The following is a 72,089-nucleotide window of genomic DNA, read 5'->3' as shown; positions in this document are numbered from 1 at the left end:
GCTTATTGTAGTTTTATTGGTATTTCTAAAAAAATCAGGAGCATAAATATCCAACGATAAAAATTGCTATATTTTCATAGTACTGATCTAAATATTTTATATCTGATATCTTACTGAATCCTCATTGTAACTCTATGAAGCAGGTATTATTGTTAGTCCCATTTTGCTGATGAAGAAAACTATTTTACGAAGAGGTCATGTTATTTTTCAAGGTCCTAGTAAGTGGCAGAGATGGCATTTGAACCCAGGCAGTGTGGCTGTGAAGCAGGGTCTTTAGCCTCTATGCTAGGCTGCCTTGCACACAAAGGAATAATATACCAACTTGGTGCTTCATTTTTCAACTTTTACAATGGTAGAAAGTCTATGTAGCAACATAAAAAATATAAATTAAATATAAATTTCATGACCTTGTTATTTAAACTATATAAAATATATAACAGTGTAGATAAAGACTGAGAGGTAATAGGAAGAACTGACTTAGGTCAAGGACCCCAAGTGGTCAAAAGAAAAAAAAATTACAAAACCGAAATATGACAGGAAAGGCCCTTGGTAGAATCTAAGTATTACTAAGAACTGCTCCTGACTAAATTCCATTTTCCAAATTCAGCTTTGTCCCTAGATTATGACATTCTGGAAACTTCTGGAAAGGTTCTTAGGGAAGTCTTTTACTGAAGCATGTTATCCAACTCTCTTTGACTGCTTGAATCACAGACTCATTTACCCTCGTATGGCTGATACTCAACATCTATTTCCTTCTACATAGTCCTCCCTGTAACACAAACAGCAATAATGAAAATAGTTCTGGTAGTGTGCTATTGGGATTGTGTTGATCATTTTCTCTTATTAGAAATGTTTTTCTGTTGTAAACATAAATAAGGTAAAATTGGACATGAGCCTGCAAATTAAAAAAAAAAGATGCTCCCATAATGATGAATGAGGTGACATTTGAAAGAACATGTAGTATTGGGAAAAAAAGGAAATGATGAATTCCAGACAGAGTCAGTGATCAATTTACATCAATCCATTCATCTATTCAGCAAATATTTATTGAGCACCCACCATGTGCCAGGCATTGTGCATGTGCTGGATATTCAGAGGTGACCACAATGGATAAGATCCTGACAGTCTCAGAATTTACTGTATAATCGGTGGACTTTAAGCAGGTAAATATAAATATGTAATTACTAACTGTGAAGTGATATGAAGGAAAAAGCAGAGTGTCAAGACTAAGAATAATCTGGGGACCTGCTTTAGACTGAGCACTCAAAACTGGTCTTCTTGATGAAGTGAGGCTTAAGATAAGACTGAAAGATGAAAGGAGATTGGCCATACCATAAGTCACTGTAAGCACTCTTCAGGGGAGGGAACAATAGGATGCGTAAGGACTCTGAGGTGGTAAAGAAAAGGTCAAAAAGGCTGAAGTGTAGTGAATGAAGAGGGGAATGAGGTAGGCAAGGGGTGAGATACAGGTCATGTGAGAGTAGAGGATTTAATTATAAGTGTACAAGAAACTATTGAATATCATTCTGGATGTTTAGAGAATAAACGTGAGGGTTACAAGAATGAAAATAAAAAGGCTATTGCAGATGTCCAAGTAAGACTTGGTTGACCCTTGACTAGAGTGTTGGCAATGAAGATGAAGAAGAGAGGAAGAATTGAAGAAATATTGTGTTGAGAGAATTCTCAGAATTTAGATGAGGGGTTGCACTTGGGAGGAAAATGAAAGTAACAAAAGCATGTATTAGGCAGGGTAGGAGCTGCTGTAACAAGCATCCCTTTCCAAATCTCAATGACTTAACCCACTATTTTCTTGCTCATGTCACAGTCCAATATGGGTCTACAGGAGAGTGAGGGAGATCTGCTCCACAACTTGTGGCGCCTCCATTTTCAACAGGTGGCCTCTAAAGAGTATAAAGAGAAAGCATAGAGGATCATAAAGGACATTTTAGGAGCCAGGCCAGATGTGGAGTTCATTACTTTCACCTACAATCCCACTGGCCAGAGCTCAATGACATAACTATGTTACTTTAGGGGGTGCTGGGAAATGTAATCTGGCTGTATGTTCAGGTAAAAAAAAAGTGAAATAGGTTTGTGAACACACAGCATTATCTATGCTCCAAATGACTGGCTGGTTTTGGCTTGAATAACTGGCTGGATGGTGTCAGCTCTATCTACATACTCAGCTGGGGAAGACTAGAGGAGGAATACGTTTGTGGGAAGAGATTGCTATGGTCTAAACACTTGTATTCCACCCAAATTCATATGTTGAAATCTTAACCCTGTTGGCCATTTGTATGTCTTCTTTTGAGAAATGTCTATTCTTATCCTTTGCCCACTTTTAAACGAAATTATTTATTTTTTGTTCTTTTACTGTTGAATTATTAGAATTCCTTGTATATTCTGGCTATTAGTCTCCTGTAGGATGAATAGTTTGCAAGTAGTCAAATATTTACTCCCGTTCAACAGGTGGTCTCTTCACTCTTGATTAGTTCTTTTGCATTGCAGAAGCATTTTAGTTTAATTAAGTCCCATTTGTCTATTTTTGTTTCTGTTGCCTGTGCTTTTGAGGTCTTTGTTATAAATTCTTTGCCTACATCAAAGTCCAGGAGAGTTTTCCCTATGTTTTCTTCAAGTATTTTTAGAGTTTCAGGTCTTATGTTTAAGTTTTTAATCCATCTTGAGTTGATTTTTTATGTATAGTGAGATATAGGGGCATAGGGGTTCCATGTCATTCTTTTGCATGTGGCTAATCCAACTTTCCCAGCACCATTTATTGAAGAGGGCATCCTTTTCCCCATGTAAGTTTTTGTCAGTTTTGTCAAAGATCAGTTGGCTGTAAGTATATGGCTTTATTTCTGAGTTCTCCCTTCTGTTAAATTGGTCTATGTATTGATTTTTATACCAATACCATGCTGTTATGGTTACGATAGCCTTGTGATATCTGCTGGTACCTTGATCTTAGATTTCCCAGCCTCCAAAACCATAAGAAATACATTTCTGTTGTCTATAAGCTACTCAGTCTATGGTATTTTGTTATGGAGGCCCAAATGGACTAAGACAAAGATCAAGCAATCGGTTTTAGACTTGCTAAGCTTGAGTTGCATAGTAGCCATTCAGGTAGAGATGTCAGGTAGGCAGTTTGATACTCATGTACTGAATTCAGTTTTTGGTTAGATACATAAGCCACTAGGAAATATGTAGGTAATTTGATCAAGGTCATGCACATTGACTGTGTATTTGCTTAGCTATTAATTATTTACTGAGCACTTATTGTGTTCCAGGCATTGTGCTAGGCACAGGGTAAATAGGGTTATACACAATAGTTAATACGTTTAGAGCTTTGATTCTACTGGAGACAGACAAACAATAAAGCAAGACAAATAAGTAAAATACATAGTATGTTGAATGTTGATAAAATCTAGAGAAAAATAGAGAAGGGGACTAAGGAGTGAAGTGGATTGGCTATTGCAATTTTAAACAGGGTGGTCAGGGAAGACTTCACTAGGAAGGTGACTTCTGACCAAAGACCTAAAAGGAGATGAAGATCAAGACATGTGGTTAACCAGAGAGTGGAGATTTAGGCCAGAAAATACTAAATGTAAATGCCCCAAGGCTGGATGTGACTGGCTTTGGCTGGACTGGACTAGGAGAGGAGGGGTGAGAATGAAGTGGCTGAGGTCATAGAGGTAGTGGGTAGGGGTTGAGCCAGACTGTGTAGGTCTTATAAACCCTTATAGGACTTTATCTTTTACTTTGGCCATGCAATTTATGTTTATTTAAAGTTTTCTTCTAAAAGTTGAATAATCACTCACTTTTTGAATTTTCCTTTAGTCCTCTGTCCTGCTTTAGAATACAATATAAAACAGGGTAGAATCACCTCATTTTATAGTAACACACTGGTTAGAGTACTGTTTCTGTGAGGCTAGGCACTGTATTCACAGATACATTAAACAAGAGAAACTAAATATGTATTTTTTCAATGGCTTATTATTTAGTAGTCATTAGGCCAGGCACTGCAGATACAAAGATAAAAGAGATATGATTCCACTTACAGAACTTCCTGAAACAGATCATTTTTAATATATCATGTTAAGTACAGATAGATACATGCAGAGGGTGTTGCAGAAAGCTGTTTAGCAAATGGAATATGTGCCAGGAGAGGTCAATGCTTGAGGCAAGACTTAACAAGTGAGTAGGCTTCATACAAGCAAAGATGGTGGAAGTACAAGTGAGTGAAACAGAAGTAAGTGTTCAGAAAGACAGTTTGGGCAGAGTAGACAGTGTCAAATCAATGAATATCATATTTAATGGAAGGTAAGAGAATTAAGGTCAGAGAATATTTTGGAAAAAAGTTTGCATGACAAAATCCTTATTCCACACATTTCTATTAAAAATAATTATGAGAACTTCCAATCTAAAAAAAAAAGCACATACGCTCCAAGAACTCAAAAAAATTATCTAGACTCTCACTTTACAGATGAGGGAACTGAGAAGAGAAGAGGCTAAATGACTTGTTTAACACCAAACAGCAAATAAGTGGCTGCTGTAGGACTCAAAGCCGTGGGTAATGGTTAAGCTGATGCTGTCCCAAGTGCTTCCTCAAAAATAAACAAACTTTTTGTTCTGGTTTCTTTATCACTTGGAATATGCATCTTTTTGAGCCCAAGTGTACTTCCAAGTATTTTTGGAGACTTCAGGATGGTTCCTAAACTCTCTGTGAATTTGTTTTCAAACACCTGTTAGAATTGGTCTTACTCATTGGTTTCTGCTTGGAGGATTGCTCTCAGCCCAGTACAACTGTTCTTCTACTGAGACTTTCTCCAAAAAATATAGAATTTGTTGGTTCTACTTAGTTTTCAGTTTTGCTCTGTTAATTTTTCTCCTTCAGTCTTGGAGAACACAGAGAACTCATGAGGCTAATTTAGGGCAGATATGCTAAAAGTCAAAAGTAATGTTTTCTCTTTGCAGAAAACACCCCAGGGGGCAGAGAATGCAGGAAATTGTGTGTCACTGTGATGAAAAGCAAATGAAAGGCTTTACAGCAGAAATGTTGGTCTCTGATCATCTAACACGTCCATCACAACTTGCAGATGTGTTGTGTAGACACCAGCCAACTGAGCATCCAAAAACAGATTCTTCTCATTCTCTTGTTCACCACGTCCTTCACTGGAACTCTCAGAGATCAGTAGGAAGCAGTAGATGTTGTGAGAAAAATGTGAGAGCATGTGTAACTTTAACGATAATTAGATTAGAATGTAACATGTGACCTTGCATAAGGAAAGAACTCCCTTGAAACTATAGTTGCTTTCCTCTTATTGAATAAATGTCATGGTTATTTTATTTTATTAATATATGGTTATCCAAATGAGATAATTCCTGTTTCAGTTACCTGGGGAAGAGAAATATCCCAGATAGGAAGTGAGACAGGAGATCTGGCAATGTCGGCGCAGAAAGAACTCGTGATCTAGTCTTTAAGGGTTTCATGTGTCCGGGAAGATTTTCCTTTAAGAAAGACTTAAAGTTGGCATCTATCTAGAGGAGGCAAAGCAGGAGGTAGGAAGAAGTCTCAAAATATCATTTATTTCTCTGTGCTTCAGTCAGCCGTAGCTTGTAAATAAGATTAGTTAGATTCATAATCCTTTCTGAATTTATTTCCCCTTTGTTGTATCCCAGAAGCAATGAATCTTGGGCACACTTGAGCAAGCAGTTTTGTTTTTTTTTTTTTGTTTTTGTTTTTGTTTTTTTTTACATTTCTATCATTCTGTTTAATGATTATATATTACCGATTACTTTTGCCACTGAGAGTCAAGGTTTATATCTTTCACATGCCAGTTTTTAACCCCCTTAAAAAATGCAGGGGTGTTATCCCTTCTATCCTGCTCCGCACACATTCTAAAGAAGCCAAGAGTCATTTACCGTGGCCCGTACATTCTTTGACATGGCATTTCCCTAGCTCTTCTATTTGTCACTTGGGCCAGTTTTAAAGGAGTGAATGTCCTGAGGCCAGAGATAATCAAGGAGAGACTCTAAAATAGTAGTTCCATCTGGGGGCAATTTTGCCTCCCAGGGGACATTTGGCAACGTCTGGAGACATTTTTGGTTGTCTTAACTGGTGGAGAGGATGCTATGGTCATCTAGTGGATAGACAAGGGATAATGCTAAACTGAGTCCTGCAATGCACAGAATATCCCCACAATAGAGGACGATACAGCTTACAATGTCCATAATGCTAATATTGAGAAACTCTGCCCAGAAAGGGAAGATGAATCTCAAGAGAACAGAATTGGCATCATGTGGCCCAGATGTTTCCTACTTCCAGAAGATTTTCCTTTCAATGCTACCTCTGGAGGTTCTGGGTTTTCATTGTGACTGGGATAAGCAACATTTCCTTATTCCCATCTTAAGTAATATGCTTTTCCTATTGCCAAATCTGAGAAACCTCCTTGACTTCTCCCACTCTCCAAGTCGTTAATACCAAATATTGATTGATATTATACTAGTCTTATAAACTAAACTGTGCACTGGGGATAGAAAGAAATTTGAGACGTTATCCCTTCCCAGAGATGACTAAAGCCTTACTTGAGATCCCTGACATGTCCCTGTCTTTATAAAATTTCTTTTATAAAATAACTTGGTTATTTAGAAAAATGGGCCTTAGCTCCCACTGTGAGCAGGTAGGTTTGAATCTTCTTCTAGGTACTCCCAGAGTCAAGAAGTCATTCCTGAAGTTTATAACAAACACCTGTGACAGTAAGATATTTGCAATCCTTTTAACCTAACCAATCATGAAATATAAAAAGTGTTTGGGCCGGGCGCGGTGGCTCATGACTGTAATCCCAGCACTTTGGGAGGCCAAGGCGGGCGGATCACAAGGTCAGGAGATCGAGACCATCCTGGCTAACACGGTGAAACCCCGTCTCTACTAAAAAATACAAAAAAAATTAGCCAGGCGCTGTGGTGGGCACCTGTAGTCCCAGCTGCTCGGGAGGCTGAGGCAGGAGAACAGCATGAACCCGGGAGGCGGAGCTTGCAGTGAGCTGAGATTGCGCCACTGCACTCCAGCCTGGGTCACAGAGCTAGACTGCATCTCAAAAAAAAAAAAAAAAGTGTTTGGTATTAACTGTTCAAGGTTCTCAAATTGTGTTATGCTTTGACTTCTTAGTGGGTTCTAATGTCTCAACTACATATTGCTCATTGCATTTTCCCTTGATAGAATGAGGATTGATTTCTCCCTCCCTCCCTCCCTTCCTTCCTTCCTTCCTTCCTTCCTTCCTTCCTTCCTTCCTTCCTTCCTTCCTTCCTTCCTCTCTTCCTCTCTCCCTCTCTCCCTCTCTCCCTCTCTCCCTCTCTTTCTCTCTTCCTCTCTCCCTCTTTCCTCTCTTTCTCTCTCTCTCTTTCTTTCTTGTTTTTTTGTTTTTCTTTTCGGGGTCTTGTGTTCTGTTGCCCAGGCTGGAGTGCAGTGGAGCAATCTTGGTTCATTGCAACCTCTGCCTCCGGGGTTCAAGCGATTCTCTCACCTCAGCCTCCTGAGTAGCTGGGATTATAGGCTCACGCCACCACACCCGGCTAATTTTTGTATTTTTTGTAGATACGGAATTTGGCCATGTTGCCCAAGCTAGTCTCCAACCCCTGAGCTCAGGTGATCCACCTGCCTTGGCCTCCCAAAGTGTTGGGATTACAAGCATGAGCCACGGCGCCTGGCCAGGATTGATTTATTTTTTAAAGAAGACCTGCTTTAAGAGAGTTATTCTTGAATCTCGTTTTTTTAACAAAAGAAAGGCAGGATTGGAGACTGTCAAACATTGTTGGGGACTATTAGTTGCCAATTCTGAACAGACCTAGAGTTTTTGGTATGTGTATATATTATAGCCCCCTCCACAGCAAACAAAAGAGTAGAAACCACTGGGCACCCTAGCTTGGTGGGTGGGTTTGAGGGGGTGAGGACAGACAAATCAATAATCCTACAATTTTTATAAATTATAAAAGAAATAGGAAGAAAATGTAATTGTTGTGAAAATGCAATAGCAATCGACATCTTAATAATTTAAAACTGTAGGTAGTTTTCCCTAGAAGTACAACACTTATCTCTTATTTCTATATATATATTTCCTTATTTTTTTTTTTATGTTTACACAGTGGGCCTCTTCCTTTTATATTATCAGCTGTGTGTGAGGTCTGCAGTTTAGGCTTTGATTCTGACTTATTGACTCAAGAATGCCAAGGGCTATTATTTCTACAAGGTAAAATGGAATATATTAAAGCTCCTGTTCAGCCAAAATCTCATTACTAAAGAAATAAATTAGATTAAAGGTGTTATCGTCCCACAGAAGGATTTTAAAGGTGGGAAATATGTAAACGTGCAGTAGAGAATGAGATACTTTATAGAATTCAGAGAGTTAGTTGGAAAACCTGACCACAAGATAATTCAATTGAGGTGACTTCCAAAACACTTATTGAATGCCTGTTGCATATACTAGAATTAAAATAAAATGCGATTTTAAAACTGAGAAATCGGTGCAATGCTTTGTCTTAATTTAAAAATTATTATTATTTTTTCAATTCAAATGTATTAATCCTACCATGAAGATACCTGATAACATTTTCTGGCATCTATACATCTTGACAAATTAAAATTAAAGTTACAAACATTTAATTAACAAATCAAAATTAACAAATATTTACTGAGTACCTACTACATAAAAGCAACTGTTTTAAACACAAGTGAGGTAGAGCAGAGTTAGGAGGAGGTATAAACACAGGTAACAGCAGGCTCCTAACCTCAAGTATCTTACAGATTAAGCCATTTGTACTTAGTTCAGTCCCAGTCTCGGAGAGAAATATATGTGGTGTGTGGGTGGTGGCGGCGGTGTGTGTGTGGTGTGTGTGCATGTTTACCATGCCACTGGCATACTAACCACTGAGAAGTGTCCAACTGAGAAAGAGTTGGACAAGGAGCTAATACCAATCTTCCTTGTAAAATTCTTCATTAAACTACTGATAGGATGTACAGAGAAAGCTAAAGATCTCTTATAAACAATTGAGATTTGTTTAGAAACTGTGAACAATTACGGATTTCTGGAGAGCTGTTGAAACAAAAACCAAAGCAAGAAATAAACGAGTGTATCATGTGATACTAAAGTGTAGCAGAGGATTGCTCCCCCTTCCCCCAGAACTATGAATACAAAGAGAGGGAGGGAAGGTATCTGGCTATTTACATGAAAAATGACTCTCCCCTATAATCACCTTCTGTCAATAAAATGCTTATTTTCTGACATGTCAATTAGGTGATTCATAATCCAGATGACCATCCCCTTCCATTTAGTACTGTTGGGCTGGGTTAAATGTCTTAAGTGTTTACCCTTTATGACCAGTGGCCTGGATCTGTTCTCAGTCAAACTGGGCCACTCATGACATGTTTGCCTGTAGGATTTCTCTTGAGGTAAAGTAACCATTATTATCAGATTTTAAACTGAACGGCAGATTAGGACAGTGGTTTTGCCATCAGCGGTGAAGAATGCTTGTTTTATAGTACCGTGTATCCAAAATACGAAGTTTGTGGGAAGAGTATGATGCAAAATAAATAGCCTGTAATTTACAGAATTACGGAGAATGAGGCTTATGGGGCTGAGCTTGGTACTTCAAAGGAATCGTCTGTTGTTCAAAAGCCCATTATTAGGGAGGGATGATTTGTCCTCAGCATCTTTAGCTAATTTTAAAAGATTTGACTGATAATGAGGTAAATTTTAAAATAAAAATGGAGATAAAATTCACGCGACGTAAAGCCTGCCATTTTAACCACTTAAAAGTGTACAGTTCACTGACTTCCAGTACATGAAATAGTCATTTTTCAAAAGATTAGTGAACAGGATTCTAAGGTATGGAAAATAAAATTAAGCACATTGAAATTTTCATTCATAAATACATCCAATTCTACCTAACAAATATTAAATAAGTACAGTATTAATATATCAGAATGCTCTTTTGTAATTCTATGATGAAATCTTCAAATAAATGATATATTTTATTGCTACTGAAGGTACAAATTGTCAATCAGTTTTACAATCAAAGTTAGAAGGGTGTTTGCAGCTTTAATTCTGAGGAAAGGCAGATGGAGTTTAAAATATCCACATTGTCAACTTACTTTGCAAAAATGATATTTGGAGAATGTTTGAATGGAAACTTTGAAAATAGTTCTGGAAACTAGAAAACATAATTTTTGATAGCTAAGAATTAGATTTTTGTGAAGACATGTTTGCTGATAGGCTATATTTCGGATAAGACTGCTTTTTACTACTTTGGAGTACATGTATGAGGAATACAGAAATCGCAAGTTTAAAACTTCAGACTGCCATGTAAATGACATAGTAAGCTAGTGAGAGACTTTGGGTTAGTAAGTAGAAAATAGAAGACAAAAATTTGTTTTGGCTGAAAGTAGATCCTTTTAACCAGTGGTTCTTCGCTAGCGATGGAGGTATGTTCCCATAAAGGTAAGTACAACTTCCTAGAGGCTCTTTTAAATTACAAGTCCTCTGAGGCACCCTGCTACCCTTTCCCCGCCAAATTTTGATTTGTCCTACTGGTACATGGTGAGTAGTAATAACCTCCTCCTCAGCTGAGACCCAAGAAGGGAAGGTAACCACTGGTCTTAACCAACAAGACTTTCGTTAGTAGATATATAGAAATACTTTTTTATTTGAATCACACGTAGTTGGAATTTATAATAATTTTTTGAAGAGTTAGGGTTTATCTCTGAGTTATTTGTGAAGGAAAAGACTTACTAAGTAGCTGACCAGAGTAAAAATATTAAAGCCTCAATCATTTACAAGTGTATTGGTAAATACAGAGAAAGAATTCTATTTCATTAAGATAGAACTACTATGGACCTCTGCATGGCCGTCTTTTTTACACTACAGCTGTATTTCCTAAACAGTTGTGGCGAGGGAGAATTTGATAAATAAATTTGAGACATATTGAGTTAAATAAATTGAAGTTAGCTTACAGATTTCTCAGCCACTTTAAATTACCATTGATATTCCAAGAGGGCCTTGTCTGATAAGCAAATTTTGCCACTTGATTAGTGTTTTAATTTGTATTTTTCTTTACATTGGTGAAGTTGCAGAACATCTTTTCATCTTTTTATTTTTCTGTACATTGCCTGTTCATATCATTTACCTGTGTTCCTATTGGGCTTTTGGTCTTTTTCTCACATTCCTTTTGTATTACACATGTTGCAAATATTTTCATTCTGTTACTTGTCCTATAATTTTTTTTTTTTTTTTTTTTTTTTTGAGATAGAGTTTCGCTCTGTCGCCCAGGCTGGAGTGCAGTGGCGCGATCTCGACTCACTGCAAGCTCCGCCTCCCGGGTTCACGCCATTCTCCTGCCTCAGCCTCCTGTGTAGCTGGGACTACAGGCACGCGCCACCATGCCCAGCTAATTTTTGTATTTTTAGTAGAGACGGGGTTTCACCGTGTTAGCCAGGCTGGTCTCGAACTCCTGACCTCAAACAACCCTCTTGCCTTGGCCTCCTAAAGTGCTAGGATTACAGGCATAATCCTTAGCACTGTGCCCAGCCTAATTCACTTTAATTTAATTTTATTGTTAATAAATTTTATAGTGTACACTCAAGGTTTACAACATGATGTTATGGGGTAAATATAGATAGTAAAATGGATACCATACTGAAGCAAATCTCATATAGTTACTATTTTTATGACAAGAACAGCTAATATCTACTTAGTAAACAAAAATCCCAAATATAATATGATTTATTAACTATAGTCCTTATGTTGTGCTTTAGATTCCTAGACTTGTTTATGCTACATATCTACTACTGTGAGAAAATAAGCTTATTTGCTACTTTGTATCCTTTGGCCTGCATCTTTTCATTTCCTCCACCTGCCTCCCCCATTCCCTGTAACCACAGTTTTATTTTCTATCTATATATTTGACCCTTCTTTTTAAAAAAAATTCCACATGTGAGATCATGTGATATTTTTCTTTCTGTGCCTGGCTTATTTCACTCAGCATAATGTCCTCCAGGTCCATCCATGTTGTAGCAAATAGCAGGATCTCCTTTTTTTTTTAAAAGGCTTAATAATATTTCATGTGTGTGTTATTTATATATTTTATCCATTGATGGATACTTATGTTGTTTCCATATCTTCTCTATTGTGCATAATGTTGCAACAAACATAGAAGTGCAGGTATCTTTACAAGGTGGTGATTTCATCTCCGATACCAGAAGAGGGATTGCTGGGTGATATGGTTTGTCTCTGTGTCCCCACCCAAATCTCATCATGAATTGTACTCCCATAATTCCTATGTGTTGTGGGAGGGACCTGGTGGGAGATACTTTGAATCATGGGGGCAGTTTCCCCCATACTGTTCTCGTGGTAGTGAATAAGTCTCATGAGATCTGATGGTTTTATCAGGGGTTTCTGCGTTTGCATCCTTCCCATTTTCTCCTGCTGCCACCGTGTAAGAAGTGCTTTTTGCCTCCAGCCATGATTCTCAGGCCTCCCCAGCCATGGGGAACTGTAAGTCCAATTAAACCCCTTTCTCTTTCTAGTCTTCAGTATGTGTTTATCAGCAGCATGAAAATGGACTAATACACTGGGTCACATGAGATTTCCATTTTTAAATTCTTTAGGAACCTCCATACTATTTTTCATAATGGCTAAACCAGTCTACCTTCCCACCAACAGCATATAACGGTTCTCTTTTCTCCACATCCTGGCCAACATTTGTTATCTCTCATCTTTTTGATAATAGCCACCTTAATGGGTGTGAGGTGATATCTTACAGTGTTTTTAATTTGCTTTACCCTGATAATTAGTGATGTTGAGCACATTTTCATATGCTTGTTGACTATTTTTATATCTTCTTTAGAGAAAGTCTTTTCAGGTCCTTCATTCTTTTATTTTATTTATTTATGTATTTATTTATTTATTTATTGTGATTTAATTTTGAGAGTTTTTTAAAAAATAAATTTTAATTATTAATTCTTTTTCAGGTATGTGGCTTGCAAATATGTTTTCCCGGTCCACAGATTGCCTTTTCATTTTGTTGTTTCCTTTGCTTTGCAGAAGCTTTTTAGTTTGATGTAGTCTTATTTATTTATTTATTTTTGCTTCTGTAGAATGAGATTTTGGTATGGGATCCAAAAAAATCACTGCCGAGGAGTTTTTCCCTATGTTGTTTTCCAAGAGTTTTATGGTTTTAGTCTTACATTTTGGTCTTTTATACATTTTGAGTTGATTTTTTGGTCTGGTGTGAGATAAGGATCTGATCTCATTGTTTTGCACGTGGAAATCTAATTTTCTCTGTACTATTTATTGAAGAAATGATTCTTTTCCCCATTAACATTTTAATTTTATTAATTTTAAGTTTTATTAGTCACCTTTGGATAGTGGCTACATATTTGAACAACAAAGATATATCTTTGACCTGTCTGAAATTTGTTTTTATGTTCATTGTGGATTAGAGATTTTTCCTATACGAATGTCCAATTATCCTGACATTATTTCTTGACCAGTCTTTATTATTCCTCATAATTTGAAAAGTTACTTCTGTCATATTACAAATTCCCATGTATATATAAATCTGTTCTGAACCATAATTTCTTTCATTGATCCATTCGTCCATCCTTGAGCCAATACAGCATGTTTTAAATTACTCTTTATCAAGTTGATAAGACATTTCCTGTTATTTTTCTTCTTTTTCAGAATTTTGTTGCCTCTTTTTGCATATTTTCTTTTCTAGGTGAAGTTTAGAATTGGCTTGCCAAGTTTCATGAAGTTGTTCTGTTAAGTTTTTTTTGCTATTATTATTATCACACAATTTGATGTGATCTAAGTAATACTTAAATTTTTTTATACTTATATTTGTACATATTTATGGGGTACATGTGTATCTTATTACATGCATAGAATATGTGATGATAAAGTCAGAGTTTTAGGGTATCCATCACCCAAGTATTTATCATTTCTATGTATTGGGTACATTTTGAGTCCTCTTTTCTAGCTATTTTAAAAGTACAATACATTGCTCTTAACTATACTCACCCTACTCTGCTATCAAACATTAGAACATTTATTTATTTATTTATTGAGACAGAGTCTCACTCTGTCACCCAGTCTGGAGTGAAGTGGCACGATCTTGGCTTACTTCAATCTCTGCCTCCTGCGTTCAAACGATTCTTGTGCCTCAGCCCCAAGTAGCTGGGATCACAGTCACATGCCATCACGCTCAGCTAATGTTTGTATTTTTAGTAGAGATGGGTTTTGCCATGATGGCCAGGCTGGTCTTGAACTCCTGACCTCAAGTGATCCATCTGCCTCAGCCTCCCAAAGTGCTGGGGTTATAGGCGTGAGCCACCATGCCCAGCTTGTATTTCTTTTATCTAACTATATGTTTGTACCCATTCACCAACCTCTCTTTATCTCCCCACCCCCACCCATATGTCCTTCCCAGTTTCTAGTATTTATCATTCTCTTTAGTATTATCATACTCTCATGTGATCAACTTTTTTCACTCCCACATATGACTGAGAACATGCAATATTTGTCTTTCTGTGCCTGGCTTATTTCACTGAACACAATGACCTCTAATTCTATCTATGTTGCTGCAAATGACATAATTTCATTCTTTTTCATGGCTGAATAGTATTACAATGTGTATAAATACATTTTCTTTATCCATTCATTCACTGATGGACTTGTAGGTTGATTTTACATGTTTGCTATTGTGAATAGTGCTGCAATAAACATGGGAGTACATGTTTTCCCTTGATATATAGATTTGTTTTCCTTTGGGTAAATACCCAGTAATAGGAGTGCTGGATCTCTTGGCAGTTTTATTTTTAATTTTTTGAGAAATCTCCATACTGTTCCATAATGGCTTTACTAATTCACATTCACTCCAACAGTGTATAATAGTTTCCTTTTCTCCACATCCTTGCCAATATGTTATTTTTTTGTCTTTTTGATATTAGCCATTCTGCCTGGGGTAAGATGATATCTCATGGTGGTTTTCATTTGCATTTCCGTGATCCTGATGATTAATGATGCTAAGCATTTTTTTTCTGTTGTCCATCTTATTTTGAGAAATGTCTATTCATCGTCTTTGCCCATTTTTAATGGGATTATTTGTTTTTGTTTTGTTTTGTTTTGTTTTTGTTTTTGTTTTGTTTTGTTTTACCGTTGAGTTGTCTGAGTTCCTTGTATATTCTGGCTATTAGTACCCTGCTGGATGAGTAGTTTGCAAATATTTACTCCCATTCAACAGATTGTCTCTTCACTCTGTTGATTGTTACTTTTGCTGTGCAGAAGATTTTTAGTTTAATAGTCCCATCTGTCTATTTTTGCTTTTGTTGTCTATGCTCTTAAGGCCTTAGCCATAATATCTTTGCCTAGACCAATGTCCTGAAAAGTTTTCCCTAAGATTTCTTCTAGTAGTTTTTACAGTTTTGGGTTTTAGGTTTAAGTCTTTTTCCATCTTGAGTTGATTTTTGCATCTGGTGAGAGATATGGAGTCCAGTTTCATTCTTCTGTGTATAGTTACCCAGTTTTCCCAGCACCATTTATTGAAGGTGGTGTCCTTTCCCCAGTGTATGTTCTCGTCAGCTTTGTTGAAGATCAGTTGGCTATAAAAATGTGGATTTATTTCTGGGTTCTCTATTCTGTTTCACTGGTAGGATTTTGAAGGGGGATTTCAATGAATTTATAGATCCACATGGAAAATAATTGACTTTTTTGATATTAAGTTTTCTCTCTAGCTATTCTTTAATATTTTTTAGCCTGTATGGGCTTTGTTTACTTTTTGTTAGATTATTCTTAGATATTTTACAGTTTTTGATGCTATTACAAATAGTCTTTTTTGTTTGTTTATTTTTTTTTTGAGACAGGGTCTCACTCTGTTGCCCAGGCTGGAGTACTGTGGCATGATAAGGGCTCACTGCAGCCTCAACCTCCTGGGCTTAGGCAATCCTCCTTCCTTAGCACCCCCCTGCCCACCGAGTAGCTGGGCTTACAGGTGTGCACCACCACACCTGGATAATTTTTTGTAGAGATGGGATTTCGCCATGTTGCCCAAGTTGGTCTTGAACTCCTGAGCTCAAGCAATCCACCCACCTCAGCCTCCCAAAGTGCTGGGGTTACAGTCGTGAGCCACCGTACCTGGCCTACAAAGAGTATCTTTTTTCAATTAAATATTATAATTGATTATTGTTGGAGTATAAGAAAGCTATTGATATTTTCATGTTGATCTAATATCCATTTACCTTGCTGAACTTTCTAAATCTTTGTCTTTATTATTTCTGATTTTCTGGATAGTTACGATCTCTTCAAATAATGCCAATAATATCTTTGTTTTCAAAATGAAGAAAATTTTCATAGTCCATGTATATGTATGTGTGTGTGTATGTATGTATACACACACACACATAGTATCCACACAGTAGTTAGGAGATTGAGAGCAATGTTGAATTAACTACCACAATTAGGAGTATTCTTTTCTTCTCCTTTACTGTTGGGGCTGCTTCACACGTTTGATTGCGATATGTATAGCTTGTTGTGCATATCCCACAGCCCTCCTCTCCAACATGCTCCTCTTGCAACTTTCCCCATCATAGAAATGACACCTCTAAACTGCTAGTTCTTTTGGATAGAAGTCATGGGCATCATTCATGACACTAGACTTGCTCTCAAATTTTATCATACAAATGAAAATCCTGTTGGCTGTACTTTCCAAAGACCTGCAGAATCATTTCACTACCTCCATCACTTCTACCACTTCCATGTTGATTCAATCAATCATCACCTCTTGGTGGATTATTGCATTAGCCTCCTGTCTGGTCTTCTTAATTCTGCCTTGGTCATCTATCCTCAACATAGGAACCAGAAAGATTCTTTAAATTTGTAACTCAGATTATATCTTTGCTCAAATTCCTCCATTTCCCAGCTAACTGAGAGCAAAAGCCAGAATTCTGACAGTGTCATCTAAGACTCTATATGGTCAGCCTTCCTCACTATCTCTTTGACTCATGTTCTTTTACCCTTACTCTCACTTACTCTCTCATCAATTTAAAGTTTCTGCTAAAATGTCAGCTTTTCTATAAATTCTTCCCTCACCACTCCACTAAATTTTCACAACACCTACTTCTTCCTCTCCTATTTTCCTGTTTAGTTTTTCTCTACAGCTCCTATGAGCATCTGACATATTGTACATTTTGTTTATTTGTGTGTTGTCTATCTTCCCCCACTAAAATGTAAGCTCCATAAGGGCAGGGATTTCTTCTGTTTTGTTCATGACTGCATCCTCATTGCCTAGAAGGGTGCTCGATGCATACTAATACTTCAATGTATATGTCATTTTTCTCCTTAGTTCTCTATGAATTCAGATTTAAATGAATGTGTAGTAATCCTTGTGTTCCTGGAATAAACTGTCATTGGTCGTGATGCATAATGTTTTTTATTCACTGCTGATTTTGAGTTGATACTGTTTTATTTAGTATTTTTGCTCATAAAGGAGAATATAGTTTTCTGTTTTGTATAATAATTGTTCGGTTTTTATAGCAGGATACTTGTCTTATCAAATAAATTCAGGAGATTTCTACCTTTTATTTTCTATGCTTTGGAAGAATTTATATAATAGAGTCTCTTCATTAGATATTTTGTAAAATTTGTGCATAAAAATCTCTCAGGCTTGGTATAAAGTTTAGGGTCTGTTGACTAAATTTTCCCTTCGGTGGAGATTGATTTATTCAAGTTTCCTAACTTTTCTTTTATTTAATTTTGATAATTTATATCTTCCTAGAAAAATCATCCTTTTAATTTATATTTTTAAATTTATATATGTATAGTGGATGTCTTTTCATTTCTAATGACGTTTGAATCTTTTTTATTTTTTGCTTACAAAAATTGATCTCCTACTTTGGCCTTTTAAAGAAAGCTTTGATTTTCCTTTTATGTATTATTTTTCTTTCTCTTTATTATTTTTTTCTCTCAGCTTAATTTATGCATACTTTGGAGAAATTTGTCTAAAGCATTGTCAAAACTTTGAATGCTTAGAATTTTATGTTTATTTTTTGTCTTTCTTTTTTAATGAGTACATTTAGTGTATAAAAAGCACTTGAGCTGCAGCTCAAAGATTATATAATGCATTGTTCTCTGTCATACATTTATAAGTAATCTGTAGTTTCCATTTTGATTTCTTTTTTCATCCAACAATTATTTGAAAAAGAGTTTTAAAATTTCCAAAAGCATAGATATTATTTTATTCATTGTTTTGACATTATTGTTATTTTCATTTTACTATGCAGAGAATCTGCACTCAATATACATTGTTGTTTATAAAATTTAATAAGACTTTGTCTTTTGGCTTGATGATTTTTTTCAATAACTACGTCATGGGTGTTTGAAAAATATTTTCTTCCTTTGTTGTGTGTAAAACTTTATAGGTATCCATTAGAACCAGCACAATAGTTTGTATTCAGAACCTCTGAATGGTTTGTTAATTTCAGAGACAGTGTTTTAAAATCTCCCTGTGGATTATGTTTTGCATTTCCTTAATTTATGTTATTTATTTTTCAAAACTATACCATTAAGTGCATGCCATCAACATTTTACCCTTACATTTTCTCTGTGGATTCCTTTTATTAAAAACCAAAATAATCTTTTTGCCTGTTTATTTTTATTGTTTCAAATTCTATTTTTAATGAACTTTATTTACTTATTTTTATTTTTGATTTTTTCCCAGTGTATCTTCTCTTATTTTTTTTTCTTTCTTTCCTCGGTGATCCTTGTTCTGATCTCTCTTATTTTCTTTTTTTGTAGAAATAGGATCTCACTGTTTTGTCCAGGTTGGTCTCAAACTCCTGGCCTAAAGCTGTCCTCCTACTTCATCTTCCCAAAGTACCGGATTACAGGCATGAGCCATCACATTCAGCCTCAATGTATTTTCATCTGTACAGATTGAATGAGTTTTATTTTGTCAAATCTGTTTTGTTATTGTTAGCATTTTTTTGGCACACATTTATATCTTTATATTTTAAACCTTTCTCTGTTACTTGGCTTAATTGTGTCTCTTCTAAATAATATTTAGCTAAATTATAACTATAAACGTCTCTCTCTTTTTTTTGAGACAGAGTGTTGCTCTGTTACTCAGACTGGAGTGCAGTGGCATAATCTTGGCTCACTGCAACCTCTGCCTCCTGGATTCAAGTGATTCTCCTGCCTCAGCCTCCCAAGTAGCTGGGATTACAGGCACCTGCCACCACGCCTGGCTAATTTTTGTATTTTTATTAGAGATGGGGTTTCACCATGTTTGTCAGGCTAGTCTTGAACTTCTGACCTGAAGCAATCCACCCACCTCAGCCTCCCAAAGTGCTGGGATGACAGGTGTGAGACATCACACTGGCCAAAAGTCTCTATTTTTAACTGGAGAAAATTAACATGTGAAGCTGTAAAAGGCTAATATTTGTAAACTATTAAGAACTTCTATGAGTCAATAGGGAAAAGACCAACATCCCAACATAAAATGTACAAAAGATATGAGCAAAGAATTCATAGAAAAAGAAAATCAAATGGCCAATAAACGTGAAGTGAAACCCTCCTTAGGGTGCAAATTCAGGAAGTGCAAATTAAAATAACAATAAAAGTCATCTTTTGCAAAAAAGAAGAGCAAAAAAATAAGATAAATAATCTTTTCAATAATACAATGAATAATTGGAGCAAGGATGTGGAGTTCTCAAGTGCTCTGAGTATAAATCTATATCAATTTTTCATGTTATGACTTCTTTTGTGAGAGAGGAATAACCATTTTAGCACTTTTCAATCATCCTGAAGGACTTAATTGGCCCAAGACTGGGCAGTCTACCCCAAACCATTTGGCTTTGGTGAGGCTTATGGCTGAACAGACAGCAGGATGATATGATTGGTTGAGTAGGTCAGTGTCTACTCTGGAATCACCAATAATGGCCAGGGCTAGGGTCAGGGAAGACTACGTGACTCCCAGAGTAGCCATGGGGGCTAGGCTTAAGGGAGAAGGGAGCAAGGGGTTAGATCTCAGGCAAACATGGAAGGGTTGCTTGGCAGACGGTTTCACAGACGTCCATCAAATTTTACTTTACCACGTGCAAAATGGGAGAAATAATACATCAGATACATCAATGCATGAGCTAATTTCACTGTCTACCTTTCTCAAATAAACAGACCCACTTGGAAAGCTTTCTTGATTTGAAAGGAAATAAAGCTAGATAAATGAGCCAATGTATGTGATATGTCTTGCAATTGCTTAAATGACTGAGTAAATGTGAAAAACGGAGGTGTTGATTACTTCTAAAACCAGTAAGGAAAATAGGAGCCCATGTAACGACTTTCAGAAGGGAATCGATCTGGTCTACAGAATAGAATTCTAAATTCTTAAAAAGAGAAGTTCATGGAAATGTCACCTCACAGCTGAGGCATTTCAGTAGTATTGAAGTGAAGGGGAATTTCAGATTGTTCATTCATCTGCCTTCCCACTTAAAACTGTGTGGTGTATTTTGCAATTTGGCTGAGATGGCCATCCTTTCTTAATAAGCATTCCTGCAAAGCAAACCTTTACTCATGTGGAATAAAAGGCAAAGGAAAATCACAGAACCATGTAATTTAAAGCTAGAAGAAAGAGAGGAAAGAAGAGAGTTCTTTTTTAGTTTAACAACCTGAATTATGGAAGATATTTAAATAGATGTAATTTTATAAATCTTAAGTACATGTTGTGAACTAAGATACAAATAGACCTCAGTAAGAAAAGTGAGGCAAGGAAGAATGACAATTTACCTGGGTTTCACATCACAAAATACGATGCCATTGTGTAAAGAGGGATGCCAGCAGCCTCAAGAATTTTAGCTAGTCATGTATGCTCTCTTGGGAAATATGTGCTTTTGGCATTTAAATATATTGCACTGCAATTATTTGGTTTCATGTATGTCATCTATTAGCATGCCTACGCTTTGAGGGAAGGTATGTGTCATTCATTTTTGTAATTGCCCTGCCCAGAGCTCTAATTAGTTCCCAAATTGTACTTGATGCTCAACAAAAGTTTGCTGAAAGACTGAATGAATAGAATGGATAGAAAGGATTTATATAGACTGGTCAAAATCCATCATGCCCCTGTCCCCGGATATTCCAAACTCTTGGTGGATGAAGTAATCAAATTAAGTATGAAAATCATCTAAAGTGTCTGCATTTAGCACAAACTCTGAGTTAGTAGGGTCCAATTTGTTGAGGACTTTCTGTGTTTATTCACCATGGGATTATATGAGGACAGAGTTGTACACACATTCCTAAATCCCTCATTCCTTTCCTCTGCAGTTTGAATCACCTCCTGCCCTGGTGTGCCTAGGAAAGTTCTGACTTATGCTGTTGTCTCAGTGTATTATTTGTGTTCCATTTCAAAAGTGTCTCAAGTTGGAAAATAAATTATATAGTTAGTTTATATATAGCACCTTTTACAAACCCATGTTTGAGGATGAGAACCTATCCGCCCTTCTAAATACGGGAGATTCTTTTATGTTTGGAATGGACCTTTTCTCAACCAAAACGAATCCTTTTGCTGTGAAGTTCTGCAGAAACACCTTATAGCTGTGGGAGAGTCAAATTTTACAGCTTTGGGAGATGACATCTTTGGTTGCCTCAACATGCTAGGATGTTTTTGACTTCAGCGTTTTGGCTCCAAGGGGTCAAACCATCTTGGTGCAGTTTTTATGAATCTAAACCACTTTCCGTTCGTTGCTTTTTAAATTAAATTAAATTAAATTAAATAAGTTTATTTTATTTATTTATTTTTTAATACTCTGTGTTAGTTGCTTGATGTTTGGCCTATTGAAAAAGGAAGAACTATCAGCTTTCTCTGAGGCTTTGAACATGAAATTCTTTCACACTCTGGCAAAAATCTATTGCCAAGAGAACCGTCATAAAAGAGGCCTAGGCAGTGATGACAGTTTGGAGCTTCCTGTGATTTCAACCCCAAGTATCAGGTATGTGGTAAAGGTAGGTTGGAGACCTGTAATCATGACTCTTCTATCCCCTGACCTTTTGTGACTATTTATTCCTCTTTCCTATCCTCACCCAGTCAGCCAGCCTGACTCCATTCTGTCTGCTTGTTAGTCCTATGTTCTTGTTAACATGAGTCATAAATGTAGTTGCTACAACAGATATTTGTTCAACATACATTTGTCAAATGCCTGTCATATGCTAAAACTAAAAACATAGATTTTCAAAAGATCTCTGCATTCTGGGTTCTCATGTTCTAGAAAATGAGATTGATACATATACGTAGATCATTACATTGTAGTATATGATAGGGACCATGCTGGAGTCTATCCAAAGTGTTGTGTAAACATTGAGGCAAGAGTGATTGATTAGTTAAGTTTGAGCTATTCTATTAGATGACCAAGTACAAATGCCCTGTAGGCAGTTAAGGGCTCAAGAAAGAGAACGAGTTAGAGCAGAAAATTTTAAGTCATTAACAAAGAGATAGTATTTGGAGTCTACCAGGATGGCACACAGTGTCGCTTAGAGTTAAAAAATGCAGCTTCTGGAGATAGACTATTTGAGGTAAAATACTGCTCTGGTAAGATACAAAAAAAAAAAAAGCATTTTGCTTCTCTTTTGGAACTGTCTTCATTATGGTTATGTTAAATCATTTCTGTTGGAAGTATATAGACATACTGTCATATGTCGACAAACATAAACAAAACTTCTAAAAAAAACCTTCCTTTTGTTAGGCAAAGAAAAGTGCTTGATTTCTATTAAGGATGAAGTGAGTTTACTGTATCATGTAGTACTAATGTTCCTTTAATGAGACTTTATCAGTGTATCTATCAAATCTAATCTACCTGGAACAATTGAAATTGTTGCTTTCCTAGTAGAAAATCATGGGAAGAAAAATACTGATGGTGAGAAAAAATTTTATCATGTGAAGGAACATTTTAGGGAACTAGCTCCAAAATTTCTATTGTTTTACAGGTATTCCCTCTTAGCTCAAGGTGTGTGAGATAAGGCAATCTAGATTTTATCTTGGAAATGACTCGGGGAACCTAATCCTGATTGGAGACATCTGGGCAAAGAATGCTTATCTCCCTTACTCCTTTTTACCCTCAGGACACAGAATAAGAATAATACAAAGTCTTATACCCAGTGCCTCTCAAACAAAAACCTAAATTATTTGACAGTTATTCAGTCCTGTAATCACTGGCAACTTCTTACTCCACTGCCAGGGATCATAAAATTTTCTGGCGGCAGATTAGAACTTATTTGAGCAAAATGACATAGGAAGGCAGTGTTGCAACTAGAAATAGTATGTGGGACATTCTCCAAGATCTTTCTTAAATAATGTTTTTGTTTAGGGCATGAATGATTGAAGGTATAGGAATGACTTATTTAAGTAGCCTCAAAGGAGAAAACAACTGGGAGGAGGTACATGTGTTTATATGTCTTGCAGACCCCACAGGCAGAAAACACATTTATATTTATTTTTATTTTATTTTTTTAGAGAAAGGGTCTCATCCCGTCACCCAGGCTGGAGTGCAGTGCTGCGATCATAGTTCACTGCAACCTCAAATTCCTGGGCTCAAGCAATCCTCCCACCTCAGCCTCCTGAGTAGTTGGAACCATAGGCGTGAGCCACCTCGCCTGGCTCAGAAAATAAACTTTTAAGTATTTATGCTATTAGAGGGAAGCAAAGACATGAACAATTTAATAATAATGATAAAATAATAACAATAAAATGGTAACAACTACAATGTTAATAACCAACAGTTACATAATGATCACTACGTACCAGGCGCTCTTCTAACCACTTATTTAATCCTCACAACAACAAATCTATGAGGTGGGGGTCTTATTATCTCCATTTTATATATAAATCAGAGTCAACAAACCCAAGAATGCCTTTGAAACAAATCTGGGATCCTAATTTGATTAAAATTTAATAATTCTATCTTGGGTCAGGATTTTCTTACAGAAACGTGAGAAATGATAATGGTAATTATCAGTGAATGTGATACCAAAAACATTTCAAAAACTCGATTTTTAAGGCAAATTAATTTAACATATGCATCTGATATCTTTTTCATCCCTGGAAATCAGATTATATTTGGTTTAAGAATGGCACAAAGAAACACGTTCTAACTTAGTTGTGAAGCCTTTTCTGGATTACTTTGTCTTGATTTCAACTAAACACATGCTCTTCCTCACCTGTACCAAACTGGGACTTAATTGGGCAGGAGAAAGGAGGATTCTTAGATAATCTGCTCAGTGGTGAAACACCACAGATACTTCAGAACTTGCTATCATTCAAAAAAATGTTTGTGTAGGGATTGAAGAAATGATCCACATTTAGAAGTCTTTGGAGAGTTTGAGCTTGGTAGTATATTTAAAATCGAGTCCTGGGGACTGTTAAGCATGTTTTTGCTTCCTTTTATAGTTTTGGTAGAGGAAAGAAAACCCATGTAATGTATTGGGTATTAAATGGTATTACATTACCACTTAAAAGAGAAATTAACAATGCTGTGCTCCCACACAGGAATTTTTCCACCCAGTGTTGACATTGGGTCAAGTGAGCCTGATAAGTCAAGCCACAAGATGGATGGACAAGAGGTAGCTGCCCCAGAACACGAACATGCTGGATGCTTTGTGCAGAAACATGAATGTCGGAATGACAGAGCTCATCTTCTGTGGATGACTGATAAGAGTCAATGTGTGTAGGAGAAAAATTCCCGGGGTTGAAATCAGAAGCTGGGGTTTGGAACACTAGCTCTATAATACAGTGGTAGGGTGGCCATAAACAAATCACCAGAGGTCTTGGAACTGCTGGTTTTCCATTATGAAATGGAAGGCATATCTAGTTTACTGTTAGACATAGGATTCACTGAGACAATGCAGGTATTTTTAGGCTGTACAGTGATAAATGTTTTATTGATGTTAAAATGTGTTACTAAAAGCAGTAACACATTTTAATTGTTTCTTCTGCAAATATCTATTGAGTGCCTGCTGTGTGTTAGGCAGAGTTCTAAGCACTGATAATACAAGAGTGAATGTGTTAGATCTTTCAGTGGGGAAGACAGAAAATGAATATGTAAAATAATATGTATTTAAATTTATAGATTATATGTGTAAATTTAAATAATCAATCAGTCAATCAATCTTTTTGCTAAGTAACATATTGCACCAAAACTTAGCACCTTAAACAAACAGATGCTTGTTATCTAAGACAGTTTCTGAGGGTCAGGAATTCAGGAGTGCCTGGGCTGGTAATTGCAGCTCAGAGTTTTTCATGAGGTTGCAGTCAAGATGTTGGCTGGGGCTGCAGTCATCTCAAGGCTTGGCTGGGATGGCGGACCCACTTTCAAGCTCATTTGCATGGCTACTGGCAGGAGGCTTTGATTCTTCAGCCTGTGGGTCTCTCCATGGTATTGCTCACACAGTGGCATCTGGTTTCCCTAGAATGAGTTACCCAAGAGGGAAAGAGAAAGAGTGAGATGGAAGCTGTGTCTTTTAAGCTAGTCTCAGAAGTGACATACCATCACTTCTTCTCTACTCTATTGGTTACACAACTCAGCCTTGGTACAGTGTGGAAAGAGACCACAGAAAGTGGTGAATTTGAGGAGATGGGAATCACTGGGGGTGATCTTAGAGGTTGGCCATCATGATACTCTAATACATATGGTAAGTATTGTGATCTTTAGCGGGTAGGGTTCCAAGATGGCCGAATAGAAACAGCTCTGGTCTGCAGCTCCCAGCATGATTGACGCAAAAGATGGATGATTTCTGCATTTCCAACTGAGGTACCTGGTTCATCTCACTGGGACTTGTTGGACAGAGGGTGCAGCCCACAGAGGGTGAGTCAAAGCAGGGTGGGGCATCGCCTCACCTGGGAAGCACAAGGAGTGGGGGGATTTCCCTTTCCTAGCCAAGGGAAGCCATGACAGACTGTAGCTGAAAATCAGGACTCTGCCACCCAAATACTGTGCTTTTCCAATAGTCTTAGCAAACAGCACACCAGGAGATTATATCCTGCGCCTGGCTCAGTGGGTCCCATGCCCACGGAGCCTTGCTCACTGTGAGTGCAGCAGTCCGAGACTGAGTTGCAAGGTGGAAGCCTGGCTGGGGGAGAGGCATCCACCATTGCTGAGGCTTGAGTAGGTAAACAAAGCATCCTGGAAGCTCAAACTGGGTGGAGCACACCGCAGTTCAACGAGGCCTGCTTGCCTGTCTAGACTCCACCTCTGCGGACAGAGCATAGCTGAACAAAAGGCAGCAGAAACTTCTGCAGACTTAAATGTCCCTGTCTGACAGCCCTGAAGAGAGCAGTCATTCTCCCAGCATGGTTTTTGAGCTCTGAGAACAGACAGACTGCCTCCTCAAGTGGGTCCCTGACCCCCATGTAGCCTAACTGGGAGACATCTCCCAGTAGGGGCCGACTGACACCTCATACAGCCAGGTGCCCCTCTGAGACAACGCTTCCAGAGGAAGGATCAGGCAGCAATATTTGCTGTTCTGCAGCCTCAACTGGTGATACCCAGGCAAATAGGGTCTGGAGTGGACCTCCAGCAAACTCCAACAGACCTGTAGCTGAGGGACCTGACTGTTAGAAGGAAAACTAACAAACAGAAAGGAATAGCATCAGCATCAACAAAAAAGGACATCCAGACCAAAACCCCATCTGTAGGTCACCATCATCAAAGACCAAAGGTAGATAAAACCACAAAGATGGGGAGAAACCAAAGCAGAAAAGCTGAAAATTCTACAAATCAGAATGCCTCTTCTCCACTAAAGGATCACAGCTCCTAGCCAGCAACGGAACAAAGCTGGATGGAGAATGACTTTGACAAGTTGATAGAAGTAGGCTTCAGAAGGTCGGTAATAACAAACTTCTCCAAGCTGAAGGAGGATGTTCGAACCCATCGCAAAGAAGCTAAAAACCTTGAAAAAAGATTAGACTAATGGCTAACTACAATAAACAGTGTAGAGAAGACCTTAAATGACCTGATGGAGCTGAAAACCATGGCATGAGAACTACGCGACGCATGCACAAGCTTCAGTAGCCGATTCGATCAAGCAGAAGAAAGGGTATCAGTAATTGAAGATCAAATGAATGAAATGAAGTGAGAAGAGAAGTTTAGAGAAAAAAGTAAAATGAAACGATCAAAGCCTCCAAGAAATATGGGACTATGTGAAAAGACCAAATCTATGTTTGATTGGTGTACCTGAAAGTGATGGGGAGAATGGAACCAAGCTGGAAAACACTCTTCATGATATCCAGGAGAATTTCCCCAGCCTAGCAAGGCAGGCCAGCATTCAAATTCAGGAAATACAGAGAACACCACAAAGATACTCCTCAAGAAGAGCAACTCCAAGATATATAATGGTCAGATTTACCAAAGTTGAAATGAAGGAAAAAATGTTAAGGGCAGCCAGAGAGAAAGGTTGGGTTACCCACAAAGGGAAGCCCATCAGACTGACTGACAGAAGATCTCTTGGCAGAAACTCTACAAGCCAGAAGAGAGTGGAGGCCAATATTCAACATTGTTAAAGAAAAGAATCTTCAACCCAGAATTTAATATCCAGCCAAACTAAGCTTCATAAGTGAAGGAGAAATAAAATCCTTTACAGACAAGCAAATGCTGAGAGATTTTGTCACCACCAGGCCTGTCTTACAGGAGCTCCTGACACAAGCACTAAACATGGAAAGGAACAACTGGCACTAGCCACTGCAAAAACATGCCAAATGGTAAAAACCATTGATGCTATGAAGAAACAGCATCCATTAATGGGCAAAATAACCAGCTAACATCATAATGACAGTATCAAATTTATACATAACAATATTAACCTTAAATGTAAATGGGCTAAATGCCCCAATTAAAAGACAGACTGGCAAATTGGGTAAAGAGTCAAGACCCATCCGTGTGCTGTATTCAAGAGACCCATCTGACATGCAGAGACACACATAAGCTCAAAATAAAGGGATGGAGGAACCAAGCAAATGGAAAGCAAAAGAAAGCAGGGGTTGCAATCCTAGTCTCTGATAAAACAGACTTTAAGCCAACAAAGATCAAAAGAGACAAAGAAGGCCATTACATAATGGTAAAGGGATCAATTCAACAAGAAGAGCTAACTATCCTAAATATATATGCACCCAATACAGGACCACCCAGATTGATAAAGCAAGTCCTTAGAGACCTACAAGAGACTTAGACTCCCACACAATAATAATGGGAGACTTTAACACCCCACTGTCAACATTAGACAGATCAATGAGACAGAAAGTTAACAAAGATATCCAGGACTTGAACTCAGCTCAGCACCAAGCAGACCTAATAGACATCTATAGAACTCTCCACCCCAAATCAATAGAATATACATCCTTCTCAGCACCACATCACACTTATTCCAAAATTCACCACATAGTTGGAAGTAAAGCACTCCTCAGTAAATGTAAAAGAACAGAAATCACAGCAAACTGTTTCTCAGACCTCGGTGCAATCAAATTAGAACTCAGGACTAAGAACTTCACTCAAAACTGCACAACTAAACGGAAACTGAACAACCTGCTTCTGAATGACTACTGGGTACATAATGAAATGAAGGCAGAAATAAAGATGTTCTTGGAAACCAATGAGAACAAAGGCACAACATACCAGAACCTCTGGGACACATTTAAGGCAGTGTGTAGAGGGAAATTTATAGCACTAAATGCCCACCAGAGAAAGCAGGAAAGATCTAAAATTGACACCCTAACATCACAATTAAAAGAACTAGAGAAGCAAGAGCAAACACATTCAAAAGCTAGCAGAAGGCAGGCAATAACTAAGATCAGAGCAGAACTGAAGGAGATAGAGACACAAAAAACCCTTCAAAAAATCAGTGAATCCAGGAGCTGGCTTTTTGAAAAGAGCAACAAAATTGATAGACTGCTAGCAAGACTAATAAAGAGGAAAAGAGAGAAGAATCAAATGGATGCAATAAAAAATGATAAAGGGGATATCACCACCGATCCCACAGAAATACAAACTACCATCAGAGCATATTATAAATACCTCTATGCGAATAAATTAGAAAATCTAGAAGAAGTGGATAAATTCCTGGACACATACACCCTCCCAAGACTACACCAGGGAGAAGTTGAATCCCTGAATAGACCAATAACAGGCTCTGAAATTGGGGCAATAGTTAATAGCCTACCAACCAAAAAAAAGTCCAGGACCAGATGGATTCACAGCCGAATTCTACCAGAGGTACAAAGAGGAGCTGGTACCATTCCTTCTGAAAGTATTCCAATCAATATAAAAAGAGAAAATCCTCCCTAACTCATTTTATGAGGCCAGCATCATCCTGATACCAAAGCCTGGTAGAGACACAATGAAAAAAGAGTAGACCAATATCCCTGATGAACATTGATGCAGAAATCCTCAATAAAATACTGGCAAACCAAATCCAGCAGCACATCAAAAAGCTTATCTACCACAATCAAGTAGGCTTCATCCCTGGGATGCAAGGCTGGTTCAACATACGAAAATCAATAAATGTAATCCATCATATAAACAGAACCAAAGACAAAAACCACATGATTATCTCAATAGATGCAGAAAAGGCCTTCAACAAAATTCAACAGCCCTTCATGCTAAAAACTCTAAATAAGCCAGGTATTGATGGGCTGTATTTCAAAATAATAAGAGCTATTATGACAAACCCACAGCCAATATCATACTGAATGGGCAAAAACTGGAAGCATTCCCTTTGAAAACTGGCACAAGACAGGGATGCCCTCTCTCACCACTCCTATTCAACATAGTGTTGAAAGTTCTAGCAAGGGCAATCAGGCAGGAGAAAGAAATAAAGGGTATTCAATTAGGAAAAAAGGAAGTCAAATTGTCCCTGTTTGCAGATGACATGATTGTATATTTAGAAAACCCCATCGTCTCAGCCCTAGATCTCCTTAAGCTGATAAGCAACTTCAGCAAAGTCTCAGGATACAAAATCAATGTGCAAAAATCACAAGCATTCCTATACACCAATAGCAGACAAACAGAGAACCAAATCATGAGTGAACTCCCATTCACAATTGCTTCAAACAGAATAAAATATCTAGGAATCCAACTTACAAGGGATGTGAAGGACCTCTTCAAGGAGAACTACAAACCACTGCTCAATGAAATAAAAGAGGACACAAACAAGTGGAGGAACATTCCATGCTCATGGATAGGAAGAATCAATATTGTGAAAATGGCCATACTGCCCAAGGTAATTTATGGATTCAATGCCATCCCCATCAAGCTACCAATGACTTTCTTCACAGAATTGGAAAAAACTACTTTAAAGTTCATATGGAACCAAAAAAGAGCCCGCATTGCCAAGTCAATCCTAAGCCAAAAGAATAAAGCTGGAGGCATCACGCTACCTGACTGCAAACTATACTACAAGGCTACAGTAATCAAAACAGCATGGTACTGGTACCAAAACAGAGGTATAGACCAAGGCAACAGAACAGAGCCCTCAGAAATAATACCACACATCTACAACCATCTGATCTTTGACAAACCTGACAAAAACAAGAAATGGGGAAAGGAGTCCCTATTTAATAAATGGTGTTGGCAAAACTGGCTAGCCTTACGTAGAAAGCTGAAACTGGAACTCTTCCTTACCTTTATACAAAAATTAATTCAAGATGGATTAAATACTTAAATGTTAGAACTAAAACCATAAAAACCCTAGAAGAAAACCTAGGCAATACTATTCAGGACATAGGCATGGGCAAGGACTTTATGTCTAGAACACCAAAAGCAACAGCAACAAAAGCCAAAATTGACAAATGGGATCTAATTAAACTAAAGAGCTTCTACACAGCAAAAGAAACTACCATCAGAGTGAACATGCAACCTACAGAATGGGAGAACATTTTTGCAATATACCCATCTTATAAAGGGCTAATATCCAGAGTCTACAAAGAACTTAAACAAATTTTCAAGAAAAAATCAAACAACCCCACCAAAAAGTGGGCAAAGGACATGAATAGACACATCTCAAAAGAAGACATTTATGCAGCCAAGAGACACATGAAAAGGTGCTCATCATCACTGGTCATCAGAGAAATGCAAATAAAAACCACAGTGAGATACTATCTCACACCAGTTAAGTCAGGAAAGAACAGGTGCTGGAGAGGATGTGGAGAAATAGGAACACTTTTACTCTGTTGGTGGGACTGTAAACTAGTTCAACCATTGTGGAAGACAGTGTGGCGATTCCTCAAGGATCTAGAGCTAGAAATACTATTTGACCCAGCCGTCCCATTACTGGTTATATACCCAAAGGATTATAAATGATGCTACTATAAAGACATATGCACACGTATATTTATTGTGGCACTATTCACAATAGCAAAAACTTGGAACCAACCCAAATCCAGTCCATCAATGATAGACTGGATTAAGAAAATGTGGCCCATATACACCATGGAGTATTATGCAGCCATAAAAAATGATGAGTTCATGTCCTTTGTAGGGACATGGATGAAGCTAGAAACCATCATTCTCAGCAAACTATTGCAAGGACAGAAAACCAAACAACGCATGTTCTCACTTACAGGTGGGAACTGAACAATGAGAACACTTGGACACAGGATGGGGAACATCACACACTGGGGCCTGTCATGGGGTTGGAGGAGCGGGGAGGGATAGCATTAGGAGATATACCTAATGTAAATGACGAGTTAATGGGTGCAACTCACCAACATGGCACATGTATACATATGTAACAAACCTGCACATTGTACACATGTACCCTAGAACTTAAATTATAATAAAATAAAATAAAAATAAAAAAAGAAATTATTTTAAGCAGATAGAGAGGAAAAGGGGTCCTTGGGAAGTTTTCATTAAAAAAACAAAAAAGAGGAAAACAGGCCTTTCTGCCTCTAATCCAGTCCTTTTGCAACTGTCTCAAGCTTTTGCCAAAATAATAAAATAACAATAACAATAATTAATACTACCTTTTTAAGAAAGCCAAGTGAAATGTAGAGCTGAGTCACTCTATTCCTATAATTCTTGGGACTATATGACCTGTTGGTATTCTTTGACCCTCTACTTTTCAGTCACTTTTCAATCACACCAATGACTGTTAATGTCTTTTGGCACCTGCTCTTTGGCCTGGGCCCAGATGAATTGGAAGAGCAGCCTTGAGGGCCCAGAGAGCTGAGGAACAGGCCTCCTTCCTCAGGGCAGGTGGATAGAGAAGGATGAAACACAGGTTCTTGCAGATATGTTGAAGGTGATTGGGAATTTTTGCCCTCATCTTGCCCCTGGTGAGGGGCAAATGCTGGTTTCTCAGCATTTCTGTCCTTTTCTCATTTACCAGATGAGAGAACATTGGCTTCAAAGTTGATCTAGTCTGCTTCTAGATTCTGGTTCTGCCACTTGCCAACCATGTGACCTTGGGCTTGTCACTTAACTCTTAAAAGAATCAATTTCCTCTCCCAGGAAATGGGCTAGTAATATCTTCCTAAGGGATTTGGAAGTTTTGTTTGACAAATGATGGATGCTTAAGAAAAATTGGTTAAGCCTCGATTGAAATCAAAGCTTTCAGTGGCTCCCATTGCTCTGGGATAAAGGGCACTTTATCTTAACTGGGCTGCAACTCCCTGTGAAGTCCAGCCTCTACCTTTCAGCCTTCCCCTGCAGCATGAATCACCAAAGCCCTTGGCTCCAGACACACTGGCCTTCTTTCCATCCCTCCCATTCACCATGCACCCTCTCACCACAGGGCCTTTGCACGTGCTGCTCCCTCTGTCTGGAACGTCCCTCTTTTCCCTCCTACCCACCTTTTAGAACTCAGCTTACATGTTCCTACTCCAGAAAAGCCTTCCCTGACTTGTAGATCGGCTGACCTTTGTACACATCTTCCTCATTGCACTTATCATAGGTGCAATTTTCCATTGATCTGTGTGGTTTTTGGTTCATGTTTGGGAAGATTGGAACCTTGTCTGTTTTTGTTATCTTTGAATTCTTAGTGCTGGCACATATCCTGTCACACAGTAGATTATCAATATTTGTTGACTAAATGAATGAACGAGATAATGTATACAATTTATTTGACAATTGCTAGTGTTTAGTTGATTTCGGTTGGTTTCACAGACTTCAGAAGTGTAGCAGAGATCTCTTGTGGTTGTGAAGCGCTGAGTCCCTCTGGAAGATAATATTGTGTTATGATACTAATATAGTGTTTAGAGTTGTTCTGGAATGGAATTTGAACCCCAACTTCACTTACGAACTGAACAAATTATTGTCACCTCTCTGACCTGTTTCCTCATATGAAGCATGGGACAAAAATCGCTTCCAGAGCTGTTGTTGATATTCATTCAAATATTTATGGAGTACCTTCTGCATGCCAGGCACTGTTGTAACCACTGGAAATACAGCAGTGAACAACATCAATAAAAGTAGATGCCCATATTTTGGTAGGAAAGACAGAAAATAAACAAAGCAAGTAAGTAAAATATATGTTAGATGGTAATAAGTGTAAGAAAAAATGCAGCAGAAATGAGGGTAGGAAGTATGCAATTGATATTTACATGAAGAAAATGATAGTGACAGGAAGAAATGAAGAATGTGTGAGAACATTTTAGGCAGATGGAAGGTAAGAGCCAAGGCCCTGAAGCAGGAATATGCGTGGCATGTTTGAGAAATAGAGTAGATTAGTCTAGCTGGCTGGAGAGAAGGGGTAGGGGTGGAGGGTAGCAATCAATGAGGTTTGGTGACAGTGATAAGATCATGTAGGGTTTTATGGGTCACTGTAAGGACCTTTAGTCTGAGTTGAGGAGAGTTTTAGATAGATAAGTGACATGCATTTTAACAGGACCACTGTGGCTGCTGTGTTCAGAATAGAATGATTAATCTTAATCAGGGAAGAACTAGGGAGACCAGTTAGATAAGAAAGTCTAGTGTTTGAGCCAGGGTGGTATTAGTGAAAGTGGAGAGGAATGGTTGGGTTCTTTACGTATTTTCAAGGTAAAGCTGATTTGCTACTGGCGTGGATGTGGGGTATTAAAGAAAGAGGACTCAAAGGTGAGTGAACAACAGGAAGGATGGAGTTGCCGTTTACTGAGAGGGGGAAGGTTTGGGGAGAAGTCAGTCTGTCACATGGAGTGGAAATCAGGACTTTGTTTCTGGACTTCCTAAATTTAAGATGCCAAGTAAAGACATACAATGGCAGTTAGATAAATAAATCCAAAGTTTAGGAGAGGGATCTGTAATGAAGATATATGTTTGGGAATTGTCTGCAAAGGGATGATATTTAAAGCTGTGAGACTGGATGGAGTAACATCTTGTCTAATTTTGGTAAATGTAGATTTAGAAACAGATTAGATCCCAAAACCGACATTTAGTAGAGGTTGGGATGGTAGGGGATGCCAGCAAAGAAGTCTGGCAGCCAGGAAGGTAGGAGGAAAACCAGGTGGGTATGTTATCCTGGAAGTCCAATGAAGAAAGTGTTCAGAGGGGAGGGAGTGACCCACTAGAGTCAAATGCTATTGAGAAGTCAAGTAGGATGAGATCTGAATATTGACCATTGGATTTAGCAATGTGGAGGCGAATGTTTTATTATTGTATGCATCTGTGTGTGTAATGGAGGAAGAAAAAAAATTAAGCCACAGTGACTTTCTAGGAAGCCTGCTTTTCATTGAAGGGAAGTTTTTTTGGGTCAGCTGGGTCTCTGTTAATATATGCAAGTGTGTGCCTAGAGCCTTAGGCAGTAGGATCCAGGGTAAGCTGGACCCTTTCTATAATGGAGTGAAAAGAATATGAATTGGGGGTGCATTGGGGCTACCTGGAAGGAAAGGGATGAGAAGGAAGATAAGAGGAAAGTGTGTGAAAGAAGTTACTGAGGTGACCTGAAGCTGAAGTTGTAAGAAGGACCCCCGAAAAATGTCTGATGGCCAGAGCCACAGAGCCTTGAAGAATAGGAAGGATAATATTTAAATTAGATGATTTGCTAGGATGCAACCATCTCTCCTTTGGCTAAATCCTTGGTCAAGTGTATCACACACATGAATAGCATTTGAGAGAGAGAGAGAAAGAGAGTGAGAGAGCAAGCATGTGTGTCTATACATATGCATGTGTGTGGTAGAAACTGGAGAGGTTGAACTTCATGCTTGAGTTGTCAGGAGGTGGGCCAGATGGAGGATGTATGATATAGAAGGATGATCCACAAACTGAATAGATGCAGCAGGGCATGGAAATCGGAGCTACAGATGATCATGGGAGGGTTAGTTTCCCTAGAAATTTACAGAGAAGGCTTTGGACTTCCCCTGGTGTGGCATGCGAGGCTTAAGGTGACAATATCCAGAGACATCTGGGTTAGAACTTACAAGGCACCAAGCATTCAATAGAGTTTCAGCAAATGCTACTTTCATTTTTCCATCCCAGATCCTTTCTAACCAAAAATAAGCAGGCTCTTAAAACATTTCATTAATTAATCACTATGATTAACTATTCAAAATGTACTAGTTGCAGTAGGCAGTGTAAAATTGAAGGTAAAATAAGAACTTTGTTTCCCTGGTGCTTGCAGTTGAGATGAGGAGCTAATGCAAAGCAGGATGAACTCAAGGGCTAAGTGTCAGACTTGTCAGTCTGAACAAGGGTTCAGACTATTAGAGCCATGGATTTGCTCAGTTACTTGGTGCTGTGCAAGTTTTTGGCCTTCCAAAGACACTAGACAATATTTAACCACTATTTCACAGGGCAACGAATCGGTCTATTTAGGTAATACTGTAACAAACAGTGCCCAGATTTCAGTGACTTAATCTGACAAAGGTACACTTCTTGTTTATGTCCCAGTCCAATGTGGATCAGCTGGGGTTGGAGTGGGTGGGGTGTTTTGCTCCACGTTGTCATCCAGGGACCCGGATCTTTTTGTTTTTAGTGGCCCCTTTGGCCACTTACGCCTCAGAGTCCTCTGCTGGGTATTCTGCATCTGATTGGCCAACAAATGAAAAAAGAGTGTGCAGGGAAGGACTGTCTGACCCCAGTTGCCTCCATCTAGTAGGGGCACACTACTCGGACTCATATACCTGTGGTGAAGATTGGCCATGTGGCATCACTTTGATGCAAGGGAGATGGAAAATGTGGTTTAGCTGAGTATCCATGAAGGGGAACTGGGTCTAGTGAACATCTAAATTTTCAATAATCCCTTCCATGGAGGAAAATAACATAATTACATAGGAAACTTTTTAAACAGAATGTTAAAATCTGGGTGAAGATTTTTTAAAAGATACTTTTTACTTCATAAGAGACAAATTAAGAATACAAATTAAATGGTAAGGGCATTAAATATACTTGATAGCTAGTACCTGATATTAGAGGATCCCAGCAAACCTCTTTTATTGACATTTTAGTATTTATTTATAGACATAATTACATTCATGTTTAGGTGGTAAAAGCAGCTTCTTGCAAATGGGCTTCTGGACCAAGCTGAGTTCTCAACTACTTTTATCATTAGACTAACATTGGTGAAGCTGTATTTTCTCAAGCTGAATTTGGGGGCTTTGAGAACATTTTTGACATAAACTTTCTGAAGGAAAATGGGACTGACAGTTGGAAAAATATGGAGTGAGGGTAAGCGCATGTGTTTTTTTTCTGCTTTTTAGGAGATAGAGCAGGTATTTATTTCAATTTAAAGAATAAATTTCAAGAGCAATCCCAGTGTATGAGTTACTGTGGATATAAAAATGAACTTCTTATTTCTCATCCCGCCAAGAGAATACAGACATACCTTGCATATATTGTGGTTTGGTTCTAGATCACAATAAAGTGAGTGTTACAACAAAGTGAGTCACTTGAATTTTTTGTTTCTTTTTTAGATTATTTTATTTTATTTTATTTTGAAACAAGGTCTCATTCTGTTGCCCAATTTGGAGTATAGTGGCGCAATCATAGCTCACTGCAGCTTCAAACTCCTGGGCTCAAGAGATCCTCCTCCCTCAGCCTCCCAAGTAGCTGGGACTACAGGTGAATGCCACTACACCTGGCTAATTGAAAAAATGTTGGCAGCGGGGGGGTCGAGATATGGTCTTGCTATGTTGCCTAGGCTGGTCTCAAACTACTGCCCTCAAGTGATCCTCCTGCTTTGGCCTCCCAAAGTGCTGGGATTAAGTCGTGAGCCATCACACCCAGCTGAATTTTTGGATTTCTCGATGCATATAAAATTATGTTTACACTGTACTATAGTCTATTAAGTTTACAATAGCATTATACTTAAAACAACAATGTACATACCTTAATTGAAAAGTACCTTATTGCTTAAAAACGCTAACAATCATGTGAGCCTTCATTGAGTAATAATCTTTTTGTTGGTTGGAGGATCTTGCCTTGATGTTCATGGCTGCTGACTGTGGGTGGTGGTTGCTGAAGGGTGGAGTGGCTGTGACAGTCTCTCTTTTTTTTTGAGACAGAGGCTTGCTCTGTTGCCCAGGCTGGATTGCAGTGGTGCGATCTTGGCTCACTGTAACCTCCGCCTCCCAGGTGCAAGTGATTCTCCTGCCTTATCCTCCCAAGTAGCTGCGATTATAGGTGCACGCCATTATGCCCAGCTGATTTTTGTAATTTCGGTAGAGATGGGGTTTCACCACGTTGGCCAGGCTGGTCTCGAACTCTTGACCTCAAGTGATCTGCCCGCCTCGGCCTCCCAAAGTGCTGGGATAACAGGCGTGAGCCACCGTGCCTAGCCTTGTTTCTTAAAATACAATAACAATGAAGTTGGTCACATCAATTGACTCTTCGATGATTGAAATATTTCTCTCTAGTATGTGATGCTGTTTGATGCCATTTTACCCACAGTACAGCTTCCTACAATATTGGAATAAATCCTCTCAAACTCTGCCACTACTTTGTCAACTTAGTTTAAATCCTTTGTTGTCATCTCAACAATGCTCACGGCATCTTCACCAGGAGTAGAGTCCATCTCAAGAAGACACTTTCTTTGCTCATTCATAAGAAGCAACTCTCATCCCTTCAAGTTTTCTCACGAGATTGCAGAAATCTGAACACATCTTCAAGTTCTACTTCTAATTTTAGTTCTTTTGCTTTCTCCACCACATCTGAAATGATTTCCTCTACTGAAATCTTGAATCCCTCAAAGTCATCCATGAGGGTTGGAATCAACTTCTTCCAAGCTTTTGTTAATGAGAATATTTTGACCTCCTCCCATGAATTATGAATGTTCTTAATGGCATGTAAAATGGTGAATCCTTTCTAGAGGCTTTTAATGTACTTTGCTGAGATCCATCAGAGGAATGACTCTATAGCTGCTATAGCCTTATAGAACGCATTTTTTAAATAGTAACATTTGAAAATCAGAATTACTCCTTGATCCATGGGTTGCAGAATGGACATGTGTAGCAAGCATGAAAACAATATTAACCTCCTTGCACGTCATTAATCTCCATCTACAACATTAATCTCCATGAGAGCTCTTGGGTGACTATGTGAATTGTCAATAAACATTTGAAGGGAATCTTTTTTTCTGAGAAGTAGGTCTCAAGAGTAAGCTTAAAATATTCAGCAAACCATACTGTAAACAGATGTGTTGTGATCCAGGTTTTGTTCTTTCATTTATAGAGCACAGACAGAGTAAATGTAGCATCATTCTTAGGAGACCTAAGATTTTTGGAATGGTCCAAAGAGCATTGGCTTCAACTTAAAGTCACCAGCATTAGCCCCTAACAAGAAAGTCAGCCTGTCCTTGGAAGCTTTAAAGCCAGGCATTGAATTCTCCTCTCTAGCCACGAAAAGTCTTAGTTTGCACCTTCTTCCAATAGAGGGCTGTTTTGCCTATGTTGAAAATCTATTATTTAGAATAGTTACCTTTATCAATGATCTTAGCAAGATCTTCTGGATAACTTGCTGCAGCCTCTTCATCAGCACTTGCTGCTTCACCTTGTATTTTTATATTATGGAGATGGCTTCTTTTCGTAAACCTCATGAACCAAGTTTGGCTAGCTTACACTTTTCTTCTGCAGCTTCCTTACCTCTGTCGGCCTTCATAGAATTGAAGAGACTTAGGCCTTACTCTAGATTAGGCTTTGACTTAAGGGAATGTTGTGGCTGCTTTAATCTTCTATCCAGACCACTCAAACTTTCTCCATATCAGCAATAAAGCTGTTTCACCTTCTTATCATTTGTGTATTCTCTGGAGTAGCACTTTTAATTTCCTTCAAGAATTTTTCCTTTGCATTCACAACTTGGCTCTAACTGTTTGGCACAAGACGGCTAGCTTTCAGCCTGTCTCAGCTTTCTACATGCCTTCCTCACTAAGTTTAATCCTTTTGTAGCTTTTGATTTAAAGTGAGAGACCTTTAAAGTGACTCTTCCTTTCACTTGAACACTTAGAGGTCACTGTAGAGTTATTAATTGGCTTAATTTCAATACTATTGTGTCTCAGGGAATAGAGAGGCCCAAGAAGAGGGAGAGAGACAAAGGAACACCTGGTCAGTGAAGCAGTGAGAACACACACACCACAGATTGGTTAAGTTCATCATCTTATATGGGTAGGGTTTGTGGCACCCCCAAACAATTAAAATAGTAACATCAAAGATCACTGATCACAGGTCATCATAACAGATATAATAATAATGAAAAAGTTTGAAATATTGTAAGAATTACTCAAATGTGACATAGTACACAAACTGAGTGCATGCTGTTGGGAAAAATGGTGCTGACAGACTTGCTGAAGGCCAGGTTGCCACAAACTTTCAATTTGTAAAAAAAATGTAGTATCTGTGAAGCACAGTAAAGTGAAGCACAATAAAATGAGGTATGCCTGTAATTATTTTGAATAACACACAAAAAAGGGCCTTTGATTTGGCTAAAATAGTGCAGTTAGCCAAACTTTATCATCATCAAGCAAAATGTAATATAGTCATCTTTCTACTTCTTGTGGCTGAAGCAGAGTATTTGAGGAGAAGCAGAGCAAGCATTGTAATAATGTAGGTGAACTAGAGAGGAATTCTATGGACAATTTATAAACCATATGTACCATTTTCAAAAGAATACTGACATCTTGGGGCAAAACCTTATAGGTTCTGTTGTGTGTTAGTCATATGCCATTGCTTGAAATTATATCACCAATACAGCCTTGAAATATGAGATTTCTTTTAATTAACATCCTCATGAACCTTATCACCAGGTTCAATGTGATTTTTGTTCTTGATATACTCACTCTTTTGCCTGAGGCTGCCTACAGGAGGCCACGTCCCAACTCTCCCATAAAAATGACTTCCACATTCCACATCCCAATTACTCTGAAGGACCTGCCCAAGATGCCTATAAAACCCTACTACAGTCTACACCACCTTCTAACTAATATTCTACATGTGTTTTTGATCAATGAATCAGATTTTCAAAAGTCAGAACGGTTTTCCACGTGGAATTTGAGTAAACATATAAACCTTTGTTATTTATATACATGTTTCAAAAAATAACATATGAGGCCAAAGATGTACAAAGAGCACTGGACTTAGAGTCAGACGAGCTCAATTATCAGGCCAGCCACTTATTCTCAGAGTGACATTGGGAACATTAGCTAATCTTTTTGAGCCTCAATTTCCTGATTTATAGTTACCTCCAGGGTTATTGTGAGACTGACATGAGCTAGTGTATGCCAAGGGCTCACACAATGAGATGCTTATGCTAGGTGTTCAGGAGATAAACCTGCCTTGCCTTTATGAGGAATTTTTAGGTATCAAGAAGAAACATATTCAGCTCAACTGTTACTGGGAATACTTTTGGTTACAAGTGACAGAAGCTTAAACCAAATGGATTGAAACAATGTAAGAAATTTCTTAGCTCATTTAGTTGAAAATTCCAGAGGTGCAGCATCAGGCATGGTTTGGTCCAGAGGTTCTGCATATCACCAGGGCTGTATGCCCGTTTTCCTGGAATACTCTTGGTTTTGCCCAGTTTCATATTTTGGCTTAATCTTGGGTTGGCTTCTTTCATGTCACATGGCTGCCAGCTGCTCCAGGACTAGTTTCCTCATTAATATCCAAGGAGAAAAATAGTTTCTGTTGTCCCAAACACCAAATGGTAATTATGATCTTCCCTCTGGTTGGACTAGTTTAAGTCATGGGTTCATCCCTGAACCTATCAGTGTGACTAGGGAAATCTGATTCCTTGATTGGCTTAGACCAATCAGGGCCAATCTCTGGAGCTGGAGAAGTGGAGTTAAAATTGCGAAAATCACGAATCTGGGGAGTTTCTTGTCTTATTAGGAATGGGGGAAGGAATGGGGGGAAGACATTCCACTGACAAATCCACTCCTCTGTCTTCTTCCCATGTCTCACACTCCTTTCTTTCCTTATGTACATCTTCAAAAGTTCATGCCTACTGGAATCACAAGCAGCTCTCATTTTGAGTTCCAGATTCTGGATTTGCAGCTGATGTGTCTTCTTCTAGGTCAGTTTCTGGATGGAGTTTTTCATAGTCTGATATAGCTAAATAATGTTACCCACTCCTGTGGAAAAACCTGCAATTTTCCCCTCATTATCTAATCTCCCAATCCTCCCTTTAGTAACAGAACTCCTGATTTTCAACCAAGCACATGGCCACCCAGCTAGACACCACATTTCCTAGACTTCTTGACATTAGATGTGGCCATGAATCCAAATTCACAACAAAGGGATATGAACAAAAGTCAAACGTGCCACTTCTCCTTTATAGCCTTAAAACATATCATTTGTCCTCTCTTGTCTGTTCCCCTTCCTGGGAATGAGAATGCCATGTGGTGGTGAGCAAGGTGGGCTAAAGAGCATAACAACCCAGGCCAGTGGTTTTTGAAAAGGGTCCTGGACCAGCAGTCCAGGGAGCTCACTGGAAAGGCATATTTTCAGGTCCTACTCCAGAACTGGTGAGTCAGGAATTATGGCAGTGGGGCCCAGAAACTTCTGTCTTAATAAGCTCTCCAGGGCATACACACAGAAGTTTGAGAACCACTGTTGGGGTGATTTTTGGCCCTATACCCTCCAACATTTGGCAGTATTTTTGATTGTCACAATGTGGAGGGACAGGAAGGTACTGCTACTTCCATCTAGCAGGTATGGAACAGGCTCACTCTAAACATCCTACTATGCACTAGATAGTCCCAACAGCACAGCTTTATCAGGCCTCAAAAGTCAATATTGCTGAGCTTGAGAAATCCTGCTCTAAGGAAAGTGGAATAATGAAATCGAAGCATTGTGAGTTCCTGGCTAACCCTGGAAAGAACTGTTTAGGGACTCTCTCTGATCTCTACTCTGCACTGCCCAATATGGTAGCCACCAGCTACATGTGGCGTTTGAGCTCCCGAAATGGGACTAGTCTGAATTGACATGGGCTATAATTTAGTCCCTCCCAAAAAAGAATGCAAAATATATCAATAGTATTTTATATCAATTACATGCTGAAATGAAAATATTTTGGATATATTAGTTAAAAGAAATATATTATCAAAAATTAATTTCACTGCTTATTTTTTCCAGTGTGGCTACTAGAGAATTTCAAATTACAAATGAGACTTGCCTTATATTTCTATTAGACAGTGCCGCTCTAGCACTTAAGAAATAAATTTCTTTCTGTCTTCTTTGAGCCACTGTAGTTTTAGGTCTCTTCGTTGCAACAGCTAAGCCTGTTTTCCTTTCTATGATAACCCAGTAAATATAAAATGGTGGAGGATAGCTTCAAGGAAAACTTTTATTGGAAGAAATAGACAATGAGAAAACAGTACACAGTGGTCTCTGATTCACTGTATGTATTTTTCCCTGCTTGACAGGAACAGTGAAGTGTTCTTGCCTTGGTAATGCAGTGAGTTCCTTGGTTAGCCAATCTGACAAATCCTAGATGTGCTGTCTGGAAACGTCTCCCTTGTCCGTTGTCCTCTTAGCCCATCTGAGATAGATATTGGCACATATGCCCTTTTTGGGATCTGTACTTCTTTGAAGCCCATTACTTTTTGGTGCAAATTTGAGGGGCCTGGAAATTACCTCAGGGATTGAAGAATCACAGGCTGTTGTCAGCCAGGCTTGGGTTTCTTGGACTGAACCAAATTCCTTAAAAACCTGAAGGCTTCCTGTCTATTTGCCTTCCACCAATTCCATGAGCTGATAATCAAAGCCAGAGTCCTTGTCTAGTCATCTCTGAGTCTGGGAATTCCGGTCTCTCAGCAACAGGCTTCTGTGCTCTGCCTTGCCAAGATAGCCAGGGCTGAGCACTTTGCCAAAATTCTGCCATCCATCTTGCACCTGAAAAGCAGCCAGCCCACGGGTGCCGCCCCACAGAGATACCTGGCACTTCGTGGTGCATAAGCAAATTGCCGGGATCCTGCCTGTGAGTTTCCATTCAAGGCATGGGAAGAGTCAGTTGGTCAGCAGTGTCTGAAGCTGGGGCTGCAGGGCCAAGAGGTGGTGGGGTTGTCGTGAAAGAGGTGGTGGGGTCATTGTGATGGCTGAGCACTTGAATAAGCCACAGTCCCCTGTTGTGGAGCAGCAACAAGGCCAACAGGCATGAGAGCTTTTTACACGCTGAATAAGGCTCCAGTTTCTGAATATCTTTCTGGGCTCCATAAAACCTAGTTGTGTGGCCAGGGTGGTAGGTTTCAGAAGTGAGAGCAGGGTGACCTCTCTATATAGGAAGTCCCATAAAGGAACCCTTTTTCCTGGCCTAGCCAATACCTCTCCAAGTGAGCATCCCAGTCATGCACCCCTGCTGTCTGTATATGGCACACCCTCTTCCTAGGGGGTACTTGTCAGGCACTCTAAGTCCCCTGCTTTTAGAAATGGACAGAATAAAATCCCCCTCTTAGATTTGTAAGTAGATTTTTCTGGCAGAATAACGAGCCCCTCTTGCCATTAATCTTAATAAGCTTTGGGGCTAACAAAATCCATTTTCCCAAGGTCGGAATTATTCTTAAGTGGACTTTGGGAAACATTTTAACCTTTTTGTCACTCAGGCTAAAGAATTAAAACACATTTCTGGAATTTTTTTCTGGGGTTACTAGGAAGCCAGAGTGAGGCGTGGCTGCCTTTGTGTATTTTTCTTTATAAAAACCTTGATGTCAGGGGACCCAGGCCCTTCTCAGCTCCGGTTTGTGTTTGTATTTCCACGTATAGTGCACATTCCTGGTGGATATTTCTAGGAAAAAGAAGAAAAAGTGGCATAATGATAGACTAAGGCAAGGAAAATGTTTTTGTGAAGCAAACAGGCCAAAAATGAAAAAATGGGAGCAACTCTGACCCTGGTATACCACCCTACTCATAACCCAGGCAGCAGGGTTACCAGCTTTGCCTTACATTCTCAGACTAAATTCGTCTAATGTAAAACAGTGCATGGGAACCGAACTCCCGTTTTCTCTCAGGTATGGTGACATAGTAGGAGATGTCACTTTGAATACTTCCAAATGAGAAAGAAAGATGACAGATTTGGCTGCTGCATGGTTCAAAGATGCAGGAAATGGATACAATACGTGGTGTCGTTTAGATTCAAAACAAGGGTACTTGAGTGTTCAGTGTTACTTGCAATAAATATATTAGATTTAAGCCTCAGTTTGAACCTAACCATAACTGGATTCTTAACTATCTAGTTTAAATGACTGGTAACATGAAGCATTTCATAATTTCTGGTCCATTAGTTGCGATCAGGTCCTAATTAACATTCCAGGACCTGGTTTTAGCCAACCTATGTGGAAAATTTGAAGTGGGAACACATATCTGGGGCTATGCCTCTAGTATGGTGTGTATCACGTTGTGGTTTCTGCTACATTTTTTTGGGGTGGGGGGCAGAATTGGACCAGTGGAGATTACCCACACAGTTATGAGTTGCTTAATGACGGGGATATGTTCTAAGAAATATATCATTACGTAATTCTGTTGTGTGAACATCATAGTGGGTACTACCCAAACCTACATGGTGTAGCCCACTACATACCTAGGCTATAAGATATAGTCTATTGCTCCAAGGCTACAAACCTGTACAGCATGTTACTGTACTGAATATTGTAAGCAATTGTAATACAGTGGTAAGTATTTGTGTATTGAAACATATCTAAATATAGAAAAGGTACAGTAAAATTATGGTATAAAAGATATAAAATGGTACACCTGTACAGGGCACTTACCATGAACAAAGCTTGCAGGACTGGAAGTTGCTCTGGGTGAGTCAGTGAGTGAGTGGTGAGTGAATGTGAAGGCCTAGGACTTTACTGTACACTACTACGGATTTTATAAACACAGTACACTTAGGCTACACTCAGGCTACACTCAATTTAGGAAAACATGTTTTTCTTTCTTCAATAATAAATCAACCTTAGCTTACCGTGACTTTTTAACTTTATAAACTTTTTACTTTTTTAACTTTTTAACCCTTTGTAATAACTGCTTAAAACACAAACATCGCTGGGCACGTGGCTCACACCTGTTATCCCAGAATTTGGGAGGCTGAGGCAGGTGGATCACCTGAGGTTAGGAGTTTGAGACCAGACTGACCATAATGGTGAAAACCCGTCTCTACTAAAAATACAAAAATTAGTTAGGCATGGTGGCTCACACCTGTAGTCCCAGCTACTCGGGAGGCTGAGGCACGAGAATCACTTGAACCCGGGAGGCAGAGGTTGCAGTGAGCCAAGATCACACCACTGCACTCCAGCCTGGGCAACAGAGTGAGACCCGGTCTCAAACAAACAAACAAACAACAAACAAACAAACAAACACAAACACATCACATTGTACAGCTGTACAAAATATTTCCTTTCTTTATATCCATACTCTATAAGCTTTTTTCTATTTTTAAAGTTTTTAACATTTTTCCTACTTTTAATACTTTTTTGTTAAAAACCAAGACATAAATACACACCTTAGCAAAAAAAGGGTCAGGATCATCGGTATCATTGTCTTCCACCTCCACATCTTGTCCCACTGGAAAGTCTTCAGGGAGAGTAACATGCCTGGAGTTGTCATCTCCTGTGACAACAGTGCCTTCCTGTGGAATCCCTTCTGAAGGACCTTCCTGAGGCTCTCCTTGAGAAGGTATCACTCTTTTCAGGAATATATCCATGGTGATTTATTTTTCTCACCATAAATTTGTGTGAGTAATGCATTGTGCTACAATGTTACAATAGCTACAATGTCACTAGGCAATAAGAATTTTTCAGCTCAATTCTAATCTAAAGGACCATTGTCATATATGGGGTCAATTGTTGACCAGAATGCCATTATGTGGCACACACTGTATTTTCTCTCTTTGGTATTAACTGAGCAGTATTTACTTCCTGGTCTAAAGATACTCTCTGTGTGTAATGTAAGCAAAATCCCTTCTTTATGGCGGTAAGGTTCTTATCTATTGATCAGTTAAGGCTAAAAGCTATACTCAACTTCTCCACTTCACTTCTTTATCTGAGTGAGAACTGAAACTCTCCGCTGCCCATATTATGCAGCCTCGTCTGGAAAATCCACACCATGTACCCCTTGATCCTCCAACAGGAATCCAGCCTGCTTCCTTGTAGCCCACTGTCCCTCTCAGGGAAAGCTTATAGGTTTTTCTTAGACTCAAACACATCAAGAGGTGATGTACCTAAATAACTTGAAGGAGAAATATCAAAAAAAATTCCAATACTCCATCCAGAAGGATCTGACAGACAGGGTCATCCCAGCTAGTGTTTCACGGAGCAACAGTGATTAGAGTGAGAAATGCTCAGTCTGGGAAGAGATGTGAGTGGCCCGAGGCTGATATTGCCTCAGGACTCATAGCCCTGCCAGGCTGTATGAAGTGATCTTAGCATATAAACAAGAGCAAACATATACCAGAGACAGCTAGTTGCTTATCCCAATATGTCCAATGGCACTTTTTTGTGGTATAAAATGGAATAGAGTTGCCAGGATATAACTCATCCCTGGATGTGGTTTGACAATCTACAAATACTTTTAGTCTCAGCAGGGTACCTGTCTATGTTTTTATGTATGTTTGCATGTTTGTGCTGCTCTTGCATTTGTCACTGGAAAAATTCCCTATGGATTAATGTGTCTCTGGTTCTGCACACATGCTACTTTGGAAAAAATAGAGATGAAGAGCCTTGCTTAGCTGGCTGAGACTTCTTCCTTTGAGAAGTGGGGACCAATGTTCTTGATGACTGGGTAGCTACTTACTAGCTCTAATAGGAAGAAGAGATGGAGGATATAGGCATAGGGCTGGAGGCAGGCATTTGCATGCTTAAACAAGACTTTCTGAATAGAATTCATATAATAAACAGATTTCCAACTTCCATGCCACAAAAAGTCTAGATGGGTGATATTTGGAAAGTAGGAGGATTCTCCCCCATTTTTGTCAGTATCAGCTATAGTCAGATATATATCTTACTTCTTTTTTTTTTTTTTTTTTTGAGATGGAATCTCACTCTGTCACCCAGGCTGGAGTGCAGTGGCGCGATCTCGGCTCACTGCAAGCTCCGCCCCCTGGATTCACACCATTCTCCTGCCTCAGCCTCCCCAGCAGCTGGGATTACAGGCGCCCGCCACCACGCCCAGCTAATTTTTTGTATTTTTAGGAGAGATGGAGTTTCACAGTGTTAGCCAGGATGGTCTCAGTCTCCTGACCTCGTGATCCACCCACCTCCGCCTCCCAAAGTGCTGGGATTACAGGTGTGAGCCACTGCACCCAGCCTATATCTTACTTTTATCAAAGTGGGTAACTGATATAGCTGCATTTAGACAAGTGCATCTAGAGAGAAAAGAGCTTCCATCTACTTCTACCTACCATAATATTAATAATGATCATCTATCATTATTGCTATCTTCCAGATCATGGTGATCAGGACGTTATAATATGTTTTGCACACACATCCCAGAAATGTAGTTCCTCTTTATTTTGCCCTCAGTATACATGCAATTTAAATTATCTGTAGACTGCTAACTTCTCATGTGACACAGAGTAGATGAATGGGGAGAAGAGACTGCAGAGCTTCAGGTAGAAGAAAAAAAAGCATTTCTTTCCTTCCTTTCTTTACCGTCTGATGACTTAGTGTATAAACAAGAGCAAACGTATACCAGAGACAGCTAGTTGCTTATCCCAATATCTATTCTCCCTTCCTCCTTATAAAAGAGCCTGATAGCTAGTTTTGTAGTTTGAAGGTTTGTCCCTCAAACCTCATGTTGAAATTTGATCCCCGGTGTCAGAGGTGGGGCCTAATGGGAGGTGTTTGGTCATGGGGATGGATCCCCCATGAATAGATTAGTGCCCTCCCTGGAGATTGGGGGTGAGTGATTTCTTACTCTACTAGTTCCTGGGAGAACTGGTTGCTAAAAGAAGTCTGGTACCTTCCCCCATCCCCTACTTTCTCTCTCTCCATTTGATCTCTGCACAGGCCAGCCCCCCTTCACCTTCTGCCATGAGTGGAAGGAGCCTGTGGCCCTCACCAGATGCAGATGCCCAATCCTGAACTTTTCCAGACGTCAGAACTATGTGCCAAATAAACCTCTTTTCTTTGTAAATTACCCCTTCTCAGGAGGTATTCCTCTATAGCAACACAAAAATGGACTAAGAAAGCTAGACACATTGCCCTAAGATAAAAGGCTATATTTTCAAGCCTCTTATGTTGCTAGGTATGGCCCCTGATTAGTTTCTAGCCAGCAAGATATAAGCAACGTACTGTGTGGGACTTCTAGGAAGCATCCTTAAAAGTAAGATAATGTGCTTTTATTTTCATTTCTTTTTCCATTCTAGTACCTAGAGCTCGTATGGTATGGATAAAGTGCCAGCAAACATTTTGGACCATGACGACAGTGGAAGGGGCAACTGAAAGAAGCCTAGGTCCTTGATGTAGGTTGGTTCTGGTTGACCCATTTCCCATTTTCTCTTATAAGAGAGAAAAATAATCTTGTTTAAGCCACTGTGTCTGTATTATATGTAGCCAAATCAAATGTTAACTGTTACACTGTGAACAAGGAAAGAGTGGGTGGATTGAGTTCTGGTTCTTGGCACCCAGTGTCTGACTGCAGTAATGACATTTCCCTGGAGCACATTTTTTTTTCCTTGGGCAACATACCAGCTTTATATGAGACAGTCACTCACTCTTCAGACAGGGGTCAAAGCAGCAAATAGAAAGATTTGTTGGGTTGATGTCTTAGTCTGTTTTGTGTTGCTATAAAGGAATATCTGAGGGTGGGTAATTTACTCTAATATAAAGAAAAGAAGTTCGTTTGGCTTATAGTACTACCAAAGCTACCAACTTCTTGTTGGGAGTATTTACACCATGGGAATTGGCAACTGCTAAAAATCAGTTGTTGTTGTTGTTTTTATCAGAGATCCTGCTTATCCACAGACCACTGGCTAACACTGGACTATTATCCTAAATTTTTTTTCTTTCTCATTGAACTATCAGAGAACATTCTAGGGTACAATAATTATATACAGAATTTGAGGTTAATGGGTTACAAAATGCTTTTCCTGATATTATATCACTTAATTATTGCAACAACCTGTGAAATAGGCAACATGGTTTTTGTCATCCCCTTTGTGTAAGAGAGGAGCTGAGATTTAGATTTATACCGAGTGAATGAGGAGCAAAACTGAGATTAAAAGCCAGTGCTGTTGTTTCTTATTTCTGCTAATTTCAAGGGAATTAACTCATTTTCCAGTTAATTTGGAAGAAGAAAAATAGGAGGAGGAGGAGCAGGAGAAGAAGGAGGAGGAGGAAAAATCTATTCCAAAGGAAAAGACAAATCAAAAACGATAATAATTTTTTCATCTTCAGTGTTTTTTTTTCTAAAATAGGCCTATTTGAAAAATAGTATGTAAAGAGTCAATGTAAGAGTTTAGAAAATGGCACAGTATTTTTCTTTGAATACTAGTACCAGATGTAGTTATCTGTTAAGCTGTGGTGGGAGCAAGTGTGCTATCGAGGAAAGAGTATGAGTTTTGGAATCAAATGCCAGCTGCCATTCTCAATTGGCATTCTCAATTTACTGCTGTGTGAACTTAGGCGAATCATGTAACCTTTGCATGCATCAGTTGTTTTCACCTGCTAAATGGGTCTAATAATGAACTCTTAGGGATACTATGAGGATTAAATGAGATAACTGTGTAAAGCAGCCAGGACAATGCCTGCTACATAGTGAATATTTATGAAAAGCCATGGCTCTCTTTACTTTTCGATTTTGAGTACTACCTATCATAAAGTAAATCATGGGCTGTGATTCGTGCCTACGTTTTTCTCAGAATGACCCAAAGTGTCTCTAATCTAAAACCATATATGTTATAAGTGTTCTGAAGGGTCTTGTGGGTGTCCAAATCTAGAACTCATATTACAAGTTTGGGGGAGACTGAGAATTTGGAGAATTTTGTGAGAAAGGACAGCAGTTTTTAATTTTGCTGTCTGTCTCTAGTACATTCCATGCTGGCTTTTGAGACCAAAACCAAATCTGGCAGCAGCAGGCAATCATAGAATCTTCATGTAATTCAATAATTTATCACAAAGAATATTCATTTATAAACAATGACTTGTTTTGGAATGATAGTAGCTGTCAGTTTGGAGGCCTTGTTTCTCCCCCCGCGGGACAGGAGTCTGGCTTCCCCCTTTGTTAAATCATGCAGGGTCGCTGAGTTTGGAATCTGAGGCTGAGTGCACTTTACAATGTGTTTATGTTTTGGTATGTGCATTATTTCGTTTTTACTTTGTGGTCATGAAACCCATGTTGCCAGATGCCAAAGGAGTCTCTGAATAGCCCCCTGTATGTGGAGACGAAATAGTCAAACTGAGAGCAATGATTGCACCTGAAAACCTTGAACCAGAAGATGTAGAAACGTAATCCTCTTCCATGACAGACACACAAATGTCCTGGTGCTTCTCTGTGTCATCACTTAGATTTGCTTCAGCAAAAAAGAATCCTGGATCCTTTGCTCTTTGGAAAATTTATTGCCAGAATGATTTGTACATCAGAAAGTTGTGATTATTTCTCTCTAGTGTCTTGGGAAATTCAGTGGTTTGAGTTCCAGAGAAGATCAAACTGCCTGCTGGGAATAAAGTATTCAGCATCCTATGAAACCATTTGATACCTTGCACCACTTTCACAACTTTCATGTCACTAGCAGCCAAAGGTCCCTGGTTTCTCTTACAGCTCCCCAAACTTCCATGAGAGCCTGGAAAGCTGTTAGTAAATCGAGAGGAACTTGCCCAACTCCTGGAGGCCTTCCATGTCCAGCATCAATTTTCATTGCCTGATGTGGCATTTACACTCACAAATTAGTCTTTGGAAGTTCAATCAAGTACACTCTCAATGGCCACTTACTAACTGCAGTCAACTGAGGACCTATGACATGGTCTACTGGGGGGTTGATTGGAGGTTGCATTGTGTCCCCCTGCCAAAAAACCAACAACATTTGTTGAAGTCCTAACTTTCAGGACCTATGAATATAACCTTATTTGAAAATAGTATTTGGATCTTTGAAGATGTAATCAAGCTAAGATGAGGCTATTAGGGTGGGCTGTAATCAATGTGACTTGTATCCTCACAGGAAGAGAGAAATTTGGACAAAGACACACAAAGAGAATGTTATGTGATGACAGAGGCTGAGATTAGAGTGATGTAGCTGCAAGAAATGCCAAGGATTGATGGCCACCATGAGAAGCTAGAAAGAGGATGCATGTTTCAGAGAGAGGATGGCCCTCCAGACACCTTAATTTCAGACTTCCATTCTCCAGAACTGTGAGGCAATATTTTTCTGTAGTTTTAAGCCACCCCACTTCCAGTACCAAAATCTGTGTTAGTTTTCCAGGGCTGTAGTAACAAAGTGCCACAAACTTGGTGGCTTAAGTTCTTCCTGGGTGGCTTTCATGTGTCATAAGAATCAGAAAAGCCCAATGGAATTCTGCAAATCGTGTCCTCCCATCCTTTTAACACAACTCCCCTGTCTGCTGCTCTTCCCCTAGCATCTTATAATGCTCTTCACAACTCTGTCTGCTGGCACTCTGAGTGTGACATCACCATTCCAGGCAGAGGTGCTCGGGCTCCTGGCTTCCTTGCCCTGTGTCTGATTTCATCACTCATTGGCCCTTTGCCATGGAGTAGCAATCACTTAATGGGATGAATAACTTCCCAGTGGGATGACTTCTCTATGATATTCCTTCCAAGGGTCGTGTTGCCTTAACACAGACATCATCTTAAGACTTTTCTTAGTAAGCACAGTCTCTTAAACACCAGGATGGGCTAGAGGGGAAGATAGTATCAGTAGCCCCCTTGAGGTCCTTTAAAGAACAGAGGTGGTGCTGTGTTTTAATTTCCATTTTACAAAGGAAGAGATAAGTCAAGAAAGAAAGAGCCACTTACCTAGATTATCTCTCTTAGTAGTAACTCTTCAACCATTGCTGTTTTTGCAAAAATAGACTTTGTCTTAGGAGAAGGGATTTTCCCTTGCAGTAGAGAGACCATGTGTGGTTTCTAGTAAGCAGGCCCCCTTAATAGAGGTCTTTCCTTTTGTTAAGGCACTAGATCTTATACACTGAGAAATATGTTGAAAATGAGTTGTAAATTTGTAATGATATTAAATCAGATCCTCTCATCCATTTCTTTCCTCTAAGTTGAAGAGCCTTGAGTCACCTTCATTTAGTCTGCCTGTGACCAATGAATGGTCTGGCACAGTGAGGCATGTGGTAAATTTCCACTCCTGTTTCTCCTTTAAATAGACACTTCTAGCGGTTTTTCCCCACTCTTGAAGTTATATTCAACTTAATTACAAATTGTTAGATTAAAGTAAACAATATGGGGCATTTTAGAATGAGGAAAAGGAGAGGAGAGTTGGTGGTGGCGGGGAGAGAGACAGAATGAATAAAGAGCATCTGGAAACCTAGAAGAAAGTGGTACATTTGAAACCTGATAAGCTGCTGCTGGTATTACCAGACCTCATGGTTTATAACAGCCATGCAACATTTATGGCTAAAGACATGTGCACTTCTTACACAGGCACAGCACACTCACACTCCAGGGCAAACCGGGGACATGGCACTTGGGACTTGAGCCTGTGGTTGGCTAAGCCCTGCGCCTGCACCAAGCTCTGTGTGTGGGGACATGATTGTGTTGACATCACCAGTGGACCCATTTTAAGCAGCTGCCCAATCCATATCTGTAAGATATCTGGGAAGCATGACAGATTGAAATGAAAGCAGAAGAAGGGATTGAGGAACTCCTGAAGCCCTCAGATGGATCACATTGTAGGGGGAAGCAGATGGACCAGGTGCTTTCTCAGTAATTATAACAGCTACTCAAGCCACCAATTATGGATGTTTCCCATGCATTTCGCATTGTGCCAGGAATTTGACATGTATTATCTCATTTAATTCTTACAACAACCATATGAGATGTTTTATTAATTCCTTTTGATAGATGAAGGAGCTTAGTCTTAGAGCTTAGCACACTGTCTGACACATAGTTGGCCCTTAATAAATGCATGTTGACAACATGATGAGGAGTAACAGTAATGCACTTAGGTTCACATAGTTAGCAATTGATGGAGCCACATTTACATCCACTCTGTGTGGTATTTTCAATTATGCAAACCAATGTACTCTGAATGGAATTTTAGATTGAAATACAGAACTGGAGCTAGATTTGCTCAAGCGAAATTCAGGAATCCAAGAATAGTAGCATTGAAATACTTTTTCTTGGCAGAGTAAAGGATGGAGGGCTGGTGTTGACTACAGTAATAGATCAGGGCAGTCAGGGTAGGGCTGTGAACAAGGCAGGAAGGCTTTCTAGGTCATAGTTTGTGAGGATAGACTTGGGCTTGTATAGGGGTTCTTGGGTGTAGATGAGGTAAGGGTGGGAGAGGTTCTGGAATCTTACAGGATATGAGCATAAGGAATGAATTAGTTGGGTAAGGGCAACTCTGGACCAGCCAATGCCAAGGGATCAGTGATAACAATCTTGGTTTCTTTCTTCTTTTGCTTGGAAGAAACTGCTATGTCTACATGCTAGTGTATGGTTCTGCAACCCCAGGTCTTGTTTTAGAATCATAAGGGCATTTAGGGCAACAGAAGTTTGATTCCAAAGAGGTTATATCACACTGGGCAATCTGAAGATGAGTACTTCAGAGATCGGAAACAGTTTGTGTCATCATCAGCAAACATGGCCCTCCAAGAAGCAGCTGTGGCTTGAGTCAATGGAAAAAATATCGTGAGCAGGAAAATGTGAGCCATGTGCCTGTGCCCTGCCCAGTTGCCTTCCCCATCTGAGGAATGGTCTGCCCTTTGAAATACTAGGAGTGAGGCGTTTGCACGCAGGGGCTTGAATGGTTTGTGACATGAGAATGTAGAGTTGGCCAATTCTCCAGGAAGGGAGCTAAGTTTAGAGAAGTTTTCAGGCCTGGTTTTTACCTCATTGTGTAACTGCTGCCTCATGGGAAGGGAATGAGCCCATAGGAGCAGATGTGGTCCCCCTAGGTCAAACAAAGCTCTCTGAAGCCTCCACAACCCAAAAAGGCAATGGAATGGAGCTTCAAAATTAGTTATTTCTTATTCATGGATTATACCAATGTATAATCTAAATAGTTAAAGGGCACATACCCAATCTGTTGGACAGTGTCAATGGCCTATCCAGCATCCATTCTCTCCTTTCTTCACCGTGACATCTCAGTTTTGTTCGTAGGATTTAGGGGAAGTTACCCCATCTCTGACTTCAGTGGTAAGACTCAATTAATTGAAACCAGCTAAAGAATCTAATCCACTTGTTAGTGAATGCTTCAGGAATGGGCATATGACCCAATTCTGGTCTAAGAATGGGTTACTGGAGACTTCAGGCAAGTTCTTCCTTGTCCTTAGGAGAGTAGAACAGAAGTCAGCTTCTTCTTTCAAAGGATGTGAATAAGGCGGGTGATTCCCTACCTCTTGCTGTTGGCTGCCATCTTATGGCCAGAAGGGAAGTCAGATTTAGATAAAACAAATTAATGGAAGAGAGCAGAGACTTACAGAGAAATGGAGGCCTGAATTGACCATGAGAATAACCTCTCTACCTCTGAACTTCCAGCTATTTAGCCAATATAATTCCTTGATATTTTAGCTAGTTTGAATTGGATTTCTGCTACTAGCAGTTAAAACCTTTTGGACTGATAAACTCTAGAACTGGCAATAACATGAGAGAGAGAAGAAAGTGGTAGTAGTTAAGGTGAAGTATAGGTATAAGAAGGAAGACTGGGGAAGTGAAAGAAAAGGCAAAATTTACCTGAAACAGCTGGTTGGGACATTTGGGACTCATACTCAACCTTACCCTGTATTTTTGTTTATTAATGGTTGCAGGTAAAAGGAGGAATGGCAGCTGTCAAGGTTTCTTTTGCCCAGTGGATTATGGTAAAGATTTGTCAAAATTTAAAAGCACAGCCTCTGTATCAATGTCAGATGGTAGTAAAGAACAGAGGTGATGAGTGCATGCTGGAAGAAAAAACAGATAAAATGGCCCTGCCCATTGGCCTGGAAAAATTGTGTGGTCTCTTTCCTCATCTGAATGCGTTGTATACCCTCAGTCTGCAAGGCAGATTTACACAGCTATCCAGAGACTGGAAAGTTTTAAAATGCCACTGCAGGGAGCTATTATTTATATCCTTGGCAGTAAGTGTTTTTGATTCTAAGTAGGAGTTTGAGGAGAACCGAGGTTCTCAGCGATCCATAACAATTGTCACATTTGATCTTTTGGTCCAGACTGTGACCATAGCATGTATTTAGGAGATACTGGCTGGTGGCTGGTATGGAGATGGGGTTTAGGGAACCCACAGGTCATGCCTATAGTATAAATTAAGTAGTCTCAGTACACAGATTGAACATGAAGTCATGACGTTGGCCTCATTAGCATTCCATCTAGTGCCATTTGCAGAGTGGCTGATGCTTTTCCTAATCTTATCTTAGACACAGCTGTGCCCATGGTTCACAGAACCAGTAACTCACTTTCTACACTAAACAACCAACCAATTAATCAACTGTACACATGAACACACACACACACACACACACAGACACACACACACACACACACAGAAGCAGGGAGGGAGAGAGAAGGAGAATTTATTAATGCCAGCACTGTTTCCTAATTCTGCCTTACTACAAGATCACACTGCACAGGAATGCCACTTTGGCCAGTAAAACCCTTAAATATCCTTTTCTGAGTGTGAGCTTGCTTTATATAATAATAATGGCTAAAAATCAAATCCCTCTACATTAAAAAGTGAGAAAGAGCCTCACAATTCCAACTATGACATGTACTGAGACCTTGAGTGTAGAGGTTCCCAACTGTTTCTGCCATAACATGAGTGATGGATGATGTTCACATGCAGGACGCATTCCCATTGCATCCCTATGCACTATCCTAGGGGTCCTTGAAGTAACATGAACCCTTTCGCTCCAACTCAGTAAAGCATATCAGAGAATGTGGTGGTTTCAAGTGGCATTATTATAGGGCTTACCTTGAAGCTACCACTAAGTTTTACTTAAAAGTGAATTATTCACAAACTTTAGTACTTTAACTATTATTAACTACAGATCAATTGCAACATATCCCACAACATTCAAGTAGACTCAGACCTCTTGTACTTCCAGAATAAAGTTTATTTTCCTTATTTAACCCAGTGTCTGTTTACTAAGTTAGGAGATAGTGTTGAGCTTGATTTTGAGAAATCATTTTTTTCCACACTCAACTTGTAAGCCCAAATATTTCATGTCACTCCACAAATGTAACTTTGTGTTAAATTTTCTATGTGGCTCACAACTTAATAAAAATAATGAAGAAATAGGTTAATCTGAGTCTATAAAAATAAGATTTATTAAAGAAAACTGGATTGGAAGAAGCAATTGATTTCATCATGGTGAATATTGTCAGAAGTAGCAGAATGCTGAATAACTAAGGTTTCAATGAACTTTTTTAAAAGCAAGTTTTGGGTTTGATAGAGTTTAGATGTAGATGGCCCTATCTAGCTCTTGTGGAACAGGTAGAAAAAACATTCATCATTTGACATGCCAACTCTTGTCTGGGCTGTGAGGGCAGCCTTAGGTGGCCCAGGTCTTTTTTTGTGGCTTCCAGTTTGGGAGAAGCTCTTGGTGGATTGGCATGATGCCAGTATCCAACACAGCTGAAGTAATAGCAACGATTTCTCTCACTTGTCCATGCTGAGAGTGGACTTGACCTAGTGGTCTCCTGTATACCCTCTTCCCAACTGAGAATAAAGCTGCCTGAAGTGAAGAATGCTGGGAGAACTCCCAGAACTTGAGTTCTTCCTCCTGTTTTTGAGAAGCCTTGCTTCTCATTTTTCTGCTCCTGGTTGACAGGTGGATAAAACCCAGCACAGCGGAAGTCATAGGAGGAATTCAATTCAGTCTCACACTAAGTCAGCCAGTTGATCTGACTACAGAGAAGTGAAGCCTACCCCTAGTCTGAGTTAATGTCACGAAATATGTTTAATCACCACCAGTCAGTGCACACACACATACACTCATAAACAAACACACTCACACTCATACATCATAGCAATAACAGCTCAATCAAGTCAGCACTGTGGACGAGTGGAGACATTTTGCCAAGCCCATAGTGGACTGACGCACCAAGGGATTTGGAATTTGGACCCTCCCACTACACCCCTTCAATCCTGGGGAGTGGAGCATGTAATCTCTTGGCTAAACAAGGCTTCTTAATATTCAGGGAAGAAAGGTTCAACATGGTATTATACACCAATGCAGAGCCTGTGGGACACGATAGCCTTGAGAAGAGGAGATTTGGTCAGTTACGTGTAAATGAATCAGAAACAGATGGATGATATTTTTGTTAAAATACACACGGGTTTTTAAATTAAGAGGGTGAAGAAGAGTTGCAGAGACAGCTTTGGCAAAAATGTCTTGTGCTCTGCCGGGCCCTAAGGAAATGTTCAGTGAACCTAGAGTACAGCCAAGGTCAATGTTCTATCATTAATGGATAGCATACAGCCCATGACCACACACAGGCCAGGAAATAGGAAGAATCCTAATATATATTGGCATTTATCAGCAAGATTTTCAGTTTGTGATAAAAATAAAAAGGCTCATATTATGTCATGGAACGGCATGACACGCATTCCATAAGCCAGCGGTTGACTTGGTCTTGGAATGTGAAAAAGAGGAAGGTATTTTCTATATCTCACCCCCTTCCTCTGTCACAAGTTTTCACATGGTATTAAGAAGCAATGCGTCCAGATTCTAATTTGCTCTTCTTTTTATTCTTTTGCTGCATTTCTTTACTAATTGAAAACGGACAGCAAAGATACCCCCAACCACAAATATCTAGAAGAAAATGGAGACATTTGGACAGACTGAAAAAGTTTTATGAGCTCTAATAAGGCTAATCAAGGCTCTGGAAAGAATTTTGTTTCATGGTGGACTCAACAAAACAATGAACTGGGTCCTTCAAACAATGAGCTGATTGGCCACAGCAGGAGGCCTGGGGGCCAGGGCCCTGATGAACTGCTGGTCAATTTGGGTGTTGCAACCGCTTTCCATGGTGACGCAACCGCGGTGGAACTTAGGCACCATCTGTTGCTTGTCCTTCAGGCTGCTGTCAATCCTCCATCCCTGCAAGTCCTAAATAAGCCTCCCCTGAAGTTCTCAAAGTGGAATCTAGCCCTCAGTTAATTTGTTTTCTGAGCAGTTCACTCTACAGTGGAGGCATGTTCCCCACCTCATTTCTTTATGTCAGTGTTACACAGTCCAGGCTGAGGAGTGAGGTGGGTGAGTGAAGAGCACACAGGAAGGGCTACTCTGTAGGGATAGCAAAGGAGAAAGTAGAGTTGATAGACAAAGGGGCAGTTCCCTCTGGGTTAGTGCCAACGTCAAATTCCTCTGTGCTGGGAAGAAGGGGAGTGCAATCCCTTTCCCTCACCCATCCTTCATCCCCTCAAGTGATCTCCTAGGGAATAAGAAGGTTCTACCAGCCAGTAGGTTCTGAGGACTGGCTGAGCCTGGAGGCCTCCTTTCTAAAGACAAAGCTGCTCTGAAGTGGGTGGGCTTTACCTTTGCCTGGGCAGATGCCACTGCTGTGGTGCCTCCACAGAGCCCTGGGAGGAGCTGAATTCCACCTTCAATTCCCCTCACCTCCTTTCCTAACCTGCTTCCTCTTTTTTTCCCAAGTTGCTTCCATGAGTTTTTCCTTCCCCTGACAAGCTACAGATTTCCCCAACTTCTCAGGGGCAAATATAAACTCCTCAGGCACGGGGACTCTATCTGATCTAGTTTTATAACCTTAGTTTCAGCACAATGCCTAGCACATAGTGGGCCTACCACAAATATTTGGAAACTTCTAAGACCTCGGATCTCCCAGCACCTGAAGCTTGGTGCATCAGCTGTGATGGGGGCATGAAAGCCCATCTACCTTCTCCTTCCCTTCATCCTCCTGCAGGTGTGTGTTTTCATATGCTATCACTCTTGTGTATGGCAGACCCACACACAACGGCATTTTCTAAGTCGGTTCCTCCTTACACTCTCAACACCACAAGTGTGTGAACTTGAAACATCAAAATTTAGCTGTGCCATGTCCCGTTCCTTCTATTCTGGAAAAGCAAAAAATTTAAAATCCCTTCCTGCTAATGTGGCCTGACTGCTAATGGATTACTTAGATAACATATTTCTGTTACAGATAATGCCCTAATTGAAGGAATGACTCCAGTGGAGGGAACTCCAGGCACCACATTTGTATGTCCGGGCCAGCTTTCCACGGCCTTCCTTTGGTAGGGAAGTGGTATGAAGCATCGGAAGGGCATGGTTTCAGACAGATCTGGGTTTGTTCCCAGGTTCTCCCACTTATTCGCTGTCAAATATAGGCAATTTACAGAAATTCCCAGAGCCCATTGGAAACCAATACTCATCCTTGGGGTTATTGGAAGGATGAAACAAAAATGATGTATGTAAATCTAGTACCGTGCCAGGCACACAGTAAACCCAAATTCCTTTCTTTCAGTTATTCATTTGCCTCAACAGTAAATTATTACTAAAAGCCTACCTTTGCCAGGCACTCTGACTGCACTACAAAGATGCAGTGTTTCCCGTTGGCATTAGAGGTCTGGGATTCTCCACTTCTCAAAGAGCCCCCAACTTACCTGAGTAATCTCTTGTAACCAGATGCTGTTTGGCTTCTGAAGTTGAGCGAGTTCTCTGTACAGATACACATATTTCTGTGATGAGTTCTCATCTGCACACCAGGGATCTCGGAGAATCTACCGATGAGGAGAGGATTTGGGGGCTCACCTCTCCCCCTGGGATTGCTGGCTATGCATCTTCACAGCTGTGGGTCCAGCTTCCTAGCGGAGGGAAGCAGAACACCCTGAGCTTCCCTTTCCCAAAAGAAAGAGCCCCACAGTTGTCTCTCCCCTCAGCATCCTCAGGCACCAGCTCGGAATTGCCTTAGGAGCGTGGGAGCGGGAGAGGGCGGAGCAGAGGCCATGAAGCTGGTCTCAGAGCCTGTCCCCTGGAGTGTGGATCTCTGCTGACCGGCCCGCTGCCGCGCTAATAAATATCAAACCCTTCAACGGGAAAATAAATTATCCCCAACTGCTAGGCAAAACAGTCTTGATAAATTGTCGTTTTAGCCAACAGTGTTTAAAGTAAAATCAGTAAAGTGTGAGTAATGATGGCTAAGTCAAAAGTCCTGTACTAAACACAATGGTCCGAGGAGAGCGGGGGCAGCGTTCAGAGAAAAGCGAATGCAAGTTTAACTAAAACAACTCTTGTTCAGAGAGAAAAAAAAATTAAAAAAGGACTTGGGATTTATTATCCTATTAGCTTTTTTTCTGTAGGAGCAGCTCTCAGGGTGTCCCGGGCATAAAGTCAAAATTTCCATTTACCAGAGATGTTTAGAAAACATGCTCTTAAAAGTGAACTACCAAGTTTTTGACTGGACAACATAAATAAGGTTAAATTCTTTCAGTATAATGAAGAATCCTGAAAGAGCTACAGTTCTTAAAGGGGCTGTCTAGGAAGAATTTCTGGGTGAGGAAAATCTAGAGGATTTTTTTCTTAAAAAAAAAAAAAAGATGAAATAAAAAGCACAATGATCAGTTGCTTATGTGACCCTGTATTTCAATATTTATACATTATTTTATATATGTACAGTCAAACCTTACTGATTCTGACTGAATTAGAAAAGAATCTGAATGATGAGAAGTTGAGGGTGATACATTAAATGAATGGGCTTTCATGTTTTACAGTCATGATAAATAACCATAGATAACACATATTACTAAGAACTTAATGGGTTCTAGGACCTCTGCAGAACATTTTACATGACTTCAACATTAAGTAACTTTCCTAGGGTCACATAAGTGACAAGCGGTGTAGCCAGTATTCAAACTCAGTTCTGCTTGTTTCCAAATCTGCACTCTTGACCATTATACATTTGGCCTCTATAGTCAACCTATAAATTTCATTGTTTTTATAATCTAGCACATAGGACTACTAAAAATGGTAAACAAATATGCCAAATGGGTATCCTATGGTTCATATTTTAACGTAACAGAAATTTTATTAGTAATGTAAATATTGTCATATTAACGGTTGATCAGCAAGGGTGCAAATAGCTAAAGTGCTAGTTGCTTAAACTGGTTTATGTTTAAGGACACAATGGCCTTGCACTGTCAATTATGTCACAGATACTATTACTTTTAATTAGTTAAGAATTTGAGGCAGCTTAGTACATATATACAGTAGAGAAAGGACACGTCCCCTTCTGATCTGAAGTCAGTCCCTCCACCTGGACTCTTGAGTCCATCCCCTCCAACTTTCTCAAAGGGGACTCTTATCCATAGATCACTTCATGTCTTTTCTTCATCTTTGCCTTTTCTCTCGGTAGCGGTCAATGATTGCTTTTTGTTTGTCCAACATTCTTTGATTTTGGGAACATTTCTCCTCCACTGCATATTAATAAGGTGGGGCTGTCAATCAAAAGACTCTGTCTTCTCTGCCACAGGATTTGGCACATGATACAGGCTGGACAGTAAGTGCATCCTATATCTATGGACACCATGGTGAAGCCCAGGTGGCCATAGATTCCACGCATGACTGGAGTCTTTTTTAAAAAGATTTGCATAAATGTTTATAGTGAGAGAGGAGAGAGGTCTCTTTCTTTCAGATATTGTGACTTCAAAGCCTGTAAATCTACAGCTGATTATAGCTATCTGTAAATATACATGGATAGATTCTAATAATAAGGCCAATGCAGAGGGAATCTGAGAAATTGGAGAGGGGGAGCCCTGAAAATATTTTTTGAACAACGCCTTAGATTGAATGAACTCTTCTTTTCTGATGACCATAGGTGATAATTTAATGAACTGTTATGCTAGATTATTATCCCAGAATACTAATTAAATTTTCACAGCCTTCATCCCAATAAGGTCAGTTTTCCAATCCTAAAGTCCCTCCATTTCTGTGGGGGCCTGTGTAAGTCACTCTTTGCTACCAATTTCTATACTAGTCCAGGTTCTTAGTTGTAAAAGTTTTAGCAGAACTTGATTTACTGTTCAGGTTTTTAGTTGCTAAATTTAGCAGAAGTGCATTTACGGAAAGGCCTTTGGATAGTCCACAAAATTAATCAAAAGTTAAAACACTAAACTAGACAATGGGCAAGGATCAAGAGAAACGTGGCCACAGAGAGCAGCCAATGCCTTCTTCCAGGAAGAGTCTGACTCGGGAGTACTCACCAGCACTGTGGTTGGGCATTTGTTGCCTCTGTCACTTCTCTGTAGTTGGACAAATATCTTCTAATTATCCCTGCTTTATTATGTCAACTCTTGTCAGAATCAAAGTCCTGGAGGGCAGCATCCTGTTGTTTCAGCCTAAGTCATGCACTGACTCCCGTTCCTATTCAGTAACTTTGTGTTTATTTTCATAAGGCATGTTGGTATATAATTTTCTTTCATTGTAATGTTTTTATTTTTTGCTATCAGGGTAATGCTGGCCTCATAAAAGGAGTTGGAGAATATTCTTTCCTTTTCTATTCTCTGAAAGAATTAATGTAACTGATATTACTAGTTCCAAATGTGTGGTAGAATTTGCCAGTGAAGCTATTTGGGCTTGAAGGTATCATTCTGGGAAGGCTTTTAAATAACAAATCCAATCATTTAAATTATAGAGGACTCTTCAGATTTTTTATTTCTTTTTGTGTCAGTTTTGGTAATCAGTGTCATTCAATAAATCTATTTTACCCAATTGTTGAGTTAATTGGCATAAAGTTCACAATATTTCTTTAAATATCTGAATGATATCTATGAGTCCCTCTTTTTCTGGTCAATCTGTCTAGAGTTTTATCAATTATTAGTCTTTTCAAAGAGGTGGATTTTGGTTACATTAATATTTCTTTATTGTTTCTCTGTTTTCTATTTCATTAATTTCTGTTCTTATCTTTATTTAGCTTATTTTAGATTTCACTGGCTTTTCTTCTACTTTCATAAGGTAGAAGTTGAGATCATTGATTTAAGATTTTTCTTTTCTAAGATAAGCACTAAATATTATAAATTGCCCTTCCAAGGACTGTCTTACTTTATCCCACAAACTTTGATGTGTTTTCATTTTGACTCATTTCAAAATAATTTATCTTGTGCTTTCTTCTTTAACCCATCAGTTATTTAGAAGTGTGTTATTAAGATCCAAATATTTGGGGATTTTTCATATACCTTTCTGTTATTGATTTCTTGTTTTATTTCTCTGTGGTCAGAGAATATGCATTTTATAATTTCAAGTATTTTAACTTTACTGATGTCTGCTTTGTAGTACAGAATATGATCTATTTTAGTAAATATTTCCTGCACACTCAAAAATGTGTTTTAAGCTGTTATTGGATGAAATGTTCTATAAATATCAATTAGGTTGAGTTGTTTGATAACAATTTTTACATCTTATATGTCCTTACTGATTTTCTGTCTACCTGTTTTATCAATTACTGGGAGAAAATTGTTTAAATTTCCAGCTACAATTAAGGACTTGTCTACTTCTACTTTCAACTCTATTAGATTTTAATTAATAAATTTTGAAGTTCTATAATTAGGTTTACTCATTTAATGTTACCATATAGTCTTGTTTTTATCATTATAAAATATCCATCTTTCCCATTGTAAGACTTTTTTTGTCTTAAAGTCTACTTTGTCTGATATCAATATAGTCACTCTAGCTTAGTGTTTGCATGATATCTCTTCCTCCAGTTTTTTTTTTTTTGAAAAACAGTGAAACTATTTGCAGATGACGTGGTTTTGAATGTAGTTGACAACAATAACAGCAGCAGCAACAACAAAAGCCCCCAATAGAACTAATAAGCGAATACAGAGAGATTGCTTAAGATACAAAATTCAATTATGTTTTTATATGTGAGGAATGAACAATCTGAAAATGAATTTAAGAATATTATTTCATTCATTATATTGTCAAAGAGAATAAAATACTTAGAAATAACTTTAATAAAAGAAGTACATGACTAGCAATTGAAAACTACAAAATATTGCTGAGAAAACAATGAAGATTTAAATAAATGGAGATACATTTCATGTTCATGAATTGGAAGCCTTGATACTGTGAAGACAGCAATTTTCCTCAAATTGATTTACATATTTAACACAACTCTTATTAAAATCTTAGCAGATTCCTTTGAAGAAGCTGACAAATTGATTCAAAAATTTACATGAGAATGCAAGGGACCCAGATTAGCTAAACAATTTTGGAAAGAACAGAGGTGGAGGACTTATGCTATCCAACTCCAAGACCACCTAGAAAGCCACAGCAAAGTACAACATTGGCCCAAGGAAAAACATGTAAGTCAATGGAACAGAACGGAGTCCAAAAATAAACTCTTAACTTTATGATCGATTGATTTCTTTCAACAAAGTTTCCAAAGCCTTCAAAGTGAGGAATGGATAGTCTTTTCAACAATGTTGGATATCCACATGCAAGAAACAAGCAAACAAACCACATACTTTTACCTGACACCATACACAAAAATTAACCCCAAATGGACCACAGATCTTTTCACTTTTGATCTGTGTTTTAAAATTTAAAGTGCTCTTGCTTTTTAATCCAATCTAACAATCTATGGTTTTTAAATGGGTCAATTAGACTTAATTTGTTTAAGATAATCATTGATTGGTTAGGTTTAAATCTACCACCCTGCTTTTGCTTTTCTGTTTATCCTTTTGTTCTTTGTTGTCTCCCCTCTCTTTTCCTGCCTCCTTTAGATTAAGCTTGTTTTAAGCTTTTATGTTATATCTAATATTTGCTTGTTAGCTACACTTTTGAGTATGTGATTGTTTTCTTCAGTAGTATAGTAACAGTCAATTAAGAAGACGAAAAATGAGAAAAATTGTTATATATATATATGCGCACATATTAATCTTTTGTTAGTATTCAATTATTCATTTCTTTGTATAGTCCTATATTTCCTTCTGGTATTATTTTCCTTTTGTTTTTGCCTGAAGAATTTCCTTTGATATTTTTTGTAGTTTCGGTCTGATAGTGATTAATTCTCTTTGCTGTTTCTTGTCTGAGAAGTTTTTACTTTGTCTTCACTTTTGAAAGATATTTTCACTGAGTAAAGAATTCTAGGCTAACTATTTTTTCTTTTTGGACCCTAAAGATGGTAATCATTTTTAGAGTCCAGATTAACATCTAAAGATGTTAATCATTTTAATCGTGGTCTATATTGCATAGTTTCTGATGAGAAGTTGTCTGTCATTCTTATCTTTGTGTCTTCTTTTCTACCAGCTGCTTTTAAGATATTCTCCTTAATTTACTTTTACTGATTTGATTATAATGTGCCTTGGTGTGGTTTCTTTGTTTCTTTTGCTTGGGTTTTTCTTTAACTTCTTAGATCTGTGAGACTATAATTTTAATCAAATTTGGAATAATTTTAGCTGTTCTTTAAAAATATTTCTGTTTCTTTCCCCTTTTGGGCTTCGATTATGTGTATCTTAGATAACTTGATAATATCCCCAAGGATATCGGTGTTCTGTTTACTTTTTCATTGTTTATTTCTCTCTTTACATTTAAAAAATAATTTCTATTACTATGTATTCAAGCACATTGAATTTTTATTCTGTAGTGTTTTTTATCCAATGTATTTTTAGCTCCAGATATTGTAATTTTTATCTCTAGAAACTCTTTTTTATATATTCCATTATTTTTTATTATGGTCATTTAACAATGTATTCTGTTTTGAGGCCCTCATTGGTTAATTCCATCATCTCTTTAATTTCTTTGTATGTTTCTATGATTGAGTTTTTTTCCTGGTTACAGGTTATATTTTCCTGCCTCATTTAGTTTTCTGTCACACAAAGACAGACCAGGTGAGTCAAAGACTCAAGTGGACCTGCTTTTATATCTTTGGAATGCTCTCTTTTTGAAAAATCTCTCTTTTCTCCAGCATTCTGTCCTACAAATTCTAACTTGTCCTTGCCCTCCCAAAAGTCCAATCTTTCTCTTCCCAGCTTAGCAAAAACATTAAGCTCTGTTCAGAGTACCCATTTTGGTACTGTGTCCTGGAGACTGTCTCTGGGCTGTAAGTTGGTATAATTGTAAGGCATACTGGTTTTTTTTTTGTTGTTTTTTTTTTGTTTTTTTTTTTTTCAGAATTACTGCACTGGCTGTGGTCCTATGTCTGAAAATTGTTTTTCATATATTTTGTCCAGTTGTATGCTCACTTAAGATAGAAGAAATCTATCCTTTGTTGCTGCATCTTGTCTGGACATAGAAGTAACCACATAAGTTTATATTATATTATATTGTATTATGTTGAATTTCTTCCTAAAATATTAATTTTCCAAAGAAGAATTACTGGGTCAATGGTTGTAAATTTTTTTTTTAACCTCTTCCTATATGTATATGTATATAGATATAGATATGTAGATATCTAGTTTATCTATCCAGGTTATCTATTTGTCCTTGTCTGAGTTTTGGTAGATTGTGTATTATAAGGAATTGACCAATTTCAACTAAGTTATCAAATTTGGGGGCATAGAGTTATTCATAATATTCCTTTACTGTCCTTTCAATGTCCATACGATCAGTAATGAGGATCTTTTTTATTTCTTATATTATTAATTAATGTTTTCTCTTTTCTTCCTTAGTTAGACTGGCTAGAGGTTTATCAATTTTATTGATCCTTTCAAAGAATCAGCTTTTGGCTTCATTGATTTCCTCTATTGATCTCCTATTTTAAATTCCATTGCTTTCTGCTGTAATTTTTATTTCTTTTCATCTGTTTACTTTGGATTTGGTTTGCTTTTCCTGTTCTAGTTTCATAAGGTGGACATTTAGATTATTGATTTTAGATCTTTATTCTTTTATAATATATGCATTCAGTGCTACAAATTTCACTTTAAACATTGCTTTTTTTTGCATCCACCAAATTTTTATGATTAGCACTTTTATTTTTATTTAGTTCCAAATATTCTCAAATTCCTCTTAGGACTTGCTCTTTGGCCCCTGTGTTATATAGAAGTGTGTTGTTTAATCTTCAATTATTTTGGTATCTTCCAGCTATCTTTCTGTTATTGATTTCTCATTTAATTCCATTGTAGTCAGAGAGCATACTTTGCATCTCTTTTGGTCTTGGATACCCTCTGTTACTTTCAGACAAAACTAGCCATGTGAGGTATTGCTCAATCCCTCTGCCCTAAACATGACTACTATCACAGGAGACATTCATTCTTTTTATACTAACTAGCTTCTGGGATTGGGGGAAAATATGCAGAGGTCATTTAGCCTTCCTATAGTCATGTCTGTATCCCAATGAATTCAATACTCATTTGCCCCATGCTTCTTCCTAATCTCAGCTTTCTCCTCGGATGTGAGCTATCATGTTCTTCTCATCATTTAATATAATCCTCTTCTGAGAATTCTTGCACATATTCTGAGTGATCTTTTCTCTGTATAATAAATCCCATCTGTTTCTCAAGGATACTGCACTGATAGTTTTCTCTCTTATGTTTGAGTACTCAGAATATGTTATTTATTGTTGTGTAACAGACCGGCTCAACACTTAGTAGCTTAGAGCCTTAACACTTACTTAGTTCATGGGTCAGCAGTTTGGGCTGGCTTAGCTGGGTGGCTGGGCCAATTATGGCTGACTAAACTCACTCAAACATTTGCTGGCAGCTGCCTGGTTAGCTGGGGTTGTCTGGTCTGAGATGGTTCAGCTGGAATGGCTTGTCTCTGCCCTACGTGATGTCCTACCATCCAGCAGGCCAAGTCTGTACTTGCTCATATGGCAACAGTAACAGAGGTTTCAAGAGAAAAAGAAGAAGCATGCATTTAAGGCATCATGAGGCCCAAGCTTAGAACTTGCACAATATGACTTCCATGGCATTCTACTGATCAAAGAAAGTTTCAAAGTAAGTCCAGATTCAAGTAGTGGAGAAATAGACTCCACTTGTTGATGAGAAGAACTGCAAAAAACTGTGGCCATTTTTACAATCTAGCACATTTTGTTATATAAACATTTATCTTGTCTATAACTTTTAAGTCTCGTTATCCTGGTTGTGGTGGTGGTGGTGGTGGTGGCAGTGAGCTCTATTAACACTTTTGTGTGGACTCAGTTCATCATTTTCTACTTAACTCTTTAATTCTATTTGCAATTTATTCTGGTATATGCTGTAAGACATATTGCTAATATATTTTCCTCTAAAATGTATATATATATATCTGAATTTTAAATCATTTATTAAAAATTATTTTATGATTATTTTAGAAAGCTTACTTTATCAACTGTTGAGTTTTTATAGATAACAGGGTCTATTTCTGGACTCTTGTTTCATTGAATAGTTTTTGTTTTCCTTTAACACCTCTCTGTTTGAATTATTATTTCTTTATGATAAGTTTTAGTAACTAATAGAAGGAAATATCCTTACTGTGCATTTTTTCAGTTTTTTTGTCATCCTCACATGTAGATTTTTCCTTGTGAACTATCAGTGTTTCCTAAATTCCATAACTATATTGATACTGTGTTCAACTGAAAAATAATATGGATGGAAAAATTAAGTTTTCTAATTTTTAAGAATACTGTAAACCTAGATGATAAATCTCCTTATATATTTAAAATTTTAAAAATACAGTAATATTTAGACTTTCAAAATACACTTTCTAAATTTCTTTCATTAAATTTACTTGTTGTATTGTTTCCTTCCTATGGTAAATGAAATCTGGATCTATCTTTTTTTAGAAATGATATATAATTTAAATAGTTATTGCCGGCACAAAGAAGTGGTACTGATTTTTCAGAATTTATCTTGAACTTCAACTATTCTACATAAATTATTTTATGACTTTAGGTGGTTTTCACATGATTCTTTTGGATTTTTTTTCAGGTATACAAAATCATGTCATCTTCAGTTATTAATTTGTCTCTTTCTAATACATATTTTTCTTATTTGTCCTAAAATTTTGCATTATTAAAAATCTCTAGCTGGGCGTGGTGGCTCATGCCTGTAATCCCAGCACTTTGGGAGGCCGAGGCGGGCGGATCAAGAGGTCAGGAGTTCGAGACCAGCAGCCTGGCCAGCATAATGAAACCTCGTGAAACCCCTCTCTACTAAAAATACATAAAATTAGCCAGTCCTGGTGGCAGGCGCCTGCAGTCCCAGCTACTTGGGAGGCTAAGGCAGGAGAATCGCTTGAACCTGGGAGGCAGAGGTTGCGGTGAGCCGAGGTCACGCCACTGCACTCCAGCCTGGGCAACAAGGGTGAAACTCCGTCTCAAAAAAAAAAAAAAAAAAATCTCTAATACATTTTAAAATAAAAAGGATAGCGTAGGCTTCTTTGTTTTGCTTTTGAGTTTAATTAGTACACCATTGAGAATAAAATCAATTAATTACAGCATCTGCTGAACAAATAAATTTGATTGTACAGATTTTTGATGTGGGTATTTTTATTAGATCTTAAAATATTAAATCATAATTCTATTTCTGAAATAATAAGTAGTTGGTTATGATGTTCTTTTGAATGCTGATTATATTTCAGTTTAAATATTAATTAAAAGTTAGAGATTTTTGTGTATTTATAAAAATAAAAATATCCAAATACAATATGACTTTTTGTTTATTCTTCCGTTTTTAACATTTTTTTGCTGTCTGTATTTTTTTATTATTGATTTTAAGGTGCATTCAAATCATTTTTTTCCAAAAAGTGTTATGTTTTTATAAATAACTTATATCTGCCATCACAACATAATGATCTCCTTCTCTTACATGCAAAAGCTCATTAATAATATTTGCCCACATTACATTTTAGACTATTGACTCTCTTTGTGCTTTATGTGCATCTCTAAGTTCATGCAAGGATTTAAATAATTAAATAGGATATCTTGATGAGTTTTCTACATAATTTTATGTTCTTTGTTAATTCTCTATCTTCCTATTTTATGTTTTTTAAAGTTGAACTTCTATGTTTTTTCATTTATATTATGAATGTTAATGGACTGTACTGTTTTCTTTTTCACATTAGAATAATTTGAAAGTTTAATGTCCTACACTTACCATTACTTATGACTAATTTTAAAGAGTCCATAAGCATCCTTAATTGGAGTAGTCATTAATGTATTACTATAAAATTAGCCACAATTGATCGAGACCATCCTGGCCAACACAGCGAAACCCCATCTCTACTAAAATACAAAAAATTAGCTGGGCGTGGTGGCGCTCGCCTGTAGTCCCAGCTACTCGGGAGGCTGAGGCAGGGGAATCACTTGAACCCGGGAGGCGGAGGTTTCAGTGAGGTGAGATCACGCCACTGCACTCCAGCCTGGCGACAGAGCAAGACTCCATCTCAAAAAAAACCAAAAAACAATTAGCCACAATCACTTTTGGCACATATTTTCTAGTCTAATATTACTTTACGTCTATACATTTAAACACAATTACTGTGATATCTTGTCTATGGAGGATAAGACATTTTTGTGCTTTGTGGCTCCCCCTTTCTTCTGTTCATTATTTTCTTAATATGAGGCACTTATGCCTTCATTATTTTTTATTTATTTTGTCCGACTTTTATTTAAATTATTACTCCCATTACTTAAATGTTTCAGCAATATCAATCTCCTTTTTTCTTCGATTTGCTCTTATTCCGTTAATATCAACTCACTATCTTTTTCTACTAACATTTGCTTATTTTTAAAAGAAAAAAAGGAAACTTGACTTTACTGGATACCAGGGTGCGTTTCTACATCAGCTTTCCCCTCCAAAGACTCCTTCTTATGCTCCTGTCCCAGGGTTTGGTGAGCTGGTTAACACTCCATGTGATCTCTGCAGAGAAGATGTTCTGGAGGTTTTCTAAAAGATAGACCATTTGAACATTTTTGTCTTTCCTACAACTCATAGCTTGGCTGTGTATATCGTTCTTAGATCTGACTTTTTTCCTTAAAAATTCTGAAGCTCTAATTCTATTATCTTGGGATAGCAGTAAAGCAACCTGAAGACATTCTAATTTTGGCTTAAAATGGTGAAATCTTTATTCTCAAAGTTGAAGCATTTTAATAGTTACTTTCCAGAGTTAGTTTCTGTTTATTTATTGAACATGAGGCAGTGATTTTTTAAAATTAATTTATAGTTCTTTTAATAATTTTTTTTAAATTCTGGATCTTAAAAAATTATATCTTGATTATTAATTTTAATTTTGCCCTTCAGGTACTTTTTTTTTTTTTTTTTTGAGGCGGAGTCTCTCTGTCAACCAGGCTGGAGTGCGGTGGCGCAATCTCCGCTCACTGCAAGCTCTGCCTTCTGGGTTCACGCCATTTTCTTGCCTCAGCCTCTCCGAGTACCTGGGACTACAGGCGCCCGCCACCACGCCCGGCTAATTTTTTGTGTTTTTAGTAGAGACGGGCTTTCACCGTGGACTCTATCTCCTGACCTCGTGATCCGCCCGCATAGGCCTCCCAAAGTGCTGGGATTACAAGCGTGAGCAACCGCGCCCGGCCCCCTTCAGGTACTTTTATAGTTTGCATTTTGGATTTCTGTTCTTCATCTTCCATATCCTTCTGTTTTCTGGTATTCTTTTGGTCTTAATAATAATTATATG

At 38.5% G+C, this 72,089-nt stretch overlaps 1 long non-coding RNA gene across 1 annotated transcript; it reads right to left on the bottom strand.

The window, feature by feature from the left end:
* Positions 1-31,905: 31,905 nt before the first annotated feature.
* LOC124901983 (uncharacterized) lies at positions 31,906-60,530 on the bottom strand. The gene is made up of 3 exons (XR_007061016.1): positions 60,146-60,530; positions 45,914-46,077; positions 31,906-44,197 (listed from the first exon to the last, which is right to left on the bottom strand). It is a non-coding gene; the product is annotated as an uncharacterized LOC124901983 (long non-coding RNA).
* Between the last annotated feature and the right edge of the window lie 11,559 nt (positions 60,531-72,089).

Source organism: Homo sapiens, chromosome 8, assembly GCF_000001405.40.
Source record: "Homo sapiens chromosome 8, GRCh38.p14 Primary Assembly".
NCBI lineage: Eukaryota > Metazoa > Chordata > Mammalia > Primates > Hominidae > Homo > Homo sapiens.
The sequence above is the reverse complement of the archived record's forward strand: the minus strand, read 5'-3'. Positions and strand labels throughout refer to the sequence as shown.